This window comes from Nipponia nippon, unplaced genomic scaffold (genome assembly GCF_047370975.1).
Source record: "Nipponia nippon isolate SJK-2023a ecotype South Korea unplaced genomic scaffold, ASM4737097v1 scaffold_8, whole genome shotgun sequence".
Lineage (NCBI taxonomy): Eukaryota > Metazoa > Chordata > Aves > Pelecaniformes > Threskiornithidae > Nipponia > Nipponia nippon.
Genome location: NW_028262402.1, coordinates 19,353,357 through 19,414,304, shown reverse-complemented (window position 1 = coordinate 19,414,304; position 60,948 = coordinate 19,353,357). Strand labels below are relative to the sequence as shown.

General features: G+C 37.3%; 1 protein-coding gene and 1 long non-coding RNA gene across 5 annotated transcripts; one reads left to right on the top strand and one right to left on the bottom strand.

Annotated features, from left to right (window-relative positions):
• Positions 1 to 1,859: 1,859 nt before the first annotated feature.
• On the bottom strand, positions 1,860 to 17,428 carry RIOK2 (RIO kinase 2). Of its 4 annotated transcripts, none has more exons than XM_087741808.1 (11): positions 16,995 to 17,428; positions 16,736 to 16,859; positions 15,504 to 15,642; positions 14,477 to 14,593; positions 13,344 to 13,519; positions 11,624 to 11,712; positions 8,719 to 8,910; positions 8,221 to 8,313; positions 6,814 to 7,344; positions 5,776 to 5,872; positions 1,860 to 2,569 (listed from the first exon to the last, which is right to left on the bottom strand). In XM_087741808.1, the coding sequence occupies exons 2-11, from the start codon at positions 16,775 to 16,777 to the stop codon at positions 2,408 to 2,410; spliced, it is 1,638 nt and encodes a 545-aa protein (XP_087597934.1). In that variant the 5' UTR covers positions 16,778 to 16,859; positions 16,995 to 17,428; the 3' UTR covers positions 1,860 to 2,407. The 4 variants fall into 4 exon arrangements, with proteins under 4 accessions (XP_087597934.1, XP_087597933.1, XP_087597932.1 ...); XM_087741807.1 differs by having other exon boundaries at positions 16,463 to 16,859; positions 16,995 to 17,036; XM_087741806.1 differs by lacking the exon at positions 16,995 to 17,428 and having other exon boundaries at positions 16,463 to 16,991.
• LOC148050474 (uncharacterized) lies at positions 16,936 to 39,781 on the top strand. The gene is made up of 7 exons (XR_015700979.1): positions 16,936 to 17,022; positions 17,553 to 17,998; positions 18,469 to 18,547; positions 33,769 to 33,879; positions 34,585 to 34,609; positions 37,448 to 37,524; positions 38,644 to 39,781. It is a non-coding gene; the product is annotated as an uncharacterized LOC148050474 (long non-coding RNA).
• Positions 39,782 to 60,948: the final 21,167 nt, after the last annotated feature.

Below are 60,948 nucleotides of genomic sequence, written 5' to 3'. Positions count from 1 at the left end.
GACTAAGGGAATGGTATCTGTGTGTGTCTATCAATAGACAGGAAAAGAGGTCATGATTAATTAGAACTTATCACAAAGTGTGGGACCTGGGCATTATGTAGATGGTATGGAATAAGCGGTGGATGCTGTCAAGGACTTTGCAGCTTCCCATGCTCTGCCAGGTGCACAAGAAGCTGGGAGGGAGCACAGCCAGGACAGCTGACCCAGACTGGCCAAAGGGCTATTCCATACCATATGACATCATGCTGAGTATATAAACTGGGGGGAGTTGGCTGGGAAAGGGAGACTGCTGCTCGGGGACAGGCTAGGCATTGATCAGCAGGTGGTGAGCAACTGCGCTGTGCATCACTTGCTTTGTTATTATTACTACTACTATTTTACTTTATTTCAATTATTAAACTGTTCTTACCTCAACCCATGAGTTTTCTGACTCTCGCCCTTCCAATTCTCTCCCCTATCCCACTGGGGGAGTGAGCAGCTGTGTGGTGCTTAGTTGCTGGCTGGAGTTAAACCACAACACCCATATACAGCTGCTGGCTGAGACTAGCTTTTATATTGCTCCAGAGAGAAGACAAAAATTAAAAACTTTGAAAGCAAGAGCGTGCTGCAAGACAGGATAGAGGCCATAATTCTTCAACAGGCTAAAACCTGAATTAGGTATCAGGCGTATTAAGTACACAGAGCAAAGAATAGATAGTGTGAGACATGCAAGCAGAAAACCAAAGGTCAAAGCCAAAGTTGCAAATTTCTTTTACTAAGGCAAGTAAAAGACTTAAGATTTTCCAAACTATAGATGGGTAATAATTTAAACTCTACCAAGTTGTCCTTCCCAAGAAGGGCTCCACCTCACATCTCAAGCACAGACTCCAGCCAGCAACTAAGCACCACACAGCCACTCGCTCACTCCTCCCCGGTGGGATAGGGGAGAGAATCGGAAGAGTAAAAGTGAGAAAACTCATGGGTTGAGATAAAGAATAGATAAAGGTTGAGATAAATAGGTAAAGCAAAAGTTGCGCGCACCGGCAAAGCAAAGCAAGGAATTCATTCACTACCTCCCGTTGGCAGGCAGGTGTTCAGCCATCTCCAGGAAAGCAGGGCTCCATCACGTCTAACAGTTACTTGGGAAGACAAACGCCATCACTCCAAACATCCCCCCCCTTCCTTCTTCTTCCGCCAGCTTATATACTGAGCATGATGTTGTACGGTGTGGAATAGCCCCTTGGCCAGTCTGGGTCAGCTGTCCTAGCTGTGCTCCCTCCCAGCTTCTTATGCACCTGGCAGAGCACAAGAAGCTGAAAAGTCCTTGACTAGTGTAAACTCTGCTCAGCAAGAACCAAAACATCAGTGTGTTATCTACATTATTCTCATCCTAAATCCAAAACACAGCACTATACCAGCTACTAAGAAGAAAACTAACTCTAGCCCAGCTGAAACCAGGACAAGTGGACAGAAGGTTAAAAAAAAGAACAAAGAAAAATTTAAACTGCTCTCTCTTGCTTCAGTGTTCACAAACACTTCTCTCCTTAAGTTTATTATGTGTTTTTAAATATAAACACCATTAATTTTATTACTAGACATATCTTGCTTAAAAGAAAAAAAATCAAGACACTTGCTTTTCTTCTAGGTCTTCAGACCCCAAGGATATAGCATAGTAAAAGTCATGGTAATACTTTTGGAAACAGAGGTTCCAGAATCCTCATCACTTTATGTAAGTTATTAGATATAAAGGAATTAAGTTTATTGGCAACTGTGAAGGCACATTAAAAATCTGAGTGCTTGCCAGGTCTGTACAACACTTATTATCTATTTTTGTGGGCAAGATTTATCTTGGACTGAAGGAAAACATAAATGAGAATTGCTGGGTTTGAAGAATACATATCCATCATGTGTATTGCTCATGTTTGTACAGGTACATCAGAAATCTCAGAGTACTAGCTGCTATCAGGTTTGTATTTGTGATTTTTAATTAAACCAAACAAATATCTGTTTACAACATGAGGAAAACATTTTAAATTTAAATTTCAAGTCATTGCAAAAACTGGTTTTAAAAATTTCCCTTCTTTCCGTCTTAAGAGGAATACTCTGCACAATAGAAGTTTCTTAATCTAAACAAACACAGTACAATTGATTTACAACAAGATACTGTTGGTAATTACTGCAGTTAAATGATCTGAGCTGGTACTACTGATTTAAATTAAATGACAGTCAATGGTTTTAACCAGAAACAGAAACCAAAACCCCCAATCGATATCACAGGAACCAGAGTGAGGTTTATTAAGTTCCAGAAAAACATTTGGTTATATAGAAGAGATTGCTCCATTATATAAAATGATTATTGGTTACTAGCATATTTCTTTCAACTGTATATATTATGAGTTTTCTCATGTTCTATGGGAGCTTTAATAAGTTATCCCCAGAAACTAGCTGCATCCAAGCTTGACTTAATGTTGTGCATATTTTCTCGACGTTGTTTGGTATAAATATTTGCCTCTCCTTTTTGCAGCCGTTGCCTCAGAGCAGACTTTTGATGTTTGGTCAGTTGACGTTTTATCTTCTGTTTCACCAGTTCCTACAAATAAACAAACAATTCAGTATCAGAACTTTTTGAAGATCATCTAGTACTAAGACATGGCACTGTATTTTCAGTACCAACATGAACATGCATGATCCTAACCAGAAGACCTCTGTACATCGAGAAGTTAGTGTTCTACACAACAGTTAAGGTAAGTAAGCCCAGGTCTGTGCTGTGTTGCACTAAGCTGCATGTACAGGGTTGTCTTTAGGCCTCTGTTGTGCTGCACAAATCCACTGGCAGTAGGATAAACAAAGCCAGCTCCCACTCAGCACTGGCAATTAGGCCTCCTGCGTGGTCCTGCCTTTATCTAAAAGTACAGCAAGAAGTTCTCATGTGAACATCCATTCAGCTTAACTGTAGAAATGATGAACAGAGTTGTCTTCTTGTAAGAAAAACATGAAATCGCTCAACTGACTGAAAAGAGATTCTGTGCTATGGACAAGGTCTGAATGGCATGCTGCATGTGTGTTGGAGTCCTGTTCAATGCTAGACCCTCAGGGCTCCCAGCATCTAAAGGAGTGGGGGATTATCTATGCTATTCTCTTCTGATAGTCTTAGCTCTAATAAATAGCACTTTAAATCATACCTGATGGAGTTTAAGTGTCTTTTCTTACAGGCTTCATAAAGCACCAGCACCTCTCAGTGCAAAACACATGCCTTCTACAAGAACGTAAAAGCTGATAATATTCTATGCTTGAAGATTTGACAAATGCCTTTTAAAAGTTAAATAAATAAGGACCAATAGAACATTTCACATCCTGCAGTAATTATTTGGTTTGTACCATTTTTTCTTAGCATTCTGTTTTTTCTTTAGCACCGTGGTTTGGATTACAAAGATCTGAGTATGATTCTAATGGAAAACAACAACTCTTTACGACAAGTGTGGCTAAAAAAGAGCGGCAGTCAGGAGTGATTTAAAATTCGTCCTCCAGTTTTCCCCTGTTATGAGGCACTCTCCTACTAAAATTCACAAGGTCAGGACTGTCTCGTGCCTCTACAGCAAAAATACTGAAACAGCAGCAGCAACTGTTATTTCCATAAAACTGCAGCAGTTTTATGAAATTTCATCTGTTATTTATGTTTTCATTCTCAGTTCTGCTCTCCATTATGATGGCAACAACTAACTACAAAAAAAAAATGAAGCCATGATTTAGTAGATTGTGGCAGTGATTCTGTCATTTGGAAAATGATCCCAGCTCAAGCTGCTGCACTGATATTGAGTGCACACTTGCTTGTCTTGTCTTGGAAGAAAAAGAGAAATCAAATTATTTTCATCTTTCCAACTATTTCATCATGATGGAATCATATCTTGTTGGAAATCCCAAAGGAATGTCTTATTTTTATTCTAATTAATAAAGCATTAAAAAAACCTATCAAGGAATAAATCTGCCCATACTAAGAGATCTGCTGCTGTCCAAATAACTGGACAAGAGCAAAAATGCCCATCTAATTACACTTCCTTTAAATGTAACCCAATTTCAGTTGCCTTGTGCTTTGTTGATTGTACTATCAACTCAACTTCACTGTAGCACAGGAAGTGGTAAGTTGCTAAGGAGTAAATCAGGGACCAGAAAGCATAATTTTGGAAGTCATGTGCTTTAAGAATTGCTGTGACTAATACAACTAAAGTAACAAAATAAGAAGGGAAAGAGGGACATGACAAAGGGGGGGGGGGGCGAGAAGAAGGGGGGGACAAAAAAGAAGGGGGGGGGGGGCAAAAAAGAAGAAGAAGGGGGGGGACAAAAAAGATTGCATGGCCCAGAAGCTAGGGAATTCCTGGCAGGTCATCCTGGCTCTTGTTTTCTTCATCCCATAGTTTTAACCTAATCCTTTGTCTCCTTAAGAAGATACAAAGCCATCCCCTTGAATAAGAACTGTGATGACAAATATCAAAGTTGGTTTTTTCCCCTTGTGTGAAGTCCTGTAAAAAATGTCTCAGACAGCAAATACACTGTTCCTTAAAATTTATTTACACATATAACAATAAGCAATAAAGTTACATCTTCAAAATACTTAAAAAAATTCCAAACATGAAAGAGTAAAGCAGCCAACTATTCCATGAATCTTACAGCCACTGACAGGCACCTTGTGTAAATCGAGGCTGCTTCACAGAATAACACATCACTTAACAGGACTGTAGCAAAGCCTTTGTTAGAAAAGTACTGAAACAGTACTTAGCAGACTGAAAAGACTGTAAATGAGGAAGATCAAGTCTAACTAAAAAAATCACTCTTGCCAGCACTAGAAGTTTCAGATATAGTATTTGTAGGACTAATGCTCTCATTAGGCAACACAAATGCTTTGAAAATACATAAATTGCAAAAGCACATATTTACTTTTGGTACATGTCGTGAAAGAGCTGAAACTACACTAACATGTTCCCCAAACTAGATTTTTCAGATCTTCTGCTCCTAACTGCAAATGAAAATGAGACTAAACATAGGTAACCATATTTACAACAGTGTGTAGTCTGACCTAATTAAAAAAATGCCTCATGGATTAGCTGTGAGCTGAAAGAAGTTTCTTCCTGTTTTGTACAAGAATAAAGAACATTGGAATTTCTTCCCTTTAAAATTAAAAGGCACTTTAAAAAATGTGACAGAGGTAGCCATACTGACTAGTGTATAGTCTGGGGTTGAAGACATTAAATTCTGCTGTAAAACGTTCTGATTTATGTAATGCAGAAAGCCAAATACATTCATATTGCCAAAGAAATCACTATTGAAGTGAGTTCATATAACGGTTTCAGGAAAGAGTGTGCAGAAATCTTTAACAAGACAGGTGAAAAAGGCCAAATTATATCTTGACTCAAGCATCCACTTTTAGAATAAAAAACATTAATTGTGGCCAGCAACAGAAATGAATGAACTGATTATATGTTAGTGCATTAACAAACATTAACATACATTAGCCTGTTATTGGCTAAAGGAGAGTTGTTAATGCTGATGTAGAGCTTTGCTCAAAGAGCAAAGAGCAATACATGAAGGAAAGTGCTAGAAATCATTCCCTGTAAACAATTACAGAAGTATCAGTCCTATTTTTCTGCGGGCATGGAAATGCAAACCAGAGACATACATGGTAACAGTCTTTTTAAACATAATTAATGGTAGGTAACATTTTTACAAATATGTACTAACAGCTATGTGCAATTTAACACAATCTGAGAGTAAACTATGTAACATAATACCAATAATATTTACCGCTGGAATAGTTGAACAGCTCCCAACACTTCTGGCTGATGTGGTACTTTCAGTTCTCGTTCTGTGCTCAGCAATATGAACTATACTCTCTTCATTTCTAAAATACATAAATCAATGTTTTATTCCACTAGCAAGATAAACATCCTTCGCCTTTATGAGCATCATGTTGTACTCTTAACTTTTTAAGATATAATCTGAAAACTCCCAACAGAACATGCAAGTACTACAGAACATTTACATTTTAAATATTAACACTAGTTGTTCAAACAAGGCACAATAGCCACATGTATACCAAGCACATAAAAAGAAGTTTCAGAACACTTAAAAAGTATTTCAGGTTCTGCACAATGTCTTGACAAGTCATTTCACTAAAAAGCAAAAACAGATGACGGGGAGTACGAGCTTGGTATGCATCCAGGTACATGGTGGGCTGGCAAACTCAGAGTTAGAATTTCATGTACAAGGGGCTAGCCTGAAAGTAAGCAGGAATTTCTAAGTATGTCAGGAGAGGAATTAAAAGCTAGAACAACACACAGTACAATATATTTGAATAATACATTCCAAGGAGCTTGTTCTTGCTGACTTGAGCTGAGTGAGCAGCAGAATAATTTGGCTTTCAGACAGAGCATTCAAATTACAAACTTATTCATATAAGTTATTTAGAAGCAGTATTTTAATATCAAGAACTCTTTCACTACCAATATTAACTGCAATAAAGAAAAAGGGAAAAAAATTCCACCATAGAAAATAGGTTGGTCTATGAATTAAATCCAAGACCTGTTCTCTCATTAGAAGCTGGACAACTGATCTGTCACACATTACATATGAAGCATTACTTATGTAGTACCAATCAATAGGTTACCTATCATGAGACCAACAGGAAAGATATTCCCTACAATGTTTTAAAAATAAATTGAATTTTTAGTTTTTAATTTAAACAAGGGTAGCTGAAGAGTAGTCCTTTTTGTGCTACTTGAAAGATTTACATTTACTGGGGGGGAGGAATGACACTCCTAGATAGTAAATATGAATCTTTACCTGTAATGCCTGAATTTCTTGTTTAAAGTTGACAACTCAACCAGATCAGGGCATTTGTCTCCATCCTCCTTATCATTAGAGCACCCTCCTTGACCTGTCTGATTTTCATCTTCAGCAGCATTTTCAGTTATGCTTTTGCTCTCAAAAAACGCAATTGCAGAACTCTCTGCATCTTCACCAGACTTCCAAAGCATAGCTTGCCCTTCAACTTTTTCTAAGGCTGAACTCAACTTCGACATATTCAGTGTTTGTGTATTTTCACTACTTTCAGTTGTATTAGGCTCTTCCTTGCTGAAGTCGTTAAAGGTTCTGCTTTCTGAGAAATCACCCACTTCATACATGAAGTTTGCATTGTTTTCTTTATCTTTGCTGAAGAATTTGAGCTTATTCTCAGCATCTTCTACAAATTCTGATACCTCTGTTGTATTATCATCCTCATCAGAACCTGGTGGGTAAAGCAGTTCACCATCTTCCTGCATTTCTTTTGTATAGCCACTGGCAGCAATCTCTCTATCAAGAGAACACTCTCTCCTGTGAAAGAAGTAAAAGTATGTTTTCTTTTAATACACTAAAGCATCAAGCCACCAATATGCAAAAAACACACAGAACACCACATGATACTGCTGAGTTTTAGGTAAAGTATTAACAGAATGTGACCTGAGAGAAGCAAACTTCTACACAAGATGAGTCCATCATCATAACCAGCATTTATTTGTGTATTTATTTACAGGAAATTGTTTTATTTTAGCAGGGATACAATTTGGCTTTAAGTTCAAATTATGTTTAAGCAAACAGAAGAATAAAGGGTACACTGACACACAGATTGATTCAAGTGTGGTACCCCTTTGGAAGAGCGCTCACAATGAAATAAAACCCTTTTCATTGCAACTGCTTCAGTCTTTAAGTGCAAAATTACTTTACTTTTCAAAGGGAACAAAAGACATTAGGAAGAAAACTTTGAACATAATAATGTTTGACAAGGCAGTCAGCATATTTACTAGCATTTTAAAAATAAATTTAAAATTGAAACCCAAATTAACCCTCAATATACTAGAACTATCAAATAGGTTTTGAGAAGTGGGAGAAACTGATTCTGCATCACTTAACATTTCCCAGATATTCACCCTTTGGATCAAGCTTTCGGATTGACCCCTACTCCTTAGCTGCAAGAGGAAAGACAAAGGAGGCAGCAGCAGATTTTAAACCACACTTTAGCTTTTGGAAACCACTTTCAGTAACTTTGGTTGAAGAAAACACAATAGGAATGACAATATAATTTAAAATTGCATAGTTGGGTCTATTTTTTTTATTTCTCCTACACACATCTCTCACAGGCACCCATTTTTCTGACAAAACCAACACAAACACCATAAATAGGAGAACTCGAACGCATCTGGCAGTTTCTACCTGATGTCTTTGAATGATGGGAAGAGCTCACTCTCGTAGTTGAAGCGTTTCTTAAAGAACTCCTTAATACAGTTAACATCTCTGTCAAAATACCTGTAAAAAATAAAGAATTGTACGAACACAAGATCAAGGTAATGACATCTACTGCAATGACAACATTTTACCCTACATTTCTTCTCTTTTACTGATTTGAAAATTATTTCTATTAGTGATCCCAAGACAAAAGGCTAGGGAGACAAATTGCATGCAGTTCATTTCTAACCATTTCTTAACTGAACATCATTCTCTCTGAGAAGCAATTAATTACATATTCATCCTAAAGAGACATTTCTACTCATTCATAAATCAAACTATGTTTGGAATGTTATTTGTGCTGCATGACAACAATGGTAGAAAAAGAATTAGAAACAGGCTTATGGAAACAAGTCATGGTTGATTATTTGCTGTCATCAGCACTTGTCAGATTTACTTGGAAAACATCTGTAAATTTGAACCTACCATTCGGCATTTGCATGTGATGTTGATACCATCTGAGGGAAATCAATCATAGTGACATGGTCATCGTTATCCAATATGAGATTAAATTCATTGAAATCACCATGAATCAAACCATGATTGGCAAGTTTTACAATTAGATCCATTAATTCACTGTAGACAGTGGCAGGATCTTCCATTTGGCGCACCTGGCACCTGAAAAGTTAAATAAAATAAAATACTGTGAACCTTGAAAGACTTGCTTAAAGCATTCCTGAATGTATATCTGAAAAAGCAAAGTACCTTTAACTGGCAAAACACAAATCATCTTCTCTTTAGAAACAAACCAAGTAAAAAGGCAGTTATTTTATTGTACCATAAACTGTCAAGAAGTGGTCAGCATTTACAGTTACCATGTGAAATATTTTGGTCTGAATGCAGCACTACAGTATTATGAGAATGGATCATTTGTACAATACAAAGAACAAACAATGGAAGTCTAGCAGCTCTGTAACGGGCTCCTGTGGAACTTTCATACTCGTACCAAAATTAATTTGTGACACTTCTCATAGCCACAGGTCTGTATCATAAAATATCCCACTTGCTTCTTGAATTTGGAAGTCATGTTAACTGGTATCTTCCGAGATAAGAATTTCAGCTCCCAGGGACCAGGGGGAAGGTCTGGAGCAAGGAAGATATACCCTTGATGGAAGAGCATCAGTTCAGGGAATACTTAAGCAAATTGGACATATACAAGTCCATTGACCCTGATGGGATGTACCCCTGAGCGCTGAGGAAGCTGGCAGGTGTCATTGCAAGACTACTTTTGATAACTGTTGATCAATCATGGTGACTGGGAGAAGCACCTGAAGACTGGAGAAAGGCAAACATCACTCCCATCTTCAAGATGGGCAAGAAGGAGGACCCAGGGAACTATAGGCTGTCAGCCTCACCTTGAGCCCTGGGAAGGTGATGGAGCTGCTAATCCTGGAAACCACTGTCAGACACATTAAGGATAAGAAAATCATCCAGAACAGTCAGCTTTACCAAGGGGAAGGCATGCTTGACCAACTTGATAAACTTCTGCGATGAAGTGACTGGCCTGCTAGATGGGGGGACAGCAGTGGATATTATCTACCTGGACTTCAGTAAGGCTTTGACACTCAGTCTCCCATAAGACTCTCATAGAAAAGCTGCTGATGCACGGTCTGGATGTGCAGACAGTGAGGCAGACTGAAAACTGCCTGAGGGGCGGGGCACAAAGTCTAGCTGGAGGTCAGTGACTAGCAGCATACCCCAGCAGTCAAAAGTGGCTCCAGTCCTGTTTAATGTCTTCATGAATTAACTGGATGGGGCAGAGTTTGCAGACGACACCAAACTGGGAGTGACTGATATGCCAGAGGGTTGAGCTGCCATCCAGAGGAACTTCAACATACTAGAGAAATGGGCCAGCATGAACCTCATGAAGTTCAATGAGCAGTGCAAAGTCCTACACCTGGGGAGGAACAACGTCATGCACCAGCACACACTGTGTGTACCCAGCTGGAAAGCAGCTTGGAAGAAAAGGACTTGGGGGTCCTGGTGGACACCAAGTTGAATATGAGCCAGCAATGTGCCCTTGCTGCAAAGAAGGCTAATAGTATCCTCAGCTGCATTAGACAAAGCATTGCCAGCAGGTTGACAGAAGTGATTCTTCCCCTTTATTCAACACTGGTGAGGGCACACCTGGAGTACTGTGTCCAGTTCTGGCTTCCCCAGTACAAGAGAGACATGGACATACTGCAGAGTCCAGCAATGCGTATATCCATACTATAAGTATATCCATACTATATCCATACTATAAGTCACCAACTCCACACTAGTTTTTCAACTCAGGCAATGGACAATTGAAAAACTGGCCACAGCCTCTAGGTGGCCCTGCTTGAGCAGGGTGTTTGGACCAGATGACTGCCAGAGGTCCCTTCCAGCCTCAACTATTTGGAAATTCTTTGATCTTGGCATATTTGAAATAATTCTCATCCACTACTTACCTCCTTCAGGTTAGAATCACAAAGGGGGAGCATGGTAAACTTCCACTGTAGATGTCCATGTGGAACTTGAAGTGCTCCATGTACATGACGGATGTGGAATTATTTAACAAATGACGGTGGGTAGACAGAATATAATGAAGTCTCTTCCATGTTATTCTTCAACTGTTATACTTTGGAATTAATTCCCTTTGATTAAGCTGCCCACTTTAGATCTTGATTACTATACAAGAGCATGGACTGGTTTGTTCTAGGACTAGACACTTTAAATCTCTGGATAAGCACCTAAGTTATTCTACATTGTATCAAGTATATAGGCCTTTTTCATTCTGCTCTGCAAACAAAACAAACCATCCCTTCACATACAAACTTCAATGATATTTAATGTTTCTAGATGTTGAACAACTGAAGCAAAGTAATCTTCCTTGAAGAAGCAAAACCAGATTATATATGGTATTCTATGTAAAAAGAGCAGAAGTTCTAAAACAGTGAGTTATAATCTTACCTGAATTACGAGAGCAAGGATCACAAACTGGAGCTCAGAATGTGAAGGATATAATATTCAATATTGTATATATCCAATAACATACAGGTTATGTGATTTCTGTGTAGAAAATAGTTGCAGTAGTAACATGCATCACACTGCTCTTTTGACGTATTCCTTACTTTAAAAATTTCACCAGTTTCTTTGGACTAAGAAAAAAACAGTTTCTCTGAATAAAGAGGTAAGAGAAGCAAGACTATAAGTAGAATGCTAGTGAGCGTGAGCTAGAGAGCATTATTCAGCATGGTGAAGTCAGCATTCGTTCACATGACAAGGAAAAACCTTAACCCTGTTCCCTTACTGAACCTAACATTGTTAGGGTTTCTGTAACACGGAGAATTCAAGCTTCAGCACTTACAAAGGATAGCCATCAATAAGTTCCATAACAACTGCATGCCTGTTGTAGTCTACAGGTTTTGGAACAGGAAATTTTCTGTCATGCAAAGCCTGGAAAGAGACAACACATTGAAAATTAAAATTAAATAGTTAAGGAAATATTACATATATTGACAAACTCCCATCTAAGATAAGCAATAAATATTACTGTGGAAGCAGCATACATTACTCAAATGCTAACTGGAAACATCAAATCACATGCTTAAGAAGGAAGACAGCATAACAGCCATTTGAACTTTCACTGCAAAGACAAATAAAATTCATAAGTTTAGACACTAAGCACACTGCTATTTTGCCTACAGTTTAATTATCATGCTTCTGGAAGAAAAACACAACAGAATGGAAAAATGACAGAATCATATCTGTTCTGTTAGCCCAAGTAATCAATAGCAGATAACTGGGAATAGGGTGTCAGATATTAGAAAAAAATTTGACAAACTAAGCACACTAAGTTGCTGCTAATACAGTTCTGCCCAACTAGTTAATCTGTACTCAGTTGCTGTAAGACAAAAGTTCACTCTTAAATATTAATAACCAGCGTTACACCACATTAAAGATTAACCAAAGGTCGGTCATAATATTTTGAAGCTCTCCTGTTTGCCTTTTCTAACAAAATTTAGTTATTCACTTGATCTACTCAACTTCTTTTTGGATCCATTCTCTTGTTACCAGTAAATTTTTCTAAGATAGACTTCTCAGTTAAAGCAACATAAATACAGCTTTTGTTACTTCAATATTACCCTACAATCACTTTTCAGCAAACAATCAATCCTCCCCCAACTCTGTTTTCAGGGAAACTGACCCCTGTGATATTCCTACAAGTCCTGACCACATAATGCTTTACCAAGTGGACCAACTGGACAAGTACAGAGGTTCTAAATGATGGTAATTAGTTCTTTTCCTCTCTATGGAGGCCACTGGTAGAACCTACCAAGATTTTTTTAAGAGACACAAGAAAATGATATTTAATGTATATAGTACTGTTGAATAGTGCAAAAGGAGAAGGGAAAACTAATTTTTTATAAATAATTAGTTTTCTCACTATCAACTCTCAATCACTGTATCACATCTGCATTTTTTTAAAGCAGGTCAAAAAATCTGGAACTCTGGAAGTAGCAATATATGCTTGGAAAGGGAATCTTTTCCCACAGTATAGAACAAAGTGTGTGTTTTCAGATCAGAACACCAGTCTGGACTGAAAGATTTCCCTCAACAGCACAGCAACAACTGAAAACATGGTAAAATAAAAACTAAATAAATGAATTAAAAAAAACCCGACAGCTGAACAAAAAAAAAATTCTGACAAGTAACTGTAAACTTACTTTTTAACGTGGTTTTGCAAGCTTATGCTATAAATTTTAAAGGAAAAACAGCAGAACTGGTGATATATAAATTATCTATCCACAAATAATAACGTTAATCTGAAATTCTCTCATGACACCTGCTTCTGTTCCACATGATTTCCATGGCAAAGCTTCATTTTGTCATTGGAAAGTACAGAAAACATAGCATTGAAATTCTCCGAAACGTATACTTTAAGTCCATCAGTTAAAAAAAAAAAAAAAAGCACGTCAATCCTACCAGTACTGCAAAACTGCAAATAGGAACTGATCAAAAGACAGTCTGAAAAGTATCTTCCAGTCTATTATACCATTGTTGATATTGTGTGAATGGCCACCTACCTTCATATAGGCAAACTCCTTCATTGCTGCTAGCCGGGATAAATACAGCCATGACATTTTATGTCTGTGCTTGTGGTAGTCGCGTTTATTTTTCAGACTGCGAAAGGAAGTTCTTCCAAGCCTGTGTAATTTCAATGCAAACTGTTGCTCCTCTTCATTTGCAACAATATAAATATCTGGAAGACACATAATGGCATAGATCTAAGAAATAAAAGATATGTAACAAGCTAGTACCTGATGAAGTAGTGCAGTGATAAAAAGTTCGTTACTTCACTTCTCACAATTAGTATTTCTGGCATGACAAGTTCTATTACAGTTAGTAAAGACCGCTAAATTTACATATTGTACATTAGAGACCTAAACAAGAAGAAATTATTGTTGAAGAGATCATGGTACTCCATTAGAAGAAATACTCATGTGATCTGAAACATCTTTCAGAGTAGATCTTAAGGTTCCTATGTTCAGGTTAACATGCCCAAGCTATCTGCACAGCAAAGAACAAATATAGGCTACCCTTGAGAGAAATCTAGGGCAGATGCTGGTGTTCTTAGTTGCACTCTGGAAGAGCCTTCTTCTATTGAGTGGACAGACAATTCAAGGACCCATCTCTTAATTTAAGCAGTGTTAACAAATAGCCTATGTTTCATTGCTACCATTTGTCCCCAATAATCCCTTTCTCATTCTCCAATTACACAAGTTGTGTGCTGTCCCAAATTACAATCTACATGAACATAAGAGGAAACAGGATAGTACTCCAATAGTTTTGAGCCTATTTTACTTCACTACCTTATTTTTCACTGGCTTGAAAGAGCTGAAATTATCTTTTTGTTAAAACAGTTCAAAACTCTTCACAAAGCATGAGACAAATGGCATCTGCCTGCAAAGTATGTCTTAAGTGATGAACAAATAATCAGACAAAACGGTCAAAGTAGAACACCACTCCGGTGAAGAAATATTCAAATGCAGCCAAAAGCATCACACAGCATTTCAACAAGAGACCCATAACCTTGATGTCTGATAGATTAACTGATGTGACTATCCAGAGGAAAACTTACCTAGTTTCCAGCAAAACATTTGCAACATTACAGCTGTGTTCACTTAAAAAAACTATTAAAGATGTTTTTTTTAATTACCTGATTCTTTGCCAACACCCATCTGGTTTCCAACAGAATTTATGACTTGTCGGGAAGATAGAGTTTTCAAAGCAAGGTAATCATATCCTGCATTAGTTAATCGATAACCCTGGAAAGCTAGGTAAGAATAAAATGCAAAACACTTAATTCTACATTATGTATACATCACATTTAAAATAAGTGTCAATTTAGTCTTGTTTTTTGTTTGTACACCACACCCAAGTAATATTTCACCCGTTGGATAATATCAGCCCAATCTGACAGAATGGTAAAGATGTTTAAATTCCTGCAAGTTTTATGAAAATTGACAACTGGGCAAAAGACAGACATGCTGTTAGCCCCTCTAATAGAGGCAACGCCAGTACTTTAAACAGCCTGGGAAAGCCCAAGGAGTATTTGGAAGTTACAGATAGAGGAGACACAGCAGGGATCTGGGATTGTTGTGATGATCTAGAGTGACCCTTAATGCTCCAAAGAACTGGGACAAAAAGGATAAGAATTTTCTGTAGACTCCTACAGTAGGTTTGCAAAGCCAGATGCAACTAAAAGGCTGAAGGAAATGGGGAAAGGCCTGCACAACTACTGCTTCTCACATGACAGGGAATAAAAACTACTTTAGTAGCTGTTTCTAGGGGGGTGAAATGTACAACGCTTTAGCAGTCTGCTCCAGTTTGTGTACTATAAGACTGTAACTTATTTGGGTTGATTCCTGTATGCATTTGAATATTGCCTTAACTGATGATTCTTTCATGTTTCATGACTTTAGTGACTGACCAAAAAAGAAAGTTAACTGTTCACCTCTTTTCTGCCTCTCATCTTTATCATTTATTCATCACCAGCAGCTCAGCAAACAGCTACAACGTTTGGTGCTGCACAAATCCATATTACAGGGTAGGTCCAAGAGAAGGTAAGGCTAGCAAGTGCTCTGAATGCTTATACGTGCCAAGCTGTGGTACTTCTGCAAGTACCACTGTGAGGCACTGGGGACAGAATGAGAGAGAGAGCCCAATACAAAATTCAAACTCACTTTTAGTTCGTTCATAAGCTAGAAGTTTGTGCTTCACCAACTCTCTCAAAATTTTATTACAGCCACCGTGTTTAAGGCTGGCAATGGAAGCAATTAAGCTAGCAGGAGCTATTTCATGGTTCTTCATGCCCATTTCCACCTAAAAGAGTAAATAAAAACAGATTTGTTAGCCCATGCATTCAGCAATGAAATAATATCAGATCCCGCTTGAAACTAAAATCACTTTTCATGGATGCATTATCTTTTTAATGACTTAACCAAATCTTTTAATATGCATTACTGCCCCTTGATATCCTTTGTACAATTCAGCCTTGAAACTTCTACAGTACTGGCCAGAAAATGAACGGCTGATTAGATTTCACTCTCAGGAGTGGATGAAAGCTGTTCTACATTTCTGAAATGAGACTCTTTTCTTGTACTTACATGGCCATGGCTCAATTTGCCTTTTCACTAGTACTCCTGCTGTCAGTACAGTCAGACAGGCCAACTGGTGCGGCCTGCGCTTACCATGCAACTAGCCAAGGCAGCATGTCGTGCACTGGTAAATGTTTGCTCACTCCTCCTTAGACAGGGTGCCAAAAGCAGTCAGCACGTGTGCAGAAACTGGTGATGGTACCTTACTAGGCGGCTACCACCCGAGCAGCCCCAGTGACCGCCCTGCCGTTAAAGATCCCTCCGAGGCAGCCGGCTGAAGGAAAGAACGGCACGACCTAGGCCCTCCTCACCGGAAAACGTCAACTTCCCTAGGGGACGCAGCGAACACAGAAACAGGGCCCATTCCCCTGCAGCGTTTCTTCTGCTGCCGTTTACAAAACGGCCAATCCAGTCTCCCATCCGTCCACGGAACCTGCCCGACCCCGCTTAGCTAACCGACCATGAGGAACTTTGTGCGCAGGGCTGGGCTAAGCAGGCCTCCCCCGCTCGCCTGTCCCCCCAGCCAGGCCTCCCCACCAGCTCACCGCCGTCAGGACCCTGAAGTGCTCCCTGGAGAGGTACCGAAGCATCACCACGTTCAGCTTCCCCATGACCGCTGCGGCCGGTACACGGCAGCGGCTCAAAGAGCCCGCTCAGTCCGCAGACGAGGGCAGCTAGGCCTCTCTGCCCGTGAGGAAAGGCGCCGGGACCACAGCACCACTCAACACATGCGCAAAGCTCTCGACACGACTGCAGCGAGCTCCTCCCGCGCCGAGGTTGCTGCGTGTTTGGGTCCTGGCAGCTGCGTATGCACTCACGTCCTCGGCCGGATATTTGTGTGCTTCATTCATCACAGTCATTCCGCTCCGAGGCTGGCGTGACTTCTCTCCCTACTGCGACTGAGCTGGTTGGGTGGCCCATGCATCTGCCAGGACCGACTCCCTAGAAGAAACACCGCTCTTGAGACCCGCCGGCACAGCGAGCAGCTCGTCCCACCGCTGCTCCCTTAGAGGAGCGAGGCGGCGCGAGCACGAACTACCGCGAGGGACCCCAGCACCACCCAGCGCCCCTGTCTACCCGCCGGACGACCGCAAGCCCCGGCTGCGTTGCGTATAACCCGGGCACGGCTGCGACGTGAAGCGCCGGGGGGCTCGGTCGGGCGGGGCGAAGCTCCTTTTACGGCTGCGCGTCAGCGCGTACTTCCGCTGCGCGCTGAGCGAAAGGGGATGGGTGGTGTTAGGCGCATGGTGGGGTTGTGTCGTGCAGCGCCTTCTGCGATTTTTTTTTTTTTTTTTAATCATATGTGATAATAGGGCTGAAAGAAGTAGACATACTGATGGGACAAAAAAACCCCAGACCTATTTACTGGGGAAGTGGGGACGATTCGTCCCCCTTCCCAACTCCTTTGAGGAAGCGGCGGTAGTTTGAACTCACGTTCGCTAACTGGGAAAGGAAATGCTTTTACTGCTTTGTTAGTAACCCTTGTGCATTGTGTATTCGACTCCAGTGATGAGAGGTTAATTAATTTTATTCTGTAGCAGTAAGGAAAAATTAGACACTCTGTCCTCAATTGCTTTGTCATATACTTGTGATGAAAATATTTCTGATGAACTTTTTGTCTGCTGAATTTTTCAGATTCTTTCCCAAGGTCTTTGAATGGTGAAAAGGGTATCTTTCTGTTGACTTAAACCAGTAAATCCTTGGTATTTTTTTTAATTTGCAGAACTTAAACATTGCTATAAAATGTGCCCTGCCTCCCTCTTTTTTTTTTTTTTCTTCCCCTTTTTAAGTCTTTCCTTTTTTTATGTCTTTCTGACCTAACCATTCTCAATGTTTTAAGTTAGCACTCAGTGAAACACAGAGTGTAATTAGGATGTATTTAACTCTATTTGTTTCCTCAATATTAGTAGTATACTTTCAGGAAAACATTGAAAGAGGAGCATAAAAGGCTGATGAAGGGTCTAGAGAACGAGTCCTATAAGGATTGGCTGAGGGAACTGGAGTTGCTTAGCCTGGAGAAGAGGAGGCTGAGGGGAGACCTTATTGCTCTCTACAACTACCTGAAAGGAGGTTGTAGTAAGGTGGGTGTTGGTCCCTTTTCCCAAGTAACAAGGGATAGGAGAAGGGGGAATGGCCTCAAGTTGTGTTGGGGAAGTTTAGATTGGATATTAGGAAAAATTTCTTCACTGAAAGGGTTATCAAGCATTGGAACAGGCTGCGCAGGGAAGTGGTTGAGTGATCATCCATGGAGGTATTTAAAAGATGTGTAGATGTGGTGCTTAAAGACATGGTTTAGCGGTGGACTTGGCAGTGTAGGGTTTATGGTTGGACTCAGTGATCTTAAGGGTCTTTTCCAACCTAAATGATTCTATGATTTGTTGGCCAGTTAATTAATGTCAGTAATGCACTTGACTTCAATGCATAGGTTTTGGGTTTTTTTGGGGGGAGGGTGTGTGTGGTTATGTTTTGGGTGTTTTTTTAATTATTATTTTTATTTCATCCATGGATGAATGGCATATCCTGATTTGCTGTCTGGCATCTCTTCTGCAAGGTTTTCTGGCAAGCCTTGGAAGATAAGGTAGTTCTATAACATCTTTATGCTAGGAACACTAGGAACATGTGACTATAAGGTGAGTTTCCAACTGAGCTATCTCAAGGCGAAATAAAAAGGATATTAACCCACTGCACAACTAGTTAATTAAGAGACTGGCTGTTTGAATATACTCCTGTAATAATAATACTCCTATCCAGAACTTCATATTCATGGCCCTTAACAAGGAATAGTAACTTTAAAAGTTTTCCTTCAGTCTGTCTCTATAGTATAAGCTACTGCTAATGTGCTTCAGATTGTAACTACAGCAGATCTTGTTGCATGTTCTTAATACAGAATCACTTCTTTATAGCACAAATACATTCTGGACTTACAAGGAGGCCCTGTGAAAGTTGAACTTCTAAACTGAGATGTTAAATTTTCAGTACAAACTGTTAAAAGAAGGGAATCTTTCTTAAAAACTGCTTCTGAGCTTAACGTCATAACCATGAAAAAAGAATGTTCCCAAGAAGTCTGCACTGATGTAACAAAATTAATAAGGACTGTAAAAATACGGTTGTTTTTGACTGGTCGGTGTACTTCTAAGGTCATGTTGCCTTTATCATGAAGAATATGTGTAGCAAAATTGAATTTTTGATATTTTTAAACTTTGACTCGTGTGTGTATGTGTATGAATGATCAGTGTGGGGACAGAAAAAACCCTCATATTTGTAAAACCATTTCTAATGAATAGTAGAGTCTATGCCAGGTGTACAAATGCTGCGCATTCCCTTCTGAAGGTAGTTTTACAAATCCCCAAAAGCTCTAGTCGAATGTAGGGTTTGAACAATGCAATTCATACAGTAGACTCTTTCATAGCAGTTTTGGAAAACTACTGTTCTCAATACAGATATGAATGCTTATGAGTTTATTGCTGCAGGTGTCCCTTTTCAAATGAAAATTAGTAATAACTCTTTAGGGGATAGATGGTGGTAGTGTTACAGTTTCTAGTTTAGGTAACTGCTGATGTGTCTGACTTAACGAAAAAGAGGAAAAGCGATTACTGTATGTACAAGGAGCCCACAATGATGGCTGTATTTTACCTACATGTTTATGCCTAGAATTTCAGATCAGCATTTGGCACTTGTTAAGGAAGTGTTTGATCACTTCATGAATCTTAGAAGGTGGTCAAACATCTCACTTTGCATCAGAGTTGTAGCTCATCCAATATGTGTGAGGTCTAGCTGTGATCCATTCCCTCATTATGGCTGAAAATAGCCTCCTGAAAGACTGTTAAAGCAGGGTAGTATATGTTTTCAGAGTAGATAATATGGGAACTTTTCAATTCTAATTAAATGATGTGAGACTGTTAAACATCTTTCCCAGAATACCTATTTAGTCAGTTATTCAGACTATTGTTAAAAACTGTAGGCCTCACAAAGCACACCATTATTTTAATGCTTATGTCAAGTAGTGTGTGAAGCTTAGTGCTCATGAAGTATATTAGTGAGGGTTTCTTTCCACATGAGCACAAGCTTCCCTGCTGTGCCTTATTATGATGATCCTGGTCTAAGTAGCAGAGGTAAGCTTAAAGTCTGAAAGCTTGGCTCATTTTCTAAGCTAGTTTCTGGTGTTTGCTGAGAGACTTCCAACAGAAGTCTTACATATAATAGTATGTTTAGAAGGGTTAAAATGCAATCTCACTCTTGCAGGTAGCAGCCCCTTTGTGGCACTTACTGCAGATTGAATTGTGCTAACTTGAGGTGTGTAGCAGTCAGAGCTAGGTACAAGTTCATGCCATCCAGTAAAATTGTATGTATGTCATTGACTGTTTTCTAAGTAGTTACTAATGGTTCTGTAAGCAAAATGCTGTAATTGTCTGATGGTTTGTATACTTCTTTAGGAGGGTGCTGTGTAGGTGCACAAAGTCAAATTAGGCAGGTGATGTAACCTGAAATAAGATTTATTCTAATCAAAAGTGTTTTGGTACTCTGACGAACATTAGTAAACCACAGGTTCAGGATGACAACAGGAATTAATACTACACAGCTGACTTAAGAATTCTTAAGTTTCAGAATGATGACTCGAGATGCGTAATCACTCACCTAATAAGGCAGGGGCACTCAACCTCCAGGAGTTACCTTGGGTGCCAACCCGACCCACGGGGAGAGTCCCCGACTGCAGACCCCCTGCTCCAAGGAGGTCCGACTCAATCTGCCCTCTGGCAGGACTCTGTTTATACCCTAGTCTCTCTCTTTTCCAATACATTTTTATAACAAATAATTTGAGACCCAGGACTACCCTCCTCACTTCCTCTTCTTTAACCAGTGTTATAAGACTTTCTTAGTCGTTAGGGGCCCTGTCTTTGGGGGCCTGTGATAATGCTAAACCATCAGAAAGTGAAAGAAGAAAAATCCTTTTTGCAACTATAGTGAGAATCATTTGGAGACTTAATAGCTCTTATATTTATTTAAAAACCCAACAAATTGCATGGCCAGAATCATAGTGCTTAAATGAGAGAAAATTCTCTTAAATAAGAGAATATTGATTTTTTTTTTTTTTTTTCTAAAGAACTACTTATTTACTAAGGCTATGGGATAGATAACCAGCAGCATTTAAAACAAAACAAAAAACCCTTTGCAGGCAGGTAACGAGGTGCTTGTGGATAGTTAGCAATTATATCAGAATAATGAAGAAGTCAGCTGTATCATATGATTTTATTTGTAAAAGTACAGTTTGGGCTTGTTCACTTCCAACACTGAAAATATATAAACTTTCATCTAGTTATCCTAAAAAATGTCAGAGATTTTAGGTAGGGGTTAGGGACAAGGAGAATAAGGCAGCTGTCTGGGTTGCACAGGAAACTTACAGTTTAAAGTCCAGATTCTGGCTACTGTCCTATGCACTTGATTATTTTTCCTTTATGTATGTCTTCTATGTTCATTTTATAACACTAAATTATGAGTTCTTTGTGTTTGTGGCAAATAAATAATATGCTGAAAATTAGTTCATGTGGTCTGTTGCTTAATGCTAGAGATGTTTTTCTTACTCCAGCCTACATACAGAATAGGCTTTACATAAGCACAGCAACATATTTTGGCTATTTTAAAGGCACGCTGGCTTTCATAAAAAATTATAGTGATTTTCACCTTGAATATTCTTTCCTTTATTTCCAGTGATGGGGTGGGGGAAGTGAGAGGAATTTTTCCTTGCCCTTCAGTAATAAAGAGTTATATTCAGAGTCCGAAGCTTTATTATAATTTCTTTTTCTCCAGATTTGAGGCAAAAAAGATTCTGAGTATAGTTATGGAACCATAATCCTTCAGCATTTATTTTGTGAAGGCACAATGCCAACTTTACGCTCCCTTGGATTCTATATTTTTCTATTCTATATTCTTAGGGTAGTGTTTTGCTAACAGTTTAAAAAAAGTGCCTACTATTCTCATTTTCAATACTTGCTACAGTGTATAGAATGTTAAAAATAGTAGAAGGCCACCTATTAAAATATGAAGTAAAATGCAAGTATTAGAAGGTTGATGTAACAGTTCAGATGTATTTAATTTTCCTAATAATTGTTTTTATTAGCTGAAGTAATTTTAAATTATTTTCCTTCAGAATAGTGTCTATGGAAGCTTTTGTTGTGTGAAGATCTTCAATGATTCTGTAGTAAGATGTCCCCAAACTGTGTGTATCTACCAGAATTATTACACAAATTATTCCAGAGCAGTATGTGAACAGTGTGTTCACTGCATCAAGCTGGGAGGCCCAAGCTGTAGCTGCTGTTGCTAATTGCAGTGCTCAAGTAAACTGAAGCCTGGGAAAACTTACTAGTTTTGAGTGCAATCCTGTTCTGACATCTCAGAAGCCTTTTTAAGTCAGTTGCATTGAGGGCTTTAGCACAGGGTCAGGGCCTTTCTTGCTTGCGGCCCTGAAGTCACCTAAGTCCCATAAGCAGTTTGTTCCCTTTTCCCTTTGTTTTAACCAGATTTGAGGAGTTTCTGTCTTGTATCGAGGAATTTGGATGCTATTTCACAAGATCATCCTGTTTCCTTCTGTGGTTTCCTTTGATTTCCCTGCACACCTTTCAACTTCTGTGGCAATGAGATAGGAATATTACAGCTTGGTTTAGTATACAGAGCCTATAGGTTTCATCTTCAGATCTTACCTTGCCCAAAGTAAGAAGTAGTAATATGAGGTCAGGTAGCAAGGCTGTTGTAGTAAAAATATGCACAGAGGCTGAATCCAGGTTGCTAAGGCAGCCCAGTTTTATTTCAGTTTTTAGCTTTGCATGACTTACCGTAGCATAGTTTAAGTACAATTTTTAAATTAACTGTGTATGTTATTTATAATGAGATAGATGTGTAGAATCACAAAATACAGTGGAATAAGGGCATACAAGTTGCCAGTGGATCTCAGTGTCATTACCAAATGGAAACGTGAAATGCAAATATTATTCTTGGGTTTTGAACTAGACACAGAAGCTCCCTGTCAAGTCAACAGAGCCTCCAGATCATTGAAATCCTCCATGCCGAGAGTCCATTCAGACTAATTTTCGTATGTTTTTCAGCTAATGCAATTCAGTTATTTTCATAATATTTCTTATTATGAACAAGTGAAGAGTCTCAGAAATGCAATGCGGTTCCAGGCCTTGTTGGGACTGGCATTTAGTCTTTCTGGAAAATCTAGCTATCTGTATTTCCCCCTATTCCCATTATTGTCTCACCCAATCCTATACCTGTTTCATCCTACTTCGCTTGTATCTCTCCCTGACCCTGGCTTAATCCTTGATTCTTTCATTATTTTCATGACACACGCTCTGACCTTCCTTATTCCTGATGCTGACTGATGAGCACCTCCACCATACAGATCTCTCTCTTCTCCCCCTGTACTGCTGGAGCACAACATGGAGACTGCTGGTATGCTGGAGAGAAGTAATTTCTTCAGAGTTTTGTTGTCATCATGGTTGTCTCCTGAGAGAGCAGCTGTCAGGTGTGTGGGCAGCTCAGTCCCTGTGGGATGGAGGATAGTCACTGTAGATGGAGTGAAATAGAGTACTTAAAGAATGTTAATTTGTAAGAAACTTCTGCTGAATCTGTAGAAACATTTTTTTTTACCCTGTTCTTACCACTCTGCCCAAATTGGTTTGAATTTTTCCAGACATTAAAATGACACATTTTTAGGGTTTCCATCCTCTCCACTTTTCCTTCATTTTCTATCCCCCAGCTTTTAAGCTCTCTTCAAATCATGGAGGTGCGCATGGCTCATTGAATCACTGTTAAGAATTATTAAAGACTAGCAAGAGAGTATTTTCTGCTAACCACATTTGTGAAAATGACTGAGTTGCATTAGCTGAAAAACAAATGAAAATTAGTTTAGGCAGACTCTTGGCATGGAGAATTTCAATGATCTGGTGGCTGTGTCAGCTTCACAGGGAGCTTTGGTGTCTAGCTCAGGTACTAGGCTTAAACATCTTCAGTTGGTGGCTTGAATATATCTGTGCATTGTATAGGACCTAAATTACTTAGTGAGTGGATAATTAGACTGTGTAGGTGCATGTAAATTATTTTTTTCAGAAACTTTATATAAAAATCATTTTTTATTCTTCTTGGTAGAAGAGGGATAACGTCCTCCACAAGATTGAAACAGAAATGGGAAATTCAAGATAACTGCATAACTAGTTTTGACTAGCAAAATTAGTTTTGCTTTCCTTTTCACAATTCTAGACAAACTGTTACCATAAAATTGGTATTTAAACTGCTCTGATGAAATTTCATTCCATTGTGTTTACTGGGCTTTTGAAACATTCTCTTTTATTTTTTTTAGGGATGAAAGTAGTTTTTGCCATCTCCTTTCTGTGAGAATTCTTGCAATTATGTGTTCAGACTGCTTTCTGTTACTTGGTTTAACTGATCCTCTTCTGCATTGCTACAGACCTGAATGTACACACAGTTACGTAAGGAGCTATAGTTGAGGTCTGAGAAGCAGCAACTTGTTAAACCATGCAAATATGACTATAGGTTCTCATATCCATTTGTTTTTTGTTATTTTTCTGTTATTTTGCAATGAAGCCCATTGTAGACAGTTTTATTTCAGATGTCTTCTTAAAACAATTTTTAAGCAACTTCTTACAGAAAGAATAAACTACTCTTAGGTCCAAGTAAAAGCTGTAAGTTGATTTGCTCTCAAGTGAACTGGCAAAACATTTTTTGTTAAACAAATACAACTTTACCTGTAACCAAATACATCTTTTATCTTAAAATTCTTCAAAACTGGCTAGGTACTCTACAGGAATCTCTTCTTTCAACTACAGCGTTAAGAACACTCTCTCTCTCCTGCCAGGGATGTTGCAGTTTTTGCAAATATGCAAATTTTGCATACTGTAGGACAGCTCACATATTTTTTTATGACTAAACTAATTTAAAAACAAAAAAAACAAAAAACAAAAAAACCAAACCCCCAACAACTACAGAGGCAGTCATACATTAACAGATAGGTTCTGGGTTGGTCTGAAGTATGACAAGTGAGTTTTGAATGTGTAACACTATAGGAGTACATATGTGCAACGAACAGATAATACTGGGATTTAAACCTTTTGAAAATAGTTTGCTGCCCCATTCAAAATGAAAGGCCAGATTCAGGTTCTTGTTTGAGGAGGTAAAGCTTTGTAGAAAGTTTAATATCTCAAGTATGCAGATTGTTCTTAAAAAATAAATCAGATAAAAATGAAGATACAGTGGTCTTGCTACAGGAGTGGTAAATTAGAAATTTTATAGCAACTTCTGATGAAAATTCAGAACATAAAACTGTGTGTCTTTTTAAAATAAATTTCAGAAAGTTCTTGAAATATCTGAGTCCATGCCTAAGCATTTTGTTTTATTACTGTGCTTCAATTTGTTATGCTATCTGAAATCCAAAATAAGAATTGCTTGTTGGAGGGAAGAAGAAGCATTTTTCACAGTAAGCCATCTGATTTTTTGGACAAGATACAAGCTTTATGTTTTGATCAGTTTGCTTTTTTACATTTTACTGTCCTTTAAATCTACTGCTTGTAAAGTAGAAGTATGTAATTTTTGGACTAATTTTTGGATTTCTGTAGGTCAGAGAATTCTGAGAATTCTTCCTTACCCAAGTTTCAGGATGACTTTATTTGTTACCCTGTAACTGCTGGAGATCAAAAAGAAATTTTGCTTGGTACTAAGTAACTCTTTATCACAGAGTTTATTGTGTTTTCCTGTTTGAAGAGACAGGGTACTTGACTAAGTGAGTTGATGTTATGAGGGTAATTCCCATTTAAAATATCCATTTACTTCACCTGCTCTAGACAGTCTTCCTTCTACCCTGATCTCTGCCTTTCCAATTCAGTTCTATCTTGACTGCAAAGACAGTAGCCGTATGGAGCTTTGGTTCTTATTCCCTTAGGTTGGATAACTTACGGTTCTTGGAGCAAGCTGGGAACAAGTTAATTCTGTGAGAAGTTAAGACTGAAATTGACTGTGAGTTCAAATAAGCCTTGGCAAAGCATATTTCAGGTGCAACTAACTATATTTACTTATATTTACTATCGTTTCTGGTGACACAGCTTAGATTTCATTTTTGACAGTAGCAGATTCTTCTGCCATGTGATGTTCTTTGCTTAAATAGAGGTGGTGGTCACTGACAGCTAATCTTTTTGTGGCAGCATGTGGTCAAGTGATTAATCACCTTCTTAAACAATATTCTTAACTAATGGTATTCTCTCTTACAGTGAGAACAATTTGGAAACAATTTGTCTTGTCTGCATTTTTTTAACATAATCTGCATGCTGCCTAGTTTTTCAAGAATCTGTATAAAGGGCTTTCCTGTGTTCGTGTCTTTTAAAAATGCTGTTACATCTTTAACAACAGTTGCAAAAGTTTGAATTGCTGTGCGTTAAAGTTGTATTCTGGTTCTCACTTGCTGTCTTTAGGAGTTATACTTAGATGGATAGAATAATTCTTACTATCTTACTTAGTTTGTAAATTTAGTTAAACAGTCATGATTATGATATAAGAACTTTTTTTAATCACAAAGCTTCTAGTTAAAGGATTTTTTGATTTGATTATAAAAAAATTATTTTTTGTAGAAAATTCTTTCTTTATAGAAATTTTCTTTATAGAAAATTCTTTAGCCATTTGGCTTCCTTCATACATTGGTCCAAAGAACTCTTCGCCTTGCAGGGTGATTTCTCTTACTAATTGAAACAGCCTTGTTTAGTATGTTCTAAAACAGAAGAGAATTAAGACTATATGTTAGTTTGTACTACTAGATGATTGACTTTTGATTAGGGCTTAACAGCTGCTGATGCTGTTGCCTGACCGTATAATATATATTTATTAGGCAGGGGCCAAAAAACTCGAGTAATACGGAAGCAGAAGCTCTGGGAAGTCCTTTGCCTGTAAATGTTTGCTTTAGGTGGCTTCTGATCTGTTTACAGTTACTCCACCTAATTTGGAGGGTTTATGGTCAGTGGCAATTTTGTATGGCCTCCAGAAAAATATATTCAGGTAGAGAAGTTGGTTGCATAACTAGCTCAACAGAGAAAGATGCAATGTTTCTGTGATTGCTGGTGGGTTATTGGTATTAGTTGCATTTGACACAGATAAGTAGAGGATGTTTTCCAGAATAGTGAGTTTTGTTATGACTTCCTTGTCACTAAAAGTTATAGTTGCACAGTAGTCCATTTGATCACATTGCAATCAGTAAGGACTTTTCTTTAAAAGAGCAAATTTGTTTTATATAAGACTATTAATTCCTCACTATCTGAAGGTTATAGTTTACAGCACAGGCATGTAACGTGTATTTAAGGGTAACTGGCTAGTATTTGAGGGTTGTTTTTTATACCTTTAGCATTAATCTCGTAGTTACAGTAAGTCCCTGGAAATTCACTGGATTCTTTGGTGTAGCATCAATATTTTACTACTTGGAAAGCATTTTTATGCAGACTTTCATGAATGTTGTAATTCTAAACCTTAAGCTACTATTAGGCATACTAGTAACCATAAAGCATGTTTATACAAGTTCAGGAGCTTTCCTCTTATATAATTGTGTCTATTTTAAAGAATCTTAAAAAGAGAACTTTGCATTTAGTTATCTCTGTTTATTAGTGTTCAGTGAAAAGTCCTGTTTGCAACCTGAGATGCACTGGTAAAGAACTTGGAAAGATTATGTTCAGGTAGATATGAACTGATAAATTTGCTTTTTATGGTAGAGGCTATTTTGAAGAATGACGTACATACCTAACACAGATTTTTTTTTTTTAAATGTATTTATTAATTTGGTCTGTATTTGAGCAAACTACTATGTGATCATTTTCACACTCTAAAATACTTGGATTTGGTTGCATGCACATAGGACTTGCATTAATCATAGCAGAAGCATGGTAAACATTGCAATTTGGTTTATCTTGCATAGAGTAGCTAAACAGTTGCATCAGAAGTGTACAGCCACCTGCAGCTCAAGTAATGAGCTTGTATTTGGAGAAGTTGTTCACGAAAGCATTTAAAAATGTATTGGCTGAATTTTAAAGGTTGAAAGCACCACACTGCTGAGGTAATTTGAGGGAAAAAAAAAAAAAAAAAGAAACAATCCAAAAAGCACAAAAACCCCTTTCTAAAATCCACACAGTATATAATAGTGAAACTGCTGTGCTCAAGATATTCCAGAACTTTATTGTCTCAATACTTGACAATTCTTTGGCATTCTTATTTTCAAATTAAGTGAGGGACAGTAAAGACTTACCCAATAACCTTAAAATTGCACAGTTCTGTTTGAAACATTCCTAAAAATGATTGCATTTTCTGTTAATGTAACTTGTAATCATTCTGCCATACAGGAAACTGATGTAAATAAACAGATTCAGAATCAGGTTTGCACTATGAATTAGTAGCTGACTATCTTTCTAAATTCAGAGAAGTGGTATTCTCTACTGCTTAGCTGGAGAAGAGAGGATGTTACAGTCTGTGTCTAGATAATTTCTGCCCCCCCCCCCCCCCCATTTACTTGAAAGACAAATAAAAATTTTATCCAAACAAACAGTTGTTTGCAAGTCAGTTATTATTTACCTATTGAACAGATAAGCTTGAGTAGAAAATGCAAGTGGACCCTAAAGACACCTCTGTGTCCTCTTGGCGGGGACCTTTCCAAGGAATGATAGGATAGTTAATTCTCAGCAGCATTTATTCTACAAACAAATATGCTATCAGTCCTAATATTATCCATATAAACTTGATTAAACAAAAGTGGTTGTTGGACATTGTAACTCTCTCTCTTGTGAACCGATCTGTTAATTTCTTTAAAATCACTGTATCTTTAAGCATTTAATAGGAATCATATGTTCATGCTTTTTTTTTTCTGTACATCTTAAATCTGTGTGTCAGAGGCCTTAGTGGCGACATAAGTAGTTTTATGGAAGGCAGTTCTAGAACTGTAATACCTGCCATCAAACTGAGAAAAGCTGTCGAATTTACTGTTACTCAATTGTTCAGATTTCTTTTACTCTTGTATGTAGTTCTGAAGTTGAAAACAAAACTGAATTTGGATTTGTTCTCCTTCCTTTACACGGGTGAGTTGTGTTTCATTGTTTGTTTGTTTGAGGTTTTTTTAATATACATATTAGAGTAGATTAACTGGCCTTGCTGATATGGCCATTTTCTCACCCATCTTTTCCTTTTTCCTGGATGCACAGCCACATGCACTTTTGTTTTTCCTGTATCTGTGTAGGACGTCAAGGTAGTTTTTAAAAATGAGAATACAATATGAGGGTCTGAACAATGCTTTCTCTTCCTTATACAATCCCTCTTGCAGTGTGTTACAAAAACATTTATAATCTTGTGTCTTTAGTACCACAGGGACTTGAGGTACTTAGGTTAAAAAGATAAGAAGGAAAAATGTATTTCATATTGAAAAGCACTGTTAGAAGGCTCCCAAGCAGGGAGTTGCAGTAGATCAGTCAGAGAAGCAGTTGCAGTTGCTGGATGTAATTATCCAAACTGTCTAAAGTGATTTCATTTAACCTGGGCTATCCTTAGAGTCTTTTTTTAATATTAGTGTTTAGGAAATTGTGGTGTTTCCTTCCATTTCTGACAGTCCTCTGGCTGGACAGGTGGTTTTTCGAATCCTAATTTACGATCTGGATTAATTTTGTAAGAGCATTACTGCATCCAAGCATTGCAGTGTTTTTCCCCTTTTGGTCACCTGAATGCTTTCCCAGATTTTTTGCAGAAAGAAGTGTTTGCCTCTGTCAAATTTTTGTTGGCTCTGTCAAAGCTTGTTTCCCTCCCTGTCCCTTTGACCTTTGTTGTATGTGACTAATATGTTAAGTACGTTAAAGCCCTTCAAAACAACCTGTAAAGCCAGTCTATATTAAACGGTGCATGTTGTACTTGAAAAAGTTAGGAATAAAATTCCATTTGTATGTTTCACCTGTTTTGGGAGGGAGTGTAGACACTGGGGAAGACCTTGAATGGCAACTTTTGTATTTCTTGTAATCAACTGAAGATAAAACGGATTTGGAGAATAAGGCCTAGCCTTATTTTGCTGTAACACTGTTTCCAGAAAATAATAGATTTCCTCTAGAGGGCGATGCTTCCCTTCTCTCTTGACAGAGGATAGGAAAATATGATTTTACCAGGAATGGCTTTCAGTGCTGTGTCTGTCTCTTGTGTATTGCTTTTGGTTCATGGACTTAGGCAAGAGAGCTCTTTAAAAGCCAAGTACATAAAAACCTTTGAAAGCCAAACTTTGTTGTAACTCTAGACATTATTTTATAGTATGCATCTTTCTGGGCTAAATGGTCGTTTTTAGATACCTCCTCGCAGCTGTCAGTAAATAGTTCAAGGAAGTCTTGTAACTCAAAATATGATGGTCATGGTTATTTATCACTCCTCCTTGCTTCTTCCTTTTGGCCTTGAAGAGAACAGGGTGCCTGTAGAAATCTGTATGCTTAGGTTCACTTGGGGGCTGGAGGCAATTACGATGCTTTTCTCCTGCTGTTGCAATCAGGAGCCCAAATTTTCTGCAGTTATTTAACCGATCTACCCTAGTGATTGGTATCCTGCTGGTATGCAGGATATTCGTGCCTATTGTTGAGTGACATTCCCAACGTGTTATTCCCATTTAGTTCTCCTTGTGTCTCCTTGTGTATGTGGTCTAGAATTGATTCATGGTACTTGGTGTCCTGGCCAAAAATACGGCCAAATTTGACCTGGCCAAAAGTATTTCTAAAGGCACATGTGATGTGTTTCATTTATGGTCTGTTAAGTCAGTTTCTGAGTAGGCTGAATAGGTCAGACCCTGTGACTACTTCACAGACTTCTTGCTGTTGCTTTTTCCTGTAAATGTAGTTCTATTCAACCTGACAGGTAAGATACCTGTGTTCCTTGATGTGAACAAAGCCAACTTGAATTTCAGTGATTCAGACACTTACAGGGAGCAATATATACTTTCCTTTTATTAGCAATGCAAACTAAAGGGATCAGTTAGAATAAGACATACTTTCAAGTATTTTTTTCTAGATTTTTTTAAAGAATCTGCTGTACCCTTGGCATGCTAGAGTTGCAAGTTATCAGAAGCATCCAGGTTATAGATCACTACTGCTATTTCATATTGCATTTCAGACTGTAATTTTCTTCTTCTTCCTTCAGATCTTTCATACTTCCAAAAATATTTATTGACAAAAGAAAACAACAGTCAGGTGGAAGAAAATGAGGAAGTAATGAAATTGTATTTGGGTTGTGATTGCAGCCATACATATCCAATGTTTACTTCCAAACTTTCGTACTTACTAAGATGGCTAGTCCTGTCAAAGAACAGATTGCCGCAAATGATGCTAGAGTACAGATTAGTGTTATATTTGACTAGAGTGGATAAAAGAGGTCATCTTGAATATGCTAAGTTTTCTTTACTTTTCCAAGTTTTCTTACCTGTAAACTAGCATAGTCATACTGTAACTAATAGTGTTTAGGCAAAATTTTCATTAATTTCACCGGGATTTCAGGCCTGGGCTCATAATCTGATAAGCAAATTACTCTTTAGAATCCTATGGACCATTCTTGCATGTTAATATTGATCCTTGTGTTTGCAGGCTCCTTCTGTCTTCTGTAACACACTAGTTTTTTGAGCTTTTTACTGTTTTTTTTAAAGTGAAGAGTCATGGTGCTTTTTATGATGTGCAGCTGTATGAGTAGTATGGAAGGTTCTTTGAACCATTTTGGTCTTGATGGCTTCTTATAGTTTGAGAGTCTAAATTCTGATGCATGCTTTTCTTTCTAGAACTGCTGTCGTTATTTTCTCCTTGTATTTCATACTGTTTATAAGGGGGTGGGGTTTCAAAAGGCAGCAGTACTGACCAGACAGCCTACTGCCACTGCTAATGCAGTTCCCCTTGACCAGTTTCCTGTGTCCCCATGGTGTGCCAGTTCAGCTCTCGGGGCTGGTGGAGAGCTGGGTCAGCAGTGCTGGAGGAGGAAAAGGGCTTCCTTGTGTGTGTTTAACAACAGTTCAACGAGGGAACAAGAGCAGCCATGAGGGAGAGCTGAGGCCATGCAGCCAAGCAGGGAATGAGGAGGGAACTATTTGCCTCTTGTGAGAGCAAGGGGGAGTGGGGGTTGTCATCTGTTTCATGAAATCTTACCCTAAATGAGCCTTGGGGCTCTGTTCCATGTAATGCCTCTCCAGGTCCTTTCCCTTGAAGTACTTGTTTGGTGTCTTTGGCCATAACAAGTCCACATTAAATAAAAATACCAAGGTTTGCTGAATTTAAGTACTCTGTGCCTACGTACCTTTCTTATAGAGGGATATCTGAATATATGTGAATCTTGTGGTTGGGTCAGTAAATTAATTGAAATTGGTGTTGATGGTAACATTTGAATTGATTACTTTGCTGTTTGGTTTTTTTTTTTTAAAGTAAGATTAGTAAAATACATTTCCTCAGTGTAATAAGGTTTCTGAGAAAGGTATTTGTAGGATTTGTTTATGCATTGTAAATTTTATTCTTAGTTCCACTCTGTGTGCATTTGGAGGAAAGAAGAGCAGTATTGTAAGCATATTTTTGTCCTGAGTTCTAATCATGCTCTTGTGGTTCTGTGGTATTATTTCCTTAGGTACTCTGTGTACTATTGCAACTAAGGTAATTTTTTTTTTTTTAATATAAAAGTAGGTATCGTTCCTGATACACTTTTTTTCTTTTTTTTTTTAGTATCTTTATTGTTTCAGAATACGTTTATAGCAATATTGCTGGTAAGAGAAACATAGTAGACTTTCAGGCTAATAAGAATAATTGGTTTAAACAAAAGGCAGAAAACTATTGGCTATCAACAGCCAGTTTGAAATTATGTTTGTTTTTTCATAAATAAATAATTTTCTTGTGTCTCATCAAGAATTAAGGATACTTAGGGAAAGCACGTAGCTAATGTCAACTTGACACTGAAAATGAAACAAACATCACAAGGACCAAATATTTTTCCTGTCAAAAGGACAATTGCAATTTGGAAATCAGGGTAATAAAATTTAAATGTGTTTAATTTTTTAAAAATGTTAAATTCTTAGGTTTTGTTTATACTTTTAATATTTCATTTTTAGAATTTGCATTTTCTTTCTAAAAAGTCTTTTCAGAAGTCTTTTGAAAAGTTTTAACAGGAGGATTTTTTCTGCTTATAGGAATGTGTTAATACATATTTGACATTGTGTAAAATGCATATGCATATAGTGTTTGGATTTTTTTTTTCTACTGGAGCTTTGCACATCTGATAACATTCACAGTTAAGGTATGATTGCTGGATTGAGATTCAGTTATCATTTTTTTTTCTACTGTAAACTTCTAAGAAGTCTAAGCTCCTTATGTGCTTCATGTAATTATATGTAAAGTATTTTTAAATGAGATTTTTGTGGTTGTCAGAACTGTAAAGTAGCTATGTGAGGAAAGAAAAAAAGCTATCCAAGATAACTTACATAAAGAAATCTAGATGTTGATCTCATATGTAAGTATAAATGCTTATACAGTCCTTATTATGAAAGGACTTTTTATGTAGGTTTATCCTTTAGATAGATTTCCTTTAGACATTAATATACTTAGAAGTATGTGACTTGATTTGATAGCAGTTTTGAATCTAAGTTACACATGGTGCTGAACAATTCTATTTTTCAAAGGCTGTTAATTGCTAATGAGTTCTTAATTATTCTGTTAAGGTAAAATTTGATATCTAGTATCGTCAAAAAGCATTGTCTTTGAATAGAAGTAATTGCTAAAGTTTGGAGATACTCAAAACTATCTCTATTTTAACAAATCTCTTGCTTTGTTTTAAATAGTTGTGCCAACCAATATCATCCTTTGAATTCTGTTGGTAATCCAGGCAAAGAAGAGGAACCCAAGACTGGATGATGCCTGTGTACGACAGGCGTTTGGCTGTTGATTGCCAAGTGCGTAGTTCACTGTTCGGTCACCTGTGTCCGTTGGTTTAGTGCCTTTAACACAGTTCTCTGCACCCTCCCTTTTCTCTAAAGCTTATTTTTGGGCTGCAGACATTACCTAACTCATTATTCCCCAAGGACGCTTAAGGCCTTTACTGCCTGACCAGAACTACTTGCTAATTAGAGCCCTTGCTTTGGCACTGAATATGTCAGGCCTGCAAGACTTCCTACGGGGATCAATGGCATTCATGTTTGCTTTCATAAATGCACACCGGACAGGAATCTTGGCAAAGGCCTGCATACTTAGCTTCTGTAGAGAAACAGATTTGAGTCTTCACAAAATTTTGAAATAACTGTAATAGGTAAAAAGGGAACTATTGGAATATGCACTGATTATTCCACTAAAAAAAAAAATAAATCTGCCTAACCAGAGCCCAGTCTGCAGTTCAAACCCATCATATATTTGTACCCATGTAATACTTAGGTAGAAATTTGGAGCCAGTACTCTTCTGTGCTGGTAATTTTTCTCAGAATTTTGAATCTATTTTTATTTCAAATTTCTATAAAAATTTAACCTCGCAGTAAATGCAAAGTCTGTGAGCAATATGATTAATGCAGGATATGTATGACGTGTTGCCATTAATGAATAATGATTATTGGCATGGCAAAGATTTCACTTCACTTAATTCTTTCTTTTTCCCTCCTTCCCTTTAGAGATAGGTATGATTCTACATACGAGGTAAGATTTTTAAAACGAGCTTGTTTTGACATACGGTTTTCATGGAAATACAGACCCAAGTCTGTATTCTGCAGTGGCTCTTTGGGGATCACCCAAATATACTCTGAATATTTTTTCCCAGTAAAGCAGTTAAAAGAATTAGACCTTTCTCATCTTTTTCTCCCCCCCACCCCGTGCTCAGATGCAAGTCTGAATGTATTTCCTTTCATGGAATCCAAATCTGAGTGGGTGTGGTGGGTTGACCTTGGCTGGCTGCCAGACCTCCACTTGGCTGCTCTCACTCCCTCTCTTCAACAGGACAGGGGGAGAAAAAATGGAAAAGCTCCTGGTTCAAGATAAACACAAGGAGATCATTTACTAATTACTGTCAGGGACAACACAGGCTCCACCTGGGGAAAATTAATTTGTTGCCCATTAAAAATAGAGTAGGCTGGTGACAAAACTTAATAATACCTTCTGTCCAGCTCCCACCCTTCTTCCCAGGTTCAACTTCAGTCCTTTATTCCCGACTGGTCCACCTTCTTCCCCACTCTGAGGGGCAGAGGGAGGATGGGGAAATGGGAGTTGTGGACAGTCCATAAAGTTCCTCTGCCGCTTTTTCCTGCTCACACTGTTCCCCTGCTCCAGTGTGGGGTCCTTCGCAGGTGTTAGTCCTGCACAAACTGTTCCAACTTGAGTCTTTCTCCATGGGGTACAGTCCTTCAGGAACAGACTGCTCCAGCATGGGTCTCCCATGGGCCACGGCTCCTGCCAGAAAACCTGCTCCTGCATGGGCTCCTCTCCACAGGCTGCAGGACCTGTGTGGGCTCTCTGTGGGCGCTGCCAAAACCTTGCCTCATAAACCCAATAAAGTGTGATAGCCTTTGAATCTCTTCACTGTACTTTTATATTCTTTTATCATTAGAAATACTGATACTTTAAATGCAAACATTAGAATAAGAAGTTGTACATTTTGTTAATATAATAATGAGTAAGGTATGCTAGCCCCTGTAAATGAAATGTTCTCCAGTTTTATTTATTTATTTGATTTCACATTGGAGGGATCATTTTGGAACATCCAGTTAAAAGCACACACACATCCACTGAAGTAATTGCATCTTCATGGCTAGGAATGAGATCTTACTGATCTAAAGATTAAGAAGAGAAAAAGGTAGACTGTTGCAAAGGAAAGGATAAAGTTGCTTCTTTACTTTGCAGGAAGTGGTAAACTGTCAGCTTTTGAAGGGCAATAATAACTTAGTTCTGTGATAAAAAATAGAAAGAAGAGAGGAGGAACTTAATATGTCAATAATTACCTATAATATTGCTAGTTATGCTAACGTTCTGTTTCTTAAAAAACTAGTAGTGTGTAGTATTTTGTTAAATTCAATGTTTGCTAGAAACAAAACAATACTTTTTGGGAATGTTCAGGTTTCATATGGGAAAGTTTTTGATTTTTGACATGAAAAGGCTGTGTAAAATTGGTTGTCAGAATTTGGATTTTAAAACAGAAGTACATTAAGATGCTGTTCTGCATCTTCAATAGAATAAGTAGTACTCAATGCAGTAGAATTTAGTGTTGCATTGCATTTTGTCTGTTCAGTTGTAGAACTGTTCTTCAAAGTCTTGATTGAAAATGTGGTTTATATGTACCACTTTTACAAAAGCATAATGTGATTAAGTTGCATAATCATAGAATCATACAATATCTTGAGTTGGAAGGGACCCATAAGGATCAAGTCCAACTCCCTGCTCCTCGCAGGACTACCTAAAACTAAATCATATGACTACAAGCATCATCCAGACACTCCTTGAACTCTGACAGGCTTGGTGCCATGACCAGTTCCCTGGGCAGCCTGTTTGAGTGATCGACCACCCTCTCAGTGAAGAATCTTTTCCTAATGTCCAATCTGAACTTCCCCTGATGCAGCTTCATTCCATTTCCTCGTGTCCTATCACTGGTCACCAGAGAGAGAAGATCAGCACCTCCCCCTCTGCCGCCCCCCTTGAGGAAGTTGTAGACTGCGATGCGGCCACCCCTCAGTCTCCTCTCCTCTCCCTCTCCTCTCCTAACAAACCAAGTGACCTCAGCCACTCCTCCTAAGTCTTGCCCTCGAGACCTTTCACCATCTTGGTTACCCTCCTCTGGACACACTCTAATAGTCTGATGTCCTTCTTATATTGAGGTGCCCAAAACTGCACACAATACTGTCTGTCTGGGATTTTTAAAGAAAGTCCATCTGGCTCCTTGTCTCCTCTCTTCAGGCTTTCATTGCTGGGCTTTTATGAGTATTGACATAAAATAATCTTATGGTTTGGGCTTTTTTTTCCCTAGTCCCTAAACTGCTTACTCAATATAAAAGTTAGTAAAAATTGATTTCTATCTAAACAGGGCAATGAAAAGTTTGAAAACCAAAAAAAAACCCAAACCCTCTAACACTTCTGTAAAATCTAAGCAAACTGTAAATTGGGATGTCTCCATCTGTTCCCCTTTCTGAGTTGTGTTGTTCATTTGTTCTTCTGTGAAGAGACTGGGGAAATTTATATATTTGGCCTTAGCATCAAGTAAATAAAGTAGCAGAACAATGGTCATTCAGCTGTGTGCTTGTAATAACCAAAACTGCGGTTTTAACCATTTAGGTAATAGTTTGAAACACTTGATATTTTAATCACACCTTATTTAGCCTTTCTGAATACCTATTTTTAAACAAGAATTTATAATGATGATTTATAATTCTTTAGCTGTTAAACAGCCAATGATAAGCCAACAAGTAGCATCTATGGACTTTCAGGTGGCATCCTCTGAACTGAAACTTATATGTTCTTCATGGTTTTTAACCTATTTCTTTCTTCTCATAGACAAGAAAAATGGAAATTACAAAGGCTTTTCGAACAGGATTGCAAAAAGGTGCATGAGAAGTATCAAAGGCTTCAAGGTATATATGGTGTGCTAGACTTCAACATGTCATGTGTGAATTACCTAGCAGTAATTTGTGCAGTGGACTCCCTAGTTATTTATCTGATGTAGCTTTGGAGGGCTGTTCATTACAGTAGATCTTCTGTAGTAATTTCCAGAATTTGATGAGACCATGTTGTGTCTGCCTCACCTCAAGAGCCAATTGAAAGAAGAGCTAAACCACACTCACATGCTCTCTTGCATGCTTGCTGTGTCTCCTGCACTAGCGCTCTCTCTCCCTTCTGTACGCTCCCTGACTCACACTCTGTCTCTTGCTCTTTCACTACTGTTTTCTGTCACTTGTGCACTTGTGCTCTTTCCTGTGGTCACGCTCTGTCACTCTTTTGCTCAAGCTTGCTTGTACTCTCTTGCTGTCATGTTGCACTCTTGGGCTTGTTCTCTGGTGCTCTTGTGCTCAAACTCACTCTTGTGCTCTCCTTCTCTTCCTTTCTTGTGCTCTGTTACATTTCTTGCCCTGTTGCACTCTTGCACTATCACATTCATGCTCTCATGCCATCTCATGTGTATCCTCATGCTCCCTTTTTTCCCATGCACTCTTTGTCATGCTCTCCCTATCTTCCTAATACATCTCTCGCTTACTTGTTTTCTTTGCTGTCTTGACAATGCTCTTGCTCTCTCACTTGCTCTCTAGCTCTTTCACTTGTGCTCCCTCAGTCTTGCATGTGCTCCCGTGGGCTTGGTCATGTGTGCATGCTCTCTTGCTTTGGCTAGCTCATGCTTGCTCCCTCATGTCTTTTGTGTGCTGCAGCACTTGCCCTCTTTCTTGCACTCTGATGGTGTCTCTCTTGAGCTCTCATGCTGTCTTATGCTCTTGTTCACCCTTACACTCCTTCTTCTTCCAAATTTCTCATTCATGTATATGATTACATTGAATGGCATATACTACTTCAATTGTTTATTCTAAATACTGTATATATTGAACACTTCTGTGTAACATACCTTGGATATTCTGTGGTTAATCAGATCATCAGTCAATAAATGATGAATCAATCCATTATGGATCATTAATATTGATCAAATGCTTATTTTTGGTTACTTGCACTACTATATTAATAAGCTTTTTTTTTTTTTTTTTCAGAAACCCCAAGTGGAAAATATGAAAATAAAGCAAGAATTAGAAGATTTAAGGTCTTCCTTTTGGAATTCCTAAATACCAGTTTTCTTTATATTAAGTTCCGAATTCATCTCATTATTAATTCTGATGGCCAGTACAAAATGAATTTTATTACACACAGTTTAAAAGTCTGGTGAGGCCACTACCCACAGAACAGCCTAACCTGTCACTGTGCAAGCATGTTGCACTGGAGAAGGCAAAGCTACAGCTTCTGAAACACTAATAGTGCAGGAGGTGGAATTAAATATACATTTGAAGAATTACAAATTCTAGCTAGTGCCAGTGCAGGGAATAGGAGGATGCACAGTAGAGAAGGGTTGTTTAGAACTGGTCAGAAAATATTTGGCAGTATTACAATGTCAGTTAATCAGACATAAATCACTGAAAGCAAGTACTTTCAGGTTCAGGAGCTGAACAAAGATAGGCATATTAGTAACTGCCTTAGCCCACCCAGAATTACAAGGTGTGAAGAAATTAAATGTTTCCATTAACTCTTTGTGTGTGTGGTCTGTAGTCTGCTTTGGAGAGAGTACTCAATATATCAAGTCATCAACCTGAATTTAACTTCAGGTAGTAAATTATAGGCTCTGAACATTCTGAAGCTTGTGTTGCTTTTTAAAGGAAATGATCAGTATACCTATCAATGGAGTTTTTTGTTTGTTTGGGGTTTTTTTTTAATTATTTGTTTGGTTTTGTTGTTTTGCTTGTTCTTTTTTCCCAGAAATCAAGTTTTGTTGTTTAGGCACCTCCAATGAGAAGAATATATAGGCAGATTTGTGGACTGTTAACTAGGTCTTGTCTGGAACCTGGGCACTGGAAGTGGATTCCCACCACTGTCCAGCTCTACATACACTTAGCTAATTTATCAAGTATCTAAGCAGGAAGTGTTAAATTAAATTATGTAATTCAATACAAAGTGCTCCATTACTCAAATTGATTGAAGTCACTAAAAGTTTCTTGATCTGTATGGCTGAAAAGCGCCAGTCTTTTTTTGAGCTACCTGTCTCCCTAAGATAATAAGACATTAATGAACTGTTTACATACCTGTGATAGCCGAAACAGCTGCTACATAAATGGTATTATAGAAGCTACATCTCTGAGGTTAAGGGAGCGAATGTATTGCTCTTTCCAGCTTCAGCTACATAGTCAAATGTTCCAGAACTATTCTGAAGACACAGCAATAGATTAATATAAATATGTCTAGCTTAAGAGAAAATTATGTTTTGTTAAGATTTAATATAAATTTGCTAATATATTAAAATATTTTTTTAATCTAATAGCAATGTTCTCAAATACATTATATTGATTTCAGCTATGCCTAGTAATCTATTTGAGCAAAAGAAAGGGCAGTAGTACTCTAGGCACCCAAATGTTCATAAAAGCTTTGTTGTATCACTCTTCTGACCTCATTTTACTTAACTTTAATCTTCCTGCCATTTTCCTTATCTGTTAAGGTGAAATTGAAGTCTCAAGAAAATGCCATATATTTTTCAGTTAGACCCAGGATATGGGTGGGGATTCTTATAGCTTCACTTGTATTTTTGGCATTCAGCAGCTCAGCTTTGAAGAGCTTTGTGCTCTTACAGCTTTGTGCTATGTAAAAACACAAAATGAAGGCCTGTAGTGAGTAGTCTTTCCTAGTGAGCAGTCTTTCCTAATGAGTAGTGAATAGTCTTTCTTAGTGAGTAGTCTTTCTTTTAAAATTCCAACTTGGAATTCTGGTTTTGCAAGTGTTTTTTTACTTCTCATTTGAAAGAACACTGCCTTTCTTTTGGGTGAAAAAAATTGACCAGTTTCAATAAAAACAAATAATTTAATATTTCAAATATGCCAGAAGCAAAAAGTGTGGAAGTGAACTGCTAAATGTTTTGGTTCCAAGAAATATAAAGCAAGCAGTGGAGGAGGATTAGGCCATTGGAGTGAAACTGAATGACTATGTTTATCTTCCATCAAAGAAGAAAAGAGCAAGATATTTTTTCAACACCCCATTTTTAAAATAAATAGGCTAAATAGTATTAGAAAAATGGAGATTTAAAAAGAAAATGTACTTAGCATTGACAAATTTTAAGAAAAGGAACAAAATACTTGATTCCTGTATTCTCTGTTACTCTGAACCAATAGAAATAAAGTGCTCATGTTGCTAAAAATGTAATCTATATATAACATATATGTACTATCTATAAAGCATATTTTGACGATACTTACTTTTTACCCCAAACATTTGTATTTTATTTTTTAAGACAGCTTTATAATCAAGCATGCTATAGGAGACTAGCATGATAGTTTTTGTTTGTGAAGGTAGTGTAAACCCGAAACTTATTCATATTCTTACTCTTCCTGATGAAAGACTGAGTAGCTCTAGAATTACTGGGCCAATCTCTCATTTTCTCCAGCTGGTGAATACAGGGTATCATAACCATTTCATCATCATTTTTCTATGTGGGCTCTCTAGTTGGACTTCACTCAGGTCTGTTCTTTGCCGTGTTGTTCACAAGAGGCTGTACCAACAGAAGTGGCTCTGTCCTCCACAGAAAGGAAATAAATAGGTCAACCTGAAGTTGGGGGCAAATAATGAGGGAGGGGGAAAAAAAAGACATAAGCAGATAGTGTGACAAAAAGCAGAGTCTTTCCTCTGAGAAAAAAAGCAGGGAATCTGTGCTGCTAAAAGACTTCAGCTAGGTCCCATCCTCAGCTTAAGACTTGCAAAAGCTGGGCATGTTTTATATGGAAGTGGTAATACTGACTGTATAGCTTTGTGTCAAAGAAGATGTCTAGTCCTGACTGTATGTGTCCATTGTTAGCACAGAACACACTTTGTCTCAGTTTAAAGAGAAGGTCTTGTTGTGGTTTAACCTCAGTCAGCAACTAGGCACCACATAGCTGCTTGCTGACCTTCCCCCTGTTTCCTCAGTGGGATGGGGGAGAGAATCAGGGAAAAAATAAGTAAAACTGGTGGGTTGAGATAGAGACAGTTTAATAGGACAGGACAGGACAGGAAGGAAAAAAATGATAAAAGAATATACAAAACAAATGATACACAATGCAATTGCTCACCACCCACTGACTGATGCCCAGTCCATCCCCGAGCAGTGATCGCTGCCCCCCAGCCAGCTCTCCCCAGTTTATATACTGATGTATATGGTATGGAATAGCCCTTTGGCCAGTCTGGGTCAGCTGTGCTGGCTCTGCTCCCTCCCAGCTTCTTGTGCACCTGGCAGAGCATGGGAAGCTGAAAAGTCCTTGACTGGTATAAACACTACTTAGCAACAACTAAAACATCCGTGTGTTATCAACATTATTCTCATACTAAATCCAAAACACAGCACCGTACCAGCTACTAGGAAGAAAATTAACTCTATCCCAGATGAAACCAGAACAGTTGTAAACCTTGGTCAAACATCCAAAACTCTTTCTTCTACATATGTGTCAAACAGTAGCATTCATTAATTGGAAATGAGAATGCACAATAGTGGTTTTGAAATATTAAGGTTGCTGGAGGGAACTCATGTAACAATAAGGTGTCTTTTCCAAGCACAGCACATTAGAAGCTGATCCTGCCTGTTTATAACAAAGTATATTGGTTGCTTAGTTTTTTTTGTGATCTATCACTTTTTGTCTGGTAATAAGAGATGGATTATTCAGCAAAACCCTTTTATATTTGTTACACTTTGTGAATGTTGTAGAGGTTTTCTTCATTATTGGAACTGTCTTTATACACCCAGACCTTATTAACTTGGAATTTAGAAAATGGAGAGATGTGCTTTTCAGTAGAATATTTGGAAGATCCTGAGGAAAAATTTAGTGAATTAAGAAATTCATGCTTTTGGTCATCTTAAATGAATTTTATTATTTAAATATCTCTCTAGCTGTATATATATGTCTCATAAATATCGAAGTGTCTACAGTGTTGAAGCTGTGAAGCATTATGGAAATCTGCAAGGTGAAATTTGCAGGGAGAGCACCTTTTCTAGCTAGACGTATACAGCTGCAAAACCAGATAAGCTTTTGGATATGCAGCCATTCTTTGGCACCTAAACACAAACACACCTAAACAGGCCGTGGAATCAATTCCATTCCCTTCCTGCAAAACTGAGAACTCTTGCAAAACTTGCATAATTTATTATAATAAAGGTCAGAAATGTCTATCAGTGCAGTTTGCCTAAGCTCCTTGATACTTTTAACATCCGTTAATAGCTTTATGTTTTTTCTCTCTCCAGTTCTCTTAAAAAAAAAAGTTTACTTGATCCTCAACACATTCAACAAATGAGGCAAAAGATCTGTAGCTTAAAATAATTTTAAAGTGTATTTACATGTTTAATGTCTTGCTATTTTTTCGGAAGCTATAGATTAATTTTTTTTTTCTTGGAACTTATGTAGGTGAAACCAGTTTTTGTCAACACTGCATTAAAATCTGAGTTCGGAGAGTTAGTCTGGATTGTCTCTCACTTGTAGATTAATATAAAGAAATCTAAGAATCAGAATGTACATTTTAGTGAGATTTATAATTGTACCTTATTGCTTCCTCATCTTCTGGATGGAGGTAGTGCTTAGGGACATGGTTTAGTGGTGGACCTGGCGCTTAGGTTAACGGTTGGACTCTGTGATCCCAGAGGTCTTTTCTGACCTTAATGATTCTATGATTCAGTGATTCTGGGATGTATATTCAGCTCACACAGTAAGCTGACTGGTAACTTATTTGTTATTTTTCTACTTTGTAGAAGATAATTCTGGGTGTTTCTGCTCCCCTCTCAAAGATGAATGAACTACTTTGCACTTACAAGGGGGAAAATGTACATACGTGGGAAATGAGATGATGAAACTTGCACTTAACTACTTGTGTTACTTGCACATGCACATGGTAAATGTGTGTTATCTCTGTGTTGCTTATCTTAGTCTGATGATTTCATGCTGCCACCTTTAACCTGTATAAACAATTGATTTATCACAGGAAAAGGGACTTGGTTTGATGTGTTAGGTAGCTGGAAACAAGGATCAGTGAGAATCAAACTCCTTTAACAATATTACCTTTTAAATTGAATGCAAAACATTTTGATATTTCCCAAATCTGCAGATGATGATTAAACTCTCTAACCAGTCATTAGCATACATGTTAAGTTCTCAAAGCCAGTCAAAGCCAGAATTTGAAAGAGATACTGTCACAACTTCAAATTTAAAATATTGAAGATAGCTTAGGTGGTATTGGTAACTACTAAACTTCTGTTACATGAAGGGACAACTTTTTTTCTTTGCTCTGAAAATAAACAGTCAAATGGGTAATGTAGATCTTTTCTTTTTTCACCGTCTGTGCTGTTATTACTATTTCTGTTCTTAAGTACAGACCTTATTATATGGTATGCAATGCTGGTTTGATAAGATACCTCTATTCCTACTGTATCCTTTATAAAAATAAAACAGTAATATTTTTCTATTAAACCTTTGTTAACGAAATATCTTGCTATTAACAATCTCTTAAAACAAAGAAAATCAGCAAGAGACACAAAAATCTACAAAAATTCAATAATGACAAAAAAGCGCCCCACTCCAGTTATATCCATATCCTTTTTTTTTTCCTTCCAAATGTTTGAGTTCAGTCTCCTGTCAGAGAAGAAGTACTGATGACTTTAGTTCCTATTTCACATAATAAGAATATTTAACTCAAGGGGATGTCACTGAAAGCTGCACGTTCTCAGCATCTCTTAAGTTCCTGGTCCTGTTTATGTCCAAGTGTTATAAAGAGCAGCCACTGGGTGGCTAGTAAGATTGAAAAAATTAAATTCTGTGTAATGGCTATATTGTGACATTTTGTTTCCTAGTAAACAGTGCTGTAGTGAATGAAGATCCTGATATTTTTCTAATATGGATTGTCATATATTGTAATAAACCAGTACATTTTATACTACATTAAAAAAGCTTTAAAATGCATTTGAACTCTGATAACCCACAGACATTACAACTAAGTATGATTTCATCCTGTAATTAAGTATTTCCATATGAGACTCAAAATTCCTGCTTTTCAGTTTGTACATAAGAACAATACAGAATGTCTTGAGAACCACCTTGACTAATTTTAAAGTCATGAAATTGTATTATCCTTAATGCTTTGCTGAAAGCAATTTGAAAGCTACATTAAAAAAAAAAAAAAAAAGATTTTTGGGAGGCTTATACTAAATTTAACACTCAGTTAAATAATTTCTATATATCAACTGACATTTCTTAATTACTAAAAGGTAAAACCTGAAAAGTGTGGATGTTGCCATCTTTTATCATTGTTTTTTCTTTCATTAACGGAAAAATTTGCCTGGAACTGATAATTATAATAATCATATATGACAGAAATTAAGCATCACTGTCTTCAAATACTTCAAAGTCAAAACTTCCCACCTTTAGAATGAAATTCTTCTTATCCTGGCACAACTTCGTTTAAAAAAGAAAATTGTGTAAGAGTGTGTGTGTCTATGTGTGTATGGGGGAGAGTAAGGTAGTAACTGCATGTCACTACTCATGCATATATTTTTCACTCAAAGTGGTGCTTGGGACAAATAACAGTTATCTGCTCTAATGTATAATTTCACAAGATTAGGAAAGATCCTTAGGGTAGTAAAGTGTCTGGGGAATTATTTTAATCCCCTTAAAAAAAAAAATAGGGGAAATGAGTTTCAAGAGAATGATTTTAGGATGCTTGACTACTGAGTGGAATTCACAGGAAAAAGAACTCTTCTTGATAGCTATATTCTGTTGAAAATACTGTCATCTGGGAATTGAGATGGGAAAGACACTAAAAGAAGTAGTGAAAAATTACTTTGGAAGAAGGCATGACATCTTTTAACTCAACTTGAGCACTTCAGAAGACAAAAGTAAAAGAAATGAGAAAGTGACAAATGATGAAGTAATAAAAGAGTAACAGGCCAAATGGCAAGGGGAAAGGAAGTTAAAAATTTTGATAACAGTGATAACTACATAAGTAGTTCCACTAAAGAGTGGATTTTATTGTTGATCAGTCGTGGTCAACAGGCCACTACTGAAATATTTGTGTGGTTGCAGGGAGCCTAATAAAAAAGTAGAGGAACTTGAACTGCTTGAACTCCAGTTTTATAGGTTACCTAATGGAAATAGTTACAGAAATGTAAGACGGTGTTTGATGAAAATAGAAATAAAGCTAAAATGTGTGGTCATACTATGGTACTCTGGATTCAGTGGAGTCTGGAAGGGATAATAAGAAAGTTCTGATGAGGTAATTTTTGGAAACTAAGTCACTCTAACAGCATTAAAAGAAAATAATATCACTGTTCGCTCTAGTAATACGGGACATTTTACATTTCTAGATAGGGATTATGGGGAAAAAAAATGCTACTTAATAGTGGTAGAGCCTAGATACTGACATTTGACCAGTGTCTTCATTAATGAATTCCTTTTCAATGACTAACCTTATTTTGAGGATTAAAGAGGACATTACAAAAAAGCAGAATACCCTTAGCTCCTGTAGTCCTGTGTTGATTTGTTCTGACTTAAATGGATAAGCCAGAATAGATCTTTAATGCTCTTGATTTCAAAAGGGGAAACATTGAGAAATTAAGGATTTAGAAATACAGCTACATTGAGAAGCCCAGATACTCAAGTGAAAGGGAGATTTAAAATTCCACATGGAATTTTTTTTTTTATTCTCAGCAAGGTAACTTGAAAGAGGGACTATATATGTCTGTGAGAATACTGACTTCCAAAAGGTCATATGAGGGAAAGAGGATGTGAGAAGGAAAAGGCCAATCAGCAAAGAAAGAATTCAAATGTACAGATAAAGTGATATTTGCCAAATGTAGTGTAGTAGGAATAAAAGCAAAATATTTTTTTGCCACTCAGTTTTTAAAAATGCAAGGAAAAATTAGACTTCATTCAATGAGGATCAAATATCTAGATTATCTTTAATCTCTCTAACTCAGGAATGAATATTCTGCCCCAGCTTCCAGGAATGGGGTAATGATAGGTTTGAAATAGAAATAACAATGAAAGCACTAAAAATCAAAACACTGATGTGCTGGTTTTGGTGTTACATTTTTCCAGTGTTCTGAAGAAACAGACACTTAGAAATTTATTGAAAACCTAACGGATCTTCGCGTTTAGGTGAGAAGTAGTATCATGTGAACTACAGAATAGTAAGCATTGTTACCATAATATAGATACAAAAATAAAAGGAATGATTAATAAGAGATTTATTAATGTGAATTTGACAGTATGGAAGCATTTTTATTTTTTCTTGAACAAGTTTTTGAAGAAAAATCCCTACTTATGTCCAGTTTCTTCTATATAATTTGAAATAATGTGCATTATTTGCCTTGAAACAACCAACCAACATTTTACATTCTTTATTCAGACTGCTTATTTCTAGACAGAGGAGGTACAGATGCATTTGTAATGCATCTGGTCCTGAGAAATGCAAGTGATGTAGTGGCACAAGGGTGGTCAGTCCTTTAACTGGAAAAGATCTCTTGCAAGAGTAATTACTATGTTGGTAAAGAAATGGCAAAAGGGGAAATAGCAAAGGAGGTGTTAGGTTAGAGGATGTGTATTAGTATTCTGTGTTACAAAGAAGCTAGCCTTAGGTTGATTGCATTTCTGTTAATGACTGGTAGAAAACATGAGAGAGCATTTCTGTGAATCTTGATATAAGATTAGGATCTATGCAGGAGTAAGGCATTACACAAGAAGGGCATGGTTTTGAGGACTGAAACAAAAAACAGGAAACCACCTTGTATCTTTCCAACATTGCTATGTTTCTTTCTAAGACTGAGCCCAGGCTACAGCCTGATGTGTAGCCCAAAGTCTTCTATGTTCATAAGCATGTTCAGGAGCACACAGACCAGTTATTTCTGGTCTGTTTCCTCTCTTCCACAGTGACTGTACCATCAGAATACTCTCATTTCTGCATAAGATTTTTTTATTTTGTCAGCCTTTGTTTGGAAATGATTAAAATGTCTCCAGGTTGACTGTGTCTCCAGCTGCAACCTGTGGTGGATGTGCACACTCTCTCTTAATTGCAGCTGCTCTAGAGATGTCTGTCCAGTACAGGTATTCTGACAAGCCTACTGTTCATGTTTTATAAATTACCTAAAGTAATTTCATAATGTATCAGGAACTTTCACTCAACATAGTGTATTGCTTCTTTGTGTGTAGTAATATTTCTAACTAATTTTAAATTTCCCTACTTCCTTTGCAGTAACCTTATACTTTCTTTTCTGATGCTCTTCTCTAAAGAAAAAAGGATGTGGTAAAGTGTCACTCTCAGGTATGTTGGTTTCCAGCAATTCTTGGATTAAGTGGAGCTTTAATGCAAAAGTTTGTTAAATTTTTACTAGTTTTGTGGTTCTGGAGGTGGATGAGATTAACAGATGTTTTAGTTCAGGTGATGTGAAATGAGAACTTGGTGAGTGCTGTGGTGAAATGTTTGCATGGAATGAGTGAGTTGGACAATGATGCATAAATTGTCCATACAGACATAAAAATGTCTGTGTGAAATGGATTGCTCATCCATTTATACAGATGTTGAATACTATATGCATAACTTCCCTCCTTAAAAATACTACTTGTTGGCTCTGTTACTATCCTAATTTTAGGTATAATTGTCCATTTTATAATAGAGATGTTATTTAGCTGTAGTATTCAACATTGTTTCATTGTTATATTGCATATATTTAATGTTCGTGATACCTCATAATGGATTTTATGTGGTATTTGAGGTTGGAAATTGGGTATAGGCTTGGTGAATGTGATTTTGCGTGTTCTTGGGCTGTTCCCATTGCTTTCTGAAGTTTGGTGACTTGTTGCCTCTTCCAGGTATAGGTAAAATGTATGAGTTCTTCAGGGAAAGTAGAAAACAGGAAAAGAAATTGCTTCTTGTCCCCTTATTACCTTTGTTGGGGAAAGGGACATAGGCCAGTAACATTTCTGAACAGCTAAAGTGTTAACACTTGTGGACTTTTTTTAAAAATTACTATTATAAAAAAGTCTTGGCTACTCTTTGGAGCTGCCTTTGTGAAAATGGCAATATACAATAAGTAGTAGGTCTTGGGATCTAGTGGCTAGGACAAAAAGGTAACATGTTTTTTATTTATTATACATTTATTATGCATTCAATTATACATGCCCCATAGCCATAGTGTGCAAAGTACGTGTAAAGAGTTTTTAACAATATCTGATTGTAGTTATATTCAAAGCTATTAGAAATTATTTCAGAAAAGCTTTTTCTAAAGTTTGGAGAGCCATTTGGAGTTCTGGCTGTAGCAGGAGAGGTAAAGTGATTGGTGTCCTAAAGTATATAAAGCACTGCAATATCTTTTTTGACTCTCTGCTTCTGTGGGTCAGTATTCTTTTTTTTATTTTATTTTTCAATATTCAGTAACTTTGTGAAATCCCTTTGCTAACTTTAAAATGCCCAGTCTTTATTTTTTGGTTTTCTGAAACACACTTGTCTAAAGCAAAGTCTTAGAAACAATACAAATTCTATTAGAGGGAGGATTGCCATTTTATCTGGGAAACACAGGAATTAAACCTGCTTTAGTCTTATTACATTCCCTTAAGCTTTCTAGAAAAAATAAAAATTGCAAACTATTCAGTTTTGTTTCCTTATCTGTGCGTACATATAGCAGGTCAGATGTTTGTTAATTGCAAATTTTGTAGCTCAGCTGTGCATATGAGAGAACTTGATTTCTCACCTACAGAGACAACATACAATGTGTGTCAACCTTAAAACTGCTCATTCAGAACTAATTTGGTGTTTAGAAAGGTACAGATGCATATGGTGCTCACATCAGGTTTTTTTAATGTAGGCAGTAGGCACTAGATTAATTGAGGTGTCAGATGCAAGTATTCAAGTGTTAAAATTGCAATGTTGCCATCATCATTAATAAGGCTTTCCTCATACAAGAGATGGTCCAGGACTCTTAGGGCCCTTGTGCTGGACTTGCTCCAGTATGTCCATGTCTCTCTTGTACTGATGAGCCCAGAACAGCACTGGATAGAGCACTCCAGGCGTGGCCTCACCACAGCTGAGTAAAAGGGAAGGATCATCTCCCTCAACCTGCTGGGAACAGTCTTCACAATGCAGCACAGGATGCCCTTGGCCTTCTTTGTGGCAAGGACACATGCTCAACTTGTTGCCTAGTAGGATTTCCTGGTCCTTTTCTGCCAAGATGCTTTCCAGATAGTTGGTCCCCTGCCTGTACAAGTACACGGAGTTGTTTGTCCACAGGGGCAAGAATAAAGGGCATTTCCCTTTGTTGAACTTCATGAGATTCCTGTTTGTGCATTTCTCCAGCGTGTTGAGGTCCCTCTGAATGGCAGCACACCCATCTGGTGTCTCATCAGCTTTTATTATCTGTAAACTTGCTGAGAGTGCACTCTGTCCCAGAATCCATGTCATTAATGAAGGTATTAAACAGTATTGCCCTAGTATTGATCCCTGGGATACACTGCTAGTGCCTGGCCTCCAAGTGGACTTTGGGAGGCTGATTACAGTCCTTTCAGTCCAGCAGCTTAGCCATTTTTTGATCCATCTCACTGTTCAATATGCAGCCCATATTTCATTAGTTTGTCTGTGAGGATGTTGTGGGTGATAGTGTCAGAAGTCTTGCTAAAGTGAAGATAAACAGCATCCACTGCTCTCCCTCGTCTACTGAGCCAGTCATCTTGTTGTAGGAGGCTGTCTGGTTGGTCAAGCATGATTACCCCTTCAAAAATCCATGCTGACCCAATCACCTTGTCCTTAATATATTTGGAAATGGATGCCAAGGTTATTTGTTCCAATAACCCTCAGTAAAATACTCACAGAATTCCACCAGGAATTATGGAGCATTGGTGGTCAGTGAATTGTTGGTTGAAGGAGTGTTTCTCAGTTCCTCCTGTGTTACCTCCCTGAGTGCGTAAAATTTTTATCAAGTTAAATATTTTTTGTACTCCAAGCTACATCTGAACTGGAGAACTGACATATCTGCAAGTATGGAAGTGCCCTTCAGAAGTAGTCTTTGGTATTTCTGGGTTACGGAATCACTCAGTGTCCTAATAATGGTGGTGTTGCCTTCCAGCCTAGGAATAAAAACATTTTAAGGAGGTGAGATCTCACCATTAAATCATTTTATTTCAGGGAATCTGTTTGCAAATGACTTGTAGAAAGAAGTTGAGAGAGATCTGCTTTAATATTATTCCTGACTTTGGATCTAAGTGGGTTATTCAAAAATTCTGCACAGACCTCCAGATAAAAGTATAGCTATTAATACACTGTTAGGATTGTCCACTTTTAAAAAATCTGATAGAAAAAAATTTAAAAAAACATAATTGCAGGTGCAAAACAATTACTTTGCCAACCAGTATCCAATTATTGTTGGTTACAGTCCACTTCATATTACCATTTCTGTAGCTCTCCTTACCACTGTATTTCAAGACTCGTCATGTGTGAACTGTAGCTATTCTGCTGACAGAAGAATAATTTTATCCAATCACTCTTTCAAAATTTGTTGTAGTAGATTCCTCATTAGATTGTGTGAATGATAAATGCATAAAATTAGTATTTCCATTCCCTTTTCCTTAGGCAACTGATACACAGAATCTTGCATTATCGTGGATCAGGAAGAAATCCGACCAACCAACCTGTGACAATCTTAGATGTTTGCTATGAAAATGTAGAAAATTTAAAACTGCAATAAGTGGTTAGAATTTCTAAGTGAAAAATAAGAAAACAGTATTTCTATGCTTGTACTTAATTTCTGTTGAGCATCTTAATGCACTTTCTCAAAATGTCTTCTGAATGTTGAATAGTTAAATTGAACATTCTATTGATATTCTATGTATTCATCAAATTCTATTGATATTTTTTACTTTGTACAATTGTTTATTGTTTGGAAAGAGTTCGGAAAGACAGAAAGATCTTTGCTCTGTAAAAAATGTAACTTAGGTCCAAGATTAATATAATATCCCTGCAGCAGCTAGTCTAACTTTGATCCATTATAGTTTCTTATATGGCAGAGTTTGACTGCAACACATAGCTGGTTGCTTTAACACAGAAGTAAGAATGGTAGTGGCCTGTCTCTGAATCTTTAATCTTCATCTGTTTTATTCCAGACTAATCTATAGACAGTAACACTGGGGAGAGACTGGGTTTGTGTCCTTTTATTTTTACACAGTACCATGAATGTGTGCATGGCATTTTCCAAACAAAATTGAAGATGTTGTCATTGGCCTAAGCTGCATAAGACAGAAGAAATTCACAGATGAGATGAAGGCAAGCCAACACACAAAGGAGACTTTTTTCAGGAGGCAGAAGAAGGTGGGAGGGTTTTATTGGAGAGAACAAAAAAACCCCTAATTTCACTAACAGGGATTTCTTAGGACTTTATCTTGTCTAGGAAGAAGTGTTCTAATGTGATTAAAATGGGTAGACAACATGAGACTGGGAGTGATGCTTGATAGGCATTGACGGTTTTCCTGAACAAGTCTCACCTGGAGACTTCTCTGAAAATGGAGATAATGGATAGGTCCACCATCCTGTTTGCCTTGTCCAGACTTTCACACAGTAGATAAACCCCCAGACCTGCATAGCTCTTGACAAAATCTGGCTTTTCATGCAGACAGTATGTCATAAATGGCTTCAGATTCAGGAAACCCTGAAAACTCAACTCACTGAGAAGATATCTCAGCTCCTGGCATCTGGCTCTATCTCATTTGACCTTGGAGCCCCTGCTGCTCCAACAGCCCAGACTCCTAGTCAAATTCCAGGAAGCTTTCCACAAAGCTTTTGAGGCTAGAATCTCATGGGGTGGACCTGTTTGCCTGACCTTCACCAGAACAATTTGACAAAATCATTTCAATACTACTGATATTACTGTTCCTCAAATGAATGTATTTCTGGCTTGAGTCTTAGCCACAGGATTGTTGCTGCCCTCCCTCAAGAATCTGAGCAAAATATTGTGCTCAAATCACTACCCATAACAAGTTTAATGTATACTGAAGGAGGCTCTAGTACTGGCTTAGGTGTTAGTGGCATTGCTACTGCCTTGTCCAATGAAAAATGCTTTTCCAAGACTTCTCATTGGTACTGAGCAGTTTTGTTGATGCATTCATCCTGGGGCAATCTGTTATTTTGCCAGAGATGTGTGAGGCTTTTGGGAGATAATTTTGGACTTCATTTTTGTAACCATTCACCCTGCAATTCTAGAGATTTGCATATTCTTGGGATGTTTGATTTCTGCAGTCCTTGTAGTCAGAGGATTTGCTGTTGGTACTGTTACTGTTTTTGCTAGGTATATTGCTGCTGTGGCTATGATGGGTTGTAAACTACTTATGGGATTCAAAATGATTTTAAGAATGCTTCAGAATCCATGCTTCCTTTAGTAAGGTGGTATGTGTGTGTCCGTATGCCTCTTTCCATCTCTCTAAGCTATAGCAAATGATCACCCCAGTCTCTTGTGTGAACACTCATTCACATTGGCTTTATTTTCACTGTGGTATAAAATAAATCATAATGCTGTCAGACAAAAGAAAGCACAAGAAGAAGGGAACATTTCAGCAACATGAATCCTTTGTGTGTTTTCTGCATTTCCTTGCCATCAGCCTCAGTGAAGGGGTCCAATTTCTTTCTCACTCTAATGGTTAGGGTCCCTGTACTCACTTCCTGTGAGCTAGCTATATTGCAGCAGGTTGAGACAAGTCTGACTCAAATAGATTTGTAAGGCAAGACTTCCTGTCAGAGTCCAATACTCTCTGACCAGCTTCTTTTAGATATTCCACAGGTGGAGGGTGTAATGTTTCATATCAAATTTACTTATTTGAAGGCAGTTGATGTTACACACAATTTCTGATTTAGTAGAGTGATACAAAATATACTGCATAACACAATATAAATGCCAAATGTAAGTTACACGTAGCAAAATATAGCAATTTGTAATACACAGTTCAGTCACAATACCAATGTGGTTCCCATTACTGGTCTCTCTATGCGCACCGTCACAACACTGGGTGTCATATGTGGGTTGAAGCTACCTCAAGCCTGTTACTCTCTTTGAAATTTTTTTTAGTTCTTTAGTTTTTATAGTCTTACGTTGGGTTGAGCCCCCTCTTCACTCTCCCCATGCTGTTCTGCCTAACTCAGGAAGACTTTCATACTCTTTTAATGAACTCAGGGGGAAACATTTACACCACCAGCTGATCCATTCAGTTTTGGATTGCTGTTTATCTAAAACAAAGGCCAGCTTCTGGTCCCCTTAGTGCTGAGATAAATTCAGCTTCTTTGCATTATTCTCTGAGCTTCATGGGCACATCACCCCTGCCTATTTCCTCTGAACCTTCTTCCACTGGAGGTTTATTCAGTGCCTCACATTAAATCCCTAGGGATTTAGTCAGTCCCGCTTCTCTTTGCAAAAGCCACCATGGCAGTTCCCAAAAAGGCTGCATGTATTCTAGTGGTCACTAACTCTGTTCTACAAGTTTATCAGTTTGTAGGGTGGTGTCAATGGAAGAATAGCAAGTTTAATACCTCTACTTAAGAATGAGCAAAAAGTTTCATACAATTACATGTAACAACAGAAAGAGGAGGAACAGAATTGGTGTGATAGTTAACAAAATACAGAGTCAGTTTTGCTGTGTACTCTGAGCTCTCCCACTGAAGCTGAAATAGAAGTATTTGGATGCATTAGTGGATGGCAGGATGATCAGTGCCACCAAGAGGACAGACATGTGAAAAAGGAATGCAGTTCTGGAATGTGCCATTGAAGAAATGACTTTTAAGAGGGCAGGCTTGCATGCCAGTAATGCAAGACTTGGCCAGAATGCCACAGTACAGTCCTGATAACTCATTTTCAAGAAGGGATTAAAGCCACAGCTTTCTAGAGGGAACTGCTAAGCTGGTAGAGGGAATTGTTTCCATCTTTCTTTTTCTCTTATGAAATAAACTTGTGGCTGTGTGGACTTCACTGGCACACACAGAGGAGGAACAGGTCATAGATGTGTTAAAGCTGCAGTTTAGAAGAGAATTTCAGGCCTTAGCAGAGGTGAGGCTTAGGAACGGTTTTTTGTCAGAAGCAGCTGAAAACACACTTAGTCTTAGGGTAGTACTTAATAAGTTTATTCAGTTTATAGTATGGGAGGGCATGGAACCAGATTTTATGAGCTTTTTGGTCCCATATACATATGGAATGCGTACTTACTGCTATTTCTTTTTAGTATCTCGAAGTATAAGAGGCTATTTAATTTAAACGTTTGTTGAAATACAGAAGTTTTTACATCTGTGAATCATAAAATAATAGAATGGTAAATTGTAGGAGCATGTAAGTACTTAACTAGGAACATTCAAGTACTTAAAAGTATAAGATCAGAATTATTTTGACTTTAGTAGTTAAAACAAGAACCTTTCCAAGAGATATTGGTGTCATAGCACTGAGTGCATACAGTCAAAGTTATAAAAAGTCTGAGTCATTGACAGATGGAGAAAGTGCACTTTTTTGGATCTCATTTCCAAAGTCTGTGTTCTCATTAAATACTGAAATAAATACCCTCTAGATGACAGAATAGGCAGTGTTAAAAGAGTGCAAGGTATGAGATGTCAACATGTAGAAGAAGAAAACAGCATTTCTAATTGTGGGTCAAGATTGTAACTTTTTGAATGTAAACTGAATGCCAAAGACAACTTCAGATTTTTCACTTGTCGCAATTGCAAGTTGTATCTCAAAGTGCTTTTCTTGATAAATTATTAATGAAAATAACTTGATGAGTTAAAGCACCTGCTGAGGTTTTGCATTGCTTATTAACATATAGGCAACAAGTCTTGCAATTAAAGTGTCACTGTGAAAATTTGTTTTTCTTAGATAATGCCTTATAATGCATCACATTAAAGACAATGAGAAGCATATATTTGCATTTCTGAGGTATTCTGAAATGTTAATTAACACTTGGAAAGGTCATATAGTGAAATCATACTAACAATGAACATCCACTTTTTCTTGGTCAGTACATCTAGGGCTTTAATTTAAATCTCATTACTACATAGACATAAGTATGTTTCTCCTCAGAAAGCTATATGTAAACAAGAGTGAATGTTGCTACTAGATACTTTTTTGCCTGGTATCTGGAGATTGCCTGGTATATGGAGACTGATTTACAGCCTGTTAGTCTGATGTACTCTTTTGGTCCTCTTAGTTCTTTTATGCAAGCAAATGCAGGTAAAATTTTCTAATACTGTGAAAGTAAATACAAAGGCTTTATGTGAACAAATGCTTTTTCTGATAAACTTTTGATTTTATTTGTCACAGTTCTAGTCAATTTCAAATATGACTTTTATTCAGAATATGCTTATCCTTTTTCTACTTAATAAATAAGTGTATAACTCTAATTCTTAAAAAATTTGGAAAAATCCTATCTTATTTCTCCTGCTCTTGTTGTTATTCATTCTTCATGTGGCATCTGGAGGATAAGCTCTGTCCTTGTTGAGTATTATTTGTATTACAGTAAAGCCCAGAAAACACAGGAAGACACTCAATTATCTGTTTTTTTTTTCAAGATATTCTTCTTCACTCACTTTCTAAAAGCCTTATAATAGCCAGAAGTCACTGTAGAAAATAAAAACTGGCCAGAAGATTATAGTTGTGTCAGTTGTAAGCAGTGATACAGCTATAAATATGCACGAATCATCAGATCTTAAGTATTTGTTTATTTAACCAAACATAGACTTCAGTCATGCATCAAAATGGTTCCCTGTTGGTTCATTAAGTCTAATAATGCAAAGCAACAACTTTCCTGATATGGTGCTGGCTTACACTGGTTGAAAGCCTACCCCAGCTTGTGTAAATGTCTCCTTCATATCTTGATGCCAAGAGCATTTAGCACAGCTAGTGAGGGACTAAGATAGAAAGGGCTGTAAGTTCTCTCTTAAGTTCAGAGTTCCTAAATGATGGTGGCTTTGATCTTTTTTTTTTGTAGTTGTTGTAAGAGGCTAAAAGACTATTCCATGTTCTGTTAGGTCATTTCCCCCCCATATATTATCCACAGATGGTTTAAGGGGAGAGAAGAAAGACAACCCATCTAAAGTTTTGACATTTTCAATAAATTCACAGGAGGCTGCTGTATAAATATCAACATATTCGCAGTTGTTCTGGCAGGTGCTTAAACAAGACTTGTGGCCTTTCACCTAGCATAATTAGCTTCCTTTTATTTCATAATGTTTACTATTTCTTTGCCTAACTTTAGTGTTTCTACAGAGTGCTCTTCAAGGAAAACTCAATGTATTGCACAAACACTTGTGTGCCACAAGGCAAACACAGCTTCACGTTAGTTCCAGGAGAGGAGCTCTGTGAGAGACTTCCCACAACCTCCCAAAGGTGCATATATTGTGCAACTAGATGTCATCAATCTCTGGAGGAATGTGGTAGTGACTTGCTTATTTCGACATTTCATGTGCCATCTGTGCTATGGGTGATTTACAATTCAAAACTTTGTATATTGAAGTTCAGTGAATAACAGAACTGAATTTTAAAAAGCTTTTATAGAACATTTCTTAGGTCAAAATCCTTATATCACTTAAATCATGCCTGTCACATCCTGTTTTGTTTATTGCTTTCACGCATATATATCTCCCATGTTTCTGATTATGTTGCTGTACACTTTGGACTAATTATGTTCAAAAAGTTTATTTTCACTTTAAAACATTTATCATCATGAAATAAGATGCAATATTTTTTTCCAGATGTGCCAACCTATACAAAAGTAATTCTGTTGATCAGTGAGGATTCCTGAATATGTTCAGTGGGTAAAGGTGAAATCACAAACTACTCATTCTTGGATCATTTCTGATTTAGAATTAATAAAGGACTTATGAAGCTTTTTGTCTATGTAGTGACTAATTTAGAGGCAACCCTGTAATAAAATGTCTGGTCTTTACCATCTCATGGATATTTTTCTTAGCTGTATAGATGAAATATGCTGATGGGGTTTCAGATGAGTTGCTTGTAGGCAATGGTTTCCACCAGAATTTGTAATGGCTTGAACCTCTGTGTACAGTCTCAATACAGAAGGCAGGATTTGAAATGGAAATAATCAAAGGGGACATCAGGCCTGATCTCACAAACCATGATGATAATCTCTGTGTTTGAAGGTAGAGGTTTTGTTAAATGAAAAAAATTAAATGTTTGGTTAACTTTCATTTCTTAGTTGTCTATCTGAGAGTGTGAACAAACCAGATGAGATGGGTTGGTCTCTCTGTTCATGTGTATGAGGCAAAGTTGTGTTAGAGAAAAGCATAAGAAATTTCAGGCCACAAAGAGATGTTTAGTTACTCAACGGTAGCAGGTTATCCTTGTTACATATGTATCGTACAAAAGAAGGGGTGGATTACAGGTCTTGCCCTCCCAGAATGAAGGCTGAGTGGTTAGGTGGTCTTTTTCAACTGGTTATCTGCGAGTGTACATGTTGTAACACATGCATGTTGTAATCAATTGTAATGGGTACATGACAAACAACTCAAGTTCAGGCTATATTCTTTCTTTTGTTTGGTTTTGGTTTTGGTTTTGTTTTTTTTTTTTTTTTTAAAAGGGAGTCAATTCTTTGTTGGTAGTGTTTTTAGTTAGCCTCCTAAGAAGACAGGGAGTTGGTGTTGCCTAAAAACAAGGGTAGCAATAACATGAAAGCACTTAAAGCACTTAAACAATTTACAACTTAATAATGTTTTAGTTTTATTACACACACCTGCAAATTCAAGCATGAAAATGACAGAGATGCAGAAACAAATTTGCAACTTCAATTTTACTTTTCCATGAGTCTTATCAGAACTCACAGGTAATTTCAAGGAACTCAGAAATGTGCTGAGAATAATACCAGAGTAATCATTCTGTTCAGTGTAAAAAAGGAGGGCAGAAGGCCTGGAAGTTAATCCATAACTAGGAAGTGTAAAGTAAAAGATATGGATCCTGCAGAACATCAGTCAGCTTTTGTAGAGCAAACAAGGTATTTGGGTGGTACCTTCATTTTTAGAGCCAGACCAGTCTAAAATCAAGAAGTCAACAAAGTAACAACATAGGAAGATACAGAAGAAATGGAAGGTATTTAAAATAATGATTTTGAGAACAGCAATAATAAAACACCAAAAATTGTGAAAAAAATTATTCAGCTACCAGTGCTAGAGATTTGAATGATATATAAGAATAGAATTTGCATATTTATCCACCTAATAACAAACTAATTAGAGAAATAGACTGAGTGATAGAAGGGATAATTAACAAATTAAGTTCTAGGATGAATTAACAGGGCTATTATAGCTGTAACTTACGGAACTACTCAGCATTGTTAAACTTTAACTGGATTACTGTGGCCAAGCTCCAAGAAGGTTGCAGGTTGAGTTCTCCCCTGATAGCTGCATGTGAACATGATCAGAGATATAGAAAACTTGATCTGCTAGTAAAAATTAATTAATTGCAGTTGTTTAGTCTAAAAAAGAGCAGATTATATCTCAGAATATTTAGAAACATAGCAAATTTTCAACCATTAAAAAGTCTGCTACACAAAGATCTCCATTCCACATATGGGCAAAATATGTTTAAACATGTAGTGGACATAAACTGCACCAAGGAATTTCAGATAACATATTAGGAAAAAAAGTAATAGGATCATGAAGCAATGGGCTACAGTGCTCAGTGAGGTTTTAGAGCTGTTGCTACTACAAGTCTAGATACACGGTTGTGAGAAATGTCTAGAGGTATAGTTGTTCCTGCCATAGAGCCGAGAAATGGACTATATGAAATCCTAAAGTCCCTTTTTCTGTGGTGGGAATGAATAACAGTGGCATAAAAGAAAAATGTTTTCCAGCTAGAAAAACAAAACTCCCTTTTACTTAGAAGAAAATGGCTTCCTTCTCTGTGAAGCCATGGGAAAAAAAAAAAAAATCAGTGTAGTATTCCAATATCTGGTGTGCAGTTTCCAAACCTAAGTTGTGTCATTTGACCCCAAGACAATGCTTCTGGTGAATTGTTTGTTCTTTTTAAAACTTTAAGCTTTGGAAGTTGATTGGAGATTTAGTTGAGTTTAGAAAACAGGTCTGAAAAAATTAATTAAGAGAGGAAACAGTGGAAGTGTAGACATGAGAAGTTGCAAATTTGTTTTCTGCATCTCTGCTTTAGATAGGTGTCATTTTCATGCTTGAATTTGCGTGTGTGTGTAATAAAACCAAAACATTATTAAGTTGTAAATTGTTTAAGTGCTTTCATGTTATTGCTACCCTTGTTTTTAGGCAACATCAACTCCCTTTCTTCTTATGAGGCTGTTTAACTAAAAACATTACCAACAAAAAATTGACCCCCTTTTCCAAAAAAAAAAAACCAAAACAAAGAATACATCCTGAACTTGAGTTGTTTGCCATGCACCCATAATATATGGGACTGATGAAATGGTGCGTTTCAATACATAGAGTTCAATACACAAACTAGGTGTAAATGTGAAGCACAGACTGATCCTTTGAATAAGTTTTATTCAAGCCTCCAGAAATGTATATATACTTAACAATGAGTAGAATATAGGTTTGCTGTTCTGAAGTTTAAAATGTCCATTAGCATATCCATCACATTTTTTAATTGTAGTTCTTAAATATGAAATTTAAACTTTGTAGCATCATTAACAAATGAAAGCATTTAAATTCCAAAGATGTCATCTACTGTAAGGCATAAAACTCTTAATTCCTAGAATGTGGTACTAATCAGTGTGATTCTAGGAGATAGTTGCTGTGGGAAAAGATATTTTTGCATACATATATGTGCTTGTACATATGCACAGACACGTAAATATACATATACTTTTATTATGAAAAGCAATACTTATATTTTCTGTAGCAGAGGAAGTATTTTTTCTTTAAAAAAAATCACAACCTCTTTATGGATTTGAAATTGCTGTATAACATGGTATAATTCATGTTTTTTCCCCTCTAGGAGCAGTATTCTTGTTTTTAGGTGCATAGAATTCTGCTAATTAGCCATAAAGTTAATTTCTTAACCTTAATTTCTAGCCTCACAATCATACTTGATCAGGTTACGATAGAAGCTAGATTCAACTGTTTTATATATACTGTATAATCTTTCTACAAACTAATTAACTATGCAATAATAAGATACTGTGCCAAATGATTTCCTTACAAAATAAATAAATACATTTAACTTTATTCTGTTCAGAAAAGACTGTTGTCTTCCTTTTGTTTAATTACTTTAAGAAAAGTGAGCTCTAAGGTGATTTTATTTTCTTTTAGCAACTAGTAGAAAA

Coding starts and splice junctions, on each gene's coding strand:
- RIOK2 (XM_087741807.1), bottom strand. CDS start 16,528: ATGGGGAAGCTGAACGTGGTGATGCTTCGGTACCTCTCCAGGGAGCAC. Junction 7,345..8,220: donor CCATCATTCAAAGACATCAG/GTAGAAACTGCC, acceptor CTTCTTTCACAG/GAGAGAGTGTTCTCTTGATA. Junction 2,570..5,775: donor GCTGTTCAACTATTCCAGCG/GTAAATATTATT, acceptor GTTTATTTGTAG/GAACTGGTGAAACAGAAGAT.